The sequence below is a fragment of the Uranotaenia lowii genome, chromosome 3, assembly GCF_029784155.1.
Source record: "Uranotaenia lowii strain MFRU-FL chromosome 3, ASM2978415v1, whole genome shotgun sequence".
NCBI lineage: Eukaryota > Metazoa > Arthropoda > Insecta > Diptera > Culicidae > Uranotaenia > Uranotaenia lowii.
The window spans coordinates 258,578,701-258,650,789 of NC_073693.1; the positions used below are offsets into that span (position 1 = coordinate 258,578,701).

At 37.9% G+C, this 72,089-nt stretch overlaps 3 protein-coding genes and 1 non-coding gene across 4 annotated transcripts; 3 read left to right on the top strand and 1 right to left on the bottom strand.

Annotated features, from left to right (window-relative positions):
• The first annotated feature begins 24,393 nt into the window (after positions 1–24,393).
• Positions 24,394–26,514, top strand: LOC129753337 (uncharacterized). The gene has a single exon (XM_055749150.1). It carries the CDS (start codon positions 24,394–24,396, stop codon positions 26,512–26,514), a length of 2,121 nt encoding a protein of 706 aa, XP_055605125.1.
• Positions 26,515–28,200: 1,686 nt separating this feature from the next.
• Positions 28,201–32,380, top strand: LOC129753338 (uncharacterized). The gene is made up of 4 exons (XM_055749152.1): positions 28,201–28,306; positions 28,628–30,051; positions 30,135–32,183; positions 32,246–32,380. Exons 1-4 carry the CDS (start codon positions 28,201–28,203, stop codon positions 32,378–32,380), a joined length of 3,714 nt encoding a protein of 1,237 aa, XP_055605127.1.
• Positions 32,381–34,241: 1,861 nt separating this feature from the next.
• On the top strand, positions 34,242–38,800 carry LOC129753339 (uncharacterized). Its single transcript, XM_055749153.1, has 4 exons — positions 34,242–34,282; positions 35,132–35,314; positions 35,657–38,455; positions 38,509–38,800. The coding sequence occupies exons 1-4, from the start codon at positions 34,242–34,244 to the stop codon at positions 38,798–38,800; spliced, it is 3,315 nt and encodes a 1,104-aa protein (XP_055605128.1).
• Positions 38,801–46,825: 8,025 nt separating this feature from the next.
• On the bottom strand, positions 46,826–46,944 carry LOC129758887 (U5 spliceosomal RNA). Its single transcript, XR_008740112.1, has one exon. It is a non-coding gene; the product is annotated as a U5 spliceosomal RNA (small nuclear RNA).
• Between the last annotated feature and the right edge of the window lie 25,145 nt (positions 46,945–72,089).

The following is a 72,089-nucleotide window of genomic DNA, read 5'->3' on the forward strand; positions in this document are numbered from 1 at the left end:
TGGTAAATAATGGGATATTTTTTAACAACAGTTTTCTGTTTCTGAAAGTAATCCTCATTTAATTCAAGCTCTATAAAAGCTCAGCATCCCAATGGCTGAAATAATTTTGAAAACTTGATCTTGAACAACTAAAACAACAAAATTTACTAAAAAAGTGATATTTTTTCATGAATTCTATTGGGTTTTCATTGCTTAAAATAGCAGTTTACTATAGGCCCGTTATTTGTTCGTAATTTTTTAATACATATTTGCGGTAAACTTAAAAGCGCAAGTTAATTTAGAGCAGGTAACGAAAATTCAGAATGAGAAAATAATATTAAATTTCTTTACAGATTCATAACAAATAAATTTCAGCTTCTGATTTGTTTTTTTTTATATTTGATTTGAATGAGATTCATTTGTTTTAAAACTTATTATTGAAAACCAAATTCCGGAGGAGAATTATTTGTAAATGAAAATTATATGATAAATAGGTTTTATAAGCAAAATTCATACAGAACTTAAGAAGTTGAGTTGGCTTGTAAAGGTTTTATAATTTGCTCTACAGAACCTACTGCAGAAGGGCCTTTTTGTGCTACTAAGCGTTGTATTGGAGTTTTATAGATTCTTACATAACCGAACGTGGTTTTATAGCTTGAATTCTTAGTTAGACTGGAGAGCATTAAAAAACTCAAATTGTTACTTGGGATAATTAAATCAATTTCTCAAAAATGGAAGGAGATTTAAACAAAAATATAACTCAAATATATAGAAAACATATGTCTGCTCATGTGTATATAGTTTTTGTACACATATTCAATGTAATATTTGATTAAATCAGTATTCTGCTTAATAGGCGCATATAGCTCGCTCCTCCCCTACGGATGAGAAGTCATCGCGTTTTCATATTTATCGCTATGTGTTACACTACTGATAAACCAGTTATCAGTATAAGTTCTGCTCAATACTTTGATTTATCGGCCTAGCGGTGAAAAGTGATGTCCTTTTTAGTAGGGACATCTAAAGATTATGAAAATTTTTATACAGATGGATAGAAGGTTAGAAGAAATGAAAGATGGTGAAAATGAGCGGGTAGAATTTGTCTAGAAGCATTACCATCACATACCATACATACCATCACATATAAAAATTTTCATAATCTTTAGATGTCCCTACTAAAAAGGACATCACTTTTCACCGCTAGGCCGATAAATCAAAGTAACAAACAAAAATTACGGTGGTTAATCTCTTCATAAAATTAAATAACTTTGGCCAAAAAGAAATAAAAAAACACGACATCATAGCATCGGTGGTTGGTCACTATCAGACTATCGACCGTACCGTTTCGCATGCAAACCCCGCATGTAACGAATGCGAAGATAACAAACTGAGAAGACTTAAACATCGATAGATGCGTTTCTGAGTTAAAGGGAGCTTATCTGAGCGATCACATACCATCTTTTTGTTCGTCCGCACTACAAGTTCTCGCTTGTGGGGCGGACCACGCTAAGCCTACTAATGTGTGGTGGTAGATGCAACTCTATCTGTATCTACCACTTCATAGTAGTAGGCTCGTGAGGAACAAAAATTTGGTATGTGATGGTAATGCTTCTAGACAAATTCTACCCGCTCATTTTCACCATCTTTCATTTCTTCTAACCTTCTATCCATCTGTATAAAAATTTTCATAATCTCTAGATGTCCCTACTAAAAAGGACATCACTTTTCACCGCTAGGCCGATAAATCAAAGTAACAAACAAAAATTACGGTGGTTAATCTCTTCATAAAGTTCTGCTCAATTTTCTTCCCAAGAAGCATTTCCCCGAAAAAGCACAAAAATATCGCGCACAAATGGTGTACTATTCCCAACATTTCAATGAGTCAGTTGGCGAAAATGGGAGAAGTAAGCATTGGAGTGGTTTTAAATTTGTTTCGGGAGTACGGAGAGAAAAGTGTTGAGATTTGTCCAATCGAAGCAATCGATGGGACAAATAACAACATACATTGTGTCCTATTTATACTAAAACTATCTCTATGGTTACATTTCCTAACTGTTTATTTCTAATAACATCACCATGCGTGTGTTGTTATTCATCTCATCGATTGCTTCGATGAGACGAATCTCAACACTCCTCCTCGCACACCGCTCAGCAAAGCCTCAGACCCTCTTCTGGTTTCGCTCGACAACCTTCTTGCTACCGATACCGTTTCACACGGCACGACGCCCTTCGCAGCGAGTCGAAGCTCTCCGCCTCGAAGCTCCTCCTGAGGCCTAACGCCTCCCAGTGGCTCCAGCCCGACGACCTCCTCCACTTGGCGTTCCAGTCCGACGCCCTTCCATGGCACCTGTTTGACTACCTTCCGTAGTTCCCGGCTCGTATGTCCACCAGAGGTTCCTGGTCCGACGACCACCACCTGGCCTACAACTTGACCATCTTCCACGGCACCGGCCCGCCAACCTTCCATGGCTCCCGGCACCACGAACCGCCAGTGATTCCAGTCCGCTCTCAATGGCTCCGGACCAACGACCTCCCTCATGTGTCTCCTGGCTTGCCGACCTCCTGCTGGCTTCCCGGTCCGACGACCTACCAGGCTCCTGGTCCGACAACCTCACACGGTTCTGGCTCGACGACGTTCCTTCGGATTCCCGGCGCTGGCTCGTCCTCCCATTGGCTTCTTGGCTGGTTCTACTTCCACTGATGATTCCACTCCTCCTTTCCACTAGTCCTCCTTTCCACTAGTGCTGGGCCCATAACCTGTTGTTGGAAGCACTTTGGGTAGTGGAAAGGAGAGACCTTACTACTTGATGGTAGAAACTGGAAATCCAAGTGAAGGTCGTCGGGCTGGAACCACTGGGAGTCCAAGTCGAAGCAATCGATGGGACGAATAACAACATACACATAATAAATAAACAATCAAATATGTAACCATAGGGATGGTTTTCCTGTAAATAGGATGTTAGGATAGTCAAATAAAGTATTCCAAGTTCTACCAGCAAGTAGTACAGATCTCTCCTTTCCATTGCTCTAGTGCTGCGCAACAAAAAGCAGTATCTTGGACAAAAAGAACCAGGGTGAAAACCGGGTCCAGAGGACAAAACTTTGGACTGGAAAGTCATGCGTGCTTACGCAAATAAGAAAACTGCTTCACTTCTGGACGGATCCCCTCTCAGCCCTGTCAGCCGTGCCAAGATAAGATAGGGTTTAGAGAAATATAAGAAGAAGAAGAAGTCGAAGCCGAGTCAAAAACAAGCTGCTTCCGTCAAACCAAGAGCTCGTAAATTATATGATCAACTGCTGTGTGAAAAATCAGTGTACGTTATCACCGACGACGAAACCTATTGCAAGTTTGATTACAAAACGCTTCCGGGTGTCCAGTATTATACTGATCGAGATGGTCAAAGTACTGACTAGATGGAGACATAAATTTCCACCGAAAAATTCGGTAGACAGGCAATAGTTTATAAAGCCATATTTTAATGTTGGAACTGAAATAACTGCCAAAACACCGCGACATCCGAGATACCTAACGACAACGACGAGGACCAGCGACTTTAACAGAGACCGTAAAAATATGGCATCGACGGAGATCTGTCTAATTGGCGATTTGCAGCTAGAAATGACTCTCAGAGGGCACTGCGATTGAAATGATGATGTTATCGATTCAAACGTCATTTCTCATATTATTTTTTCAAAAAACTAAGGAAATTCCTCAGTTGGCAAGTCTGTTACTTCCTGAGCCGATGTCCGTGAGTTCGAGTAAACATCGAACACAGTTGTACCAGAGAAGTTTTTCAATAACGATCCGCCAACTGCAACGTTGAAAGAGTCACGAATGCCATAAATATGGTAAAACGACTATAATCGAAACGAAAAAAAAACAAAGGAAATTCGGAAAACTTCGTTATTCAAAGAAATGCTAGTTAAGATAGAACTGGTGAATAAAGTAAGAAAAAGTGGTGTACTCAATTGTTAATAATTTTTTAAACCAGTTAATTCTTATATTTCTGATAATTTTTAGTTTTCTGAAATAACTGCACCATTCCAATTTGGAACAACCAGGAGTCCCAGAGCTATCAAGTTTCCTGTTCAAACTTCCTGTTCTTAACTTCGGATTTTAAGATTAAGATTTTTCAAGTATCCAAATGTGCAATAATTGTTTTCGTCTGTTGCGTTCTATCTTTGGATCCATTTAAACCTCAGGTAAAATTGGAAATGTGAAATATTACTAAGATATTTAGCGATGAAGACAATCAATTTTTATGAAATTTTTGTTATAGACAGCAGTTGTAGTGGTGATAATAGTGGAATAATTAATGACAATTAGTTTGTGCTATTCCTGATCGATAAAACGATAAAAAATGCTACTGCAAATTACTTTGCTTACTAATTTTCACATTTAAGGAGTACTTTATGGGCTTTTTAAGCTACAAGATTTGACTTTCTAATGATCAGGCCAAAAACCTTTAAGTCACTCCACGGAAGAGCTTTATTATCGCTGCTTCCCAGGGATAGGGATCATAACTCACAGCAAAAGCCCCAATTCGCTAGCTCAGAGAGATAGATTTCAATATTCTATCGACACCATCATCATCATCACCATCTTCGTCGACGTTCTCATCCTTCTTGCAGACTAGGAAGAGGGTGGTTTTTGGAAGCAAAAAGTAACAAGATGGCAATGATGCTACCGACTTGTGTTCGAGGAATAAGTGCATTGCAGCCAAGCGAGGATGATAAATGGATCAAAAGTCAAGCGATTTCCGGTTCGTCGTCTCCTTCTTGGTCTAGCAAGGGTCCTCATCCATCGTGGGAAGCAACACACCAAGGAGCAGTAAAGTGTTGTAGTACTACGACATGGACCAGGATGCTTCTGAAGGAAAACATTTTATAATCGATGGCATCCAGGATAAGGATCTGGGTGCTTTGGGGTTTTAGATGGGTTGAAATTTGTATATACCGAAAGCCATTTGCCTATGGTGAGCAATTTAGTGCAGAGGAAATCATTTGTCATGAGTTTCGGCAAATAAATATGGATGAAAGAATGCTGTGAATTGCTTTATAAGGGACTAATCTCACCATTCGAAAAAAAAGAGTTGGATCAGCTTCTTAGGTATTAAAAACATCTAAAGCGAAGATTTTCAAACTTTTGATTACCATTATGTATGGAATTGTTTATTTTATACAGCAATACTTTATTTATAAATTACATAAATATTTATGAATTATCCACATTATAATTTGATTGCTCAATTTCTACAATTTGGTCCTGTGCCAGATGAAAGAGAATTCATCGTTTCCAAGAAATTTCCGGTTTATAGCAATGACAATCGAACAACCTACAGTAAAGTGAAAAAAAGAGAGAAAAGAAGAACACCCAACTCCCGCCATGCGATGGAAATCTCCGAATGGTGATTTTTTCTCCACCGGAAGAAGAATGATAAAAATGACCAGCACAAAAGTTTGGTAAATTATCGCAGTTTTATGCACGCTTGTTTGTACATGCTGTTGCCGCTCCAAAGCGAAATTGTCGTAGTAGAACCAAACCGAAAGGAATGTTACACAATAATTGAGTTTGCGGACAAATTCATTCGTTCATTTCCGCCGAACGAGGAAAAGAGTCGTTTGATGCAAATTGAAATTTATAGTTTCTGAAGCTAAAGTTTTTGGTTCTTGAGCAACCAGCGTCGAGCAGCAATTCAAATAGAACTTTCGTTCGATAGAATCGTTGCAAAATTAAATAAACGAAGAATCTATCAGAATATAAATGGTGAAAAATAAACAATTTCCAGAAACAAATATGCACAAGGACAATAAAAAAAAATTCCAAGAAAAACGAAAGCACTCCAAATAATACTTGTTTTTCGTCCAAACTTTCTCCCGTTTGATAAATAATTATTGTGGTGTTTAGTGTATTTTTTTCATTTTATAAAGTCTAAATTCAGCATTAGAATTCTTGTTTGATTGAAAATTCCTCTCATGTAGGAATCCATGTAAGAAATCAAAACTGGATAAACTGTATATCTTTTACTTTATAACTTTATTTGGAAAGTATTCCATAAAAACTTTTCAAGACTCCTGTGGAATAGTTTAAAAACGTTTAGGTACTTGGAGAAACAAAAAATTTTGAAGCAACTCTAAAAAAGCTCTCCCAAGAACATGCTTGGCATCGCTCCTCAGATTTGCCCGTTCAGAGTAAGAGCGTGTATTTTTTTCGCTAAGCTCTCCCAAACGGAGAATCTTTAAAAAATGCTCCGTTACCTCCAGAGCGACCAAGCGTCCACTCAAGTGTGGGCAAGAGAAGCAAGCAAACTGATGAAGTGCGTCCCGGTGCAGATAAATTCGTTCGCACTCGGGCGAAAGAGAAGCTTTACAGAAAACTCGGTTTGTCTTCATCGGTTGCGCCTGGATCGATGTTTGGAAGTGCGTCAGAATTTACAATGCAGAACATAAATCTAACGGAACTAAATTAATAACGCCAAAGGTAGTTAAGATAGAATGCTGGTGTTTTCGACAACATTGTTCTGTATAATAAAGCGCATATTTTTATATGAAATATAAAGTTTAGAAGTCCACCAATAGCGAGATATAAATCATAACTTTCTTGTTTAGCATATTAGAGCTTAAGTTTCTTCTACAAAGTTATTTATCTCAACAAAATACACAACTTTGCTTAACATATCAAAGTTCTACAATCTTAACCCAAGAAGATACGGTTGAATAAAAATAAATACTTGAAAAATGCACTACAAAAAGTTATTGTTATTATCGCGCTATTTTTAAATCTCTCCCCTTTAAATTTTATATCAAAGTATGCAAATTAACAACTTTGCCCAAAGCACCTATCTTTTCATTCCTAAGCGAGTTCCTCTAGAATGATGTTCTGCACCAGGACAAATGATTAGCTACGATAGCTTTCTTCGGTCGAAAAATATCAAAAGCGTAGCGGTTAAGGAAGATAAATCCTAAATTTTACTATTTGTGAAAGTTTTGAAGTTTTATTACTTAAATTTGTCCCAGATTCTTGCGTAATGTTCACGGTTTGTTTAAAAGGCAAAGATTTTTGGATAATTTGAGTAAATGTTACTTTTCGAATTGCTGCTTATGTAAATTAATGCTTGGGCCAAGAATATGAACGAATTGGATCTTTTTGTTTTGCAACCACTTCTTTTTACAATCAGCTTTACTTACACCTAATACTAGAAGCATTGAACGCTAGAGGGACATCTTCTATTTAAGCAAAAGATATATCAATCAAACGAGGATTACCAACTTAAACTTACCCCGTGCGTCAAAAAACTGTTGGATTTTTCAGCGTTTTATGTACAGTAAGGTTTTTTTACAGAGCTTTTTTAACGTGTTTTTCGGAATTTACGCGGAATATAAGAGAAAATATTTTGAGTCCTTTTTAAAGAAAAACACTTAGAATCTTTTTGAGACCTGAGACCTGAGACTTCAGACTTGAGACCTGAAAGTTGAGACAAGAGACATGAGACATAAGACATAAGACATGAGACATGAGACATGAGACATGAGACATGAGACATGAGACATGAGACATGAGACATGAGACATGAGACATGAGACATGAGACATGAGACATGAGACATGAGACATGAGACATGAGACATGAGACATGAGACATGAGACATGAGACATGAGACATGAGACATGAGACATGAGACATGAGACATGAGACATGAGACATGAGACATGAGACATGAGACATGAGACATGAGACATGAGACATGAGACATGAGACATGAGACATGAGACATGAGACATGAGACATGAGACATGAGACATGAGACATGAGACATGAGACATGAGACATGAGACATGAGACATGAGAAATGAGACATGAGACATGAGACAAAAGACATGAGACCCGGAACCTGAAATACAGGCCCCTTTCGTTTTTGGCAACACGCGCGGGAACTTTGTGTTGCCAAAATCGAACGGTTGTTTTCAACTTTTTTGAATCTATAAATAAAAATTAATGATTGTTTTTATTAGTGACCCAATTTTTTAAATTTTTTTGATAGTCTTCAGTCATTGTTAGTTTTCTTTTATCATGTTTTAGACTAGGAGTGAGCAACCTTTTGAAGCAACGGGCCAATTTTAATTTGAAATCTTTTCGGCGGGCCGCAATCAAAATAATATTTATAAATAGTCAGAGCTTTACGTCAATTTGTATAGCGACAAATAACTGAAACAGAGAAAATATAAGCCGAAATTGAATAGTTATATCACCAAATCTTAATCATTTTTTAATAACTTTAAATTTTAAATCGATTTGAACTATATTTATTCTTACTTACAGAAACATAATTTGTTTCCCTTTTTTAATTCGAAACAAAAAGAGTTTGTAAAAAGATTTGACCTGTTTTCAAGGAAAAACTCTTTTCTGTACGAACTGTTGTAACAACTCGACATCACTTCAATCTAAAAGTTTTAAGAAGCTCAAAGTGAGAATAATATACTTGTAGGAAATCACCGTAATGTTTGCGTTTTACATTGAATTGTTGATGAAATTCAAAGACTTGAAATCCTTTTCTGTGTGTACATTTTTGAAATGTGTCTTCTAAATTGAAGTTTTATCCTCGAAGATCTGTTTTATTCTCTACAGAGGGTGAAAAAATGCTTTCTAATTTGATGTTCCGTATAAGATCATTGAATTTTACTGTAGCATGATAGTCAAAGTCACAGAAAAAATCATTCCCCCTTATTCTGCGCCGCGCGTGAGGTGACGATAGTCGAGTCACCCGATTCCAGTAGTCGCTTTAGGTGAGAAACGTCTTTTAGAATTAACTTTTTGAGTTATTATCCTAATCTAGTAGTCACCGTGAGTGACAAATCGTATGCTCTGTCACAACGGTTTCGTAAATAAGGTGACAAGACTCACGCGACTCCGACTCGACTCGACTATCATCACCTCACGCGCCGCGCAGAATAAGGGGGATTATTTCACAGTTTTTAAGCAATTTTCTTAAAAATTACAGTTTACGTACATATCTGAATCTATGATTTTTTTTTTACAGATTCCACTGGGAAAGGCTTTTTAATGCTGGTTTTTGAAAATATTTTGAAAATTGATTGCTTATTTTAATGTAAATTACTCAATTTATCGATTATTGGAAAGATTTTCTTGTAAAATTTCTGAAAATATCATCACAAATATTTGTCAGAAACATTCTGGGTCGAATCTAAGAATAGCACATATTGGTTTTACCGAATATTCAGAATTTTTGTTTTTAACCCTGTCGTGAGAAATCTCGAATCGTTCATCCAGTTTTATTTTTTCGACTTTCCTCATTTTCGTCAATATTCGAGAAAAAATTATTTTCTTCTTATGGCCTATATTTTTGTTCAGAGCTAACCTTTTACCGAATTTGATGAACTCAATAAATTAAAAAAAAACTTCATTTTCATCACATATCTTTATTTTTGCTTGAAACGAATAAAAAATCTTCACTTATGGACTTAGAAATGCCTGTGATTTTCTGTAGCCAATCAATAAAAATAAAATGCATTTAAAAGAACACAACAAATGCTTAACATTCTTGAAAAAAATTTCAATCTGAATGATTGCTGGGCAATTGCAACTACGAACAAGTGAAGTCTTACTTGATTGAATTACTGACATGTTTTATTATTTAAGAAGAGAAATCATCGTGAATTTGTTTCATGAAATTAAGTTGTAGCTTTATCGATGAGGGTTAAAGAGTTGAAATGAAAGACGGATAGAATGCTCTTCGCTCTTTTCACCACTTTAAAATTTTCTTCTGATCTTCTATCCGTCTTTAATTTCAACTCCTTAACCCTCACCGATTAAGCCGCAACTTAATTTCATATTACTGATATACCTATAATTTTTTTTACTTGTTTGGGCCAGTTTTTTATGATGATTCGACATATCTAAAATTGTTTTGTTATTTTTAGAATGTTAACTATTTTTAACATATTCGTTATTATTGTCATTTTGCATTTTTTTTGATTTTTTTTTTGACATTTATTTTGTTTGTATTTTTTGAGTTTTCGATTTTTTTTATGTTTTTCGTCATTTTTAAGTGTTTTATAATTTTTTTCAAAATTTTTGTTATTGTTGTTATATTTCATCATCATGTTTGTCGGAACTATATTGGTTTTGTTAAAGCGTAAATTATATGGTAGTGTCGTTCCGAAAACCGTTCGATTTTGGCACATGTGCCGAATGCTGGATGTTGCTAAAATCGAATGTTGTCAAAATCGAATGTTGCCAAAAACGAACGGGGTCTGTACATCGGATTGTAATGAATACATGTACAAGGGAGTTTTATAGCACGGTCAATCGATTTCAGAAGTCAAATTTTGAGGCAGGGGTCGTCCACAATGAAGGCTGATGGCTTTTTTTTTGGAAAATCGTTAAAATTTAAGGTGGGTAGTGTCCGTAGTGTCTATCACTGAAAAAAACTGTCAAGAAATTCATTATCTGAAGCACCTCAGTTTGAATTTTAAGGTTTTTCTTGATAAAGCCATTTTCGAAATATGATGGATTTCAATCGTGGTGTCACAACGCGTCACTTTCCTTTTTGTTTCTTTAAGTGTCTCAATTCAAAAGATTTTTATTGATGGAAAGTTTAAAGCAACGATCTTTTTAAATAACGTGATTTAGTGATAGTGAGTTTGATAGTATGTTGGATCGAATTGGTTCTCTATAAATTTTATAGAACCAGCAATTTGTTTTCTTAATTCAAAGACATTGAAAGATAAGTAACAAAAATAACCAACAAATAGGTAGTTAGAAAAACCAGAGTTATATGGTTTCGTACGGCTATGACAAATTTTCAATGAAACATTCTTACGTGAGATTTCAGGAAACCCCATCTACCCCCCTAGTAAGATATCGTAAGCAAATGTGAACATCATCCCCTCCCCCCCCTATGTACTTACGTAATTTGTGAACGGCCCCTTATCCATTTTTAATAATAAAGAGCATTTTTTGTTATAAAAAGACAACAACACGGAGTTTCAGAAATATGTAAAAAAACTGCAGACAAAAATTTCATAAAGCCAATATTATCTTCAAGTATTGATATCGACTGATTGCCAAAAAAAGGCACTCTTTGACATTGAACCGGTAATTGAAATTTGGATAAGATAACTAGGCTACGTCAGCGAAAAATCGATTTTTTCAGGCCAAGGAATCGATCCAAAAAATCGAAAATGGAAGTGGAGAAGTTCGATCTTTCATAGATCGATCCCAGATCAACCAATGCTTGTCATATAAATTCTACTTTTAGTTTAATAATTCGCTGAAATGACAAAAATTAAATAAAAGAATATTAAAAATAAAGCACTCGAGTGGATAAAAAAACTAGCTCAGATCGAATGAGTTTAAAATTCATAAAAGAAACATCAAGGAATCTTCAACTTTTTTGAATGAGATGATAATTTTGTAACATTTTTGTTGGAGGATAAGAGCTTTGTTTGCACATGCCTATTAGGATTTTTGTTGTTTTAAATAATTTCAAGAACCAATCATAATCATGAATCCAATATCAAAATCAAAATATTCTAACTAAACTTTGATTTCAGAAAAAATCGAGTGTATAAATTTGAAAAAATGAGTAAAGTTCTGATCTCAGTATCATAGCTCAGATTTTGAATTCATTATCAAACATTGAAGAAATAGTTACGAAGCTCGAATTTGATAAATGTTATGAAATGTTTGTGTTCGTTCAGATTGAAGTATCGTAATGACATTAATCATAATTAGAATCATAATATCAAACATCATATTTTGAACTTTCTTTCTGAACTCGACTGAGTTTCAATATACATGCCACACCAATCATATCGTCCATATTGTTTCCAAATCATTCAAACTATAGTATTTTAAATAAAAGATATAATCCAGTTTCTGAATGGACAGAAAAAAAAAGATTATTTTATTGCAATAGATTAAGACTCTACATTGAAATACTTTTAACAACCTACACAACAGAACAATTATTTTGGTGCAGATGTTTTAATAACTATTTCGAAAGATTTTGGCGTCATGAATTTGATTATTCCGATAATTTTGTCTATCACCTCTTGCTTTAGAGCTTTGACTCGTTTTAAAAATTTAGCGATTTTTAATGATTCAATCTTTTAATATCCTTTGTTTAATGAAGGATCAAGATTTTGCCAAGGTTCTCTTATTTCAGGGATAAAATGCTAAAGTAAGATAAAAATAATGTAATTTGACAATTTTCAGAAAAATAAATGGAAAATGACATAACTTTTATATTTCTGACATCACAAAAGGCGTTTTTTTTAAATATTCATGATGTTAATTGATTTATCATCTATGTAGAAGGCTGCAAAATGATTTGTTTTCAAACATATTTGAGATTCATTTTGGTTTAAAATTTCTTTGCAACTTGATCAAATTCCTGTATCTCCGTAGAACTGTAAAAAATCAAAGAGAAAACTTATGTTTATTTTTCTCAACGGTCGAAATTATGACTTTTGTTGCAAAATGCTATCAGAAATTGAACCTTTATTTAATTTTTTTTTTTAATTATTCCTAGAAAATCGGAAAAATTGTAAATATTGTGCTCTTCAAGAAATGCAAAATCTTTTTTTCATTTTACTCATAAACTCTTGGTTGCAAGTTTGTTACAATTCTAAAAAAATAATTTAAATTTAATTTTATTTGTTCCGGATTGAATAAAGTTTTATAATAAAGATATTTCTATATTTTGTTTCAAGAAGTAGGCGATGGTTTGTTGGTATCGCACGAGTTTTTTTTTTGTTCCGTCGCGGTGAAAATTAAATTTTTTAAGTTTAATGAAACTACTTTGGAAAAATGGGAAATTTTTCTGAAATAAGTGGATAATGCATAGTGATCAATAATTGCATGTTTAATTGATTGTGCCCAACCCGATTCTCCGTTGTGTTCGTCCAACTCGTGACATCGTTGAATGATTCGCTACAAGTGGAAACACTCATGCTACTTAAACAATTGGTAAGTTCGTTCCTTTATCATTCATTTATTTTGAACCGATGCTGCAATCAAGGATTTTCTACCTGAGAATTTTCAGGAGCTCACAAAATCTGAAAATTCTGAAATACCGCTTATTAATTTCTTAAGAGATTGTGATCCCCCACAATTTGCAGAAAGTGCAGAGAAGTTTGTTTTTCTATTTCAGCCTTCTTTTTCAATTGAGAAAGTACAACGTTGGAAACATTTTCGGGTTTTGTTTATAAAGTTGTGTTAGAATTTCCATTTTGATTAGATAACAAAGACTGGTGAAAAGAGAGATACACAAAATAATTACGTCAGAAATCGTAGTAAAAAAAGTAAATTTTTCCAATTATTTCGTGCCTTGGAACCCCAAATTTTATTTATGTGTTTTATAATTCATATTCCAGGTTTCAAATTTCCAATATTTACATAAGTTTTCACTGCTTATGTTCAATTGACGGTAAGTTATTGAATGATATGAATTTTTTCGTTGTGATTCATATCTATGACGGCACATTGGAATTGTTCAGATACTGAGTCAGTCATGGATGCGTATTTTGACAATTATTCCGCAAAATCTTTTGGAAGAGTTGATAGCAAAAGATTTTGTGGTGGTATTAATTTTTTCTCTGTTTTCCAATATTTATTTTCAAGAGAGGGTAAAGACGCTATATCCAAGGTCGATGACCAGAGATGATGGTGCACAATAATCCGAAACATTTAGTTTGATTAAACTTCCAGTAAAATAATTATAAAATTGCAATTTATCAATTGATTCAATCTATACTGCAATAATTTGGATTTCTGTGCAAAAAAGCCTCTTTTCCAGAAGGACGAATCCACATGGGCCACCATCAAGGAGCACAGTTAATTTTAGCAAATGTGCTTAGAATGGAATATTTCTAACATTTTATAATCATGGAAACGTGTAATAATACCATAGTCCACGTTTCTTCCTCCCTGTGTTCCAGTTGTCTCTGCCTTCAATACTGCACAGTGGGCCCGGCCGAGTTAAGATTAAATGTACTTTAACTGCTCACCGGGATGCTGACAAGATCTGGCTGTGTATGTATCATAAGCATAAGCAAAGATATTTCTATATATTGTTTCAGAAGTTATTTTAGATTTAGGAAAAAGCTGTTGAACGACAACTCACAATAAAGAATAAATTTCAAAAAAATAAATAAATGAAAAGTTTCTAAATTTAGTTTTCTATTAAACAACAAATGAATTATTTTCATTTGAAAAATGACAATTATAACGAGAGATTCCTTAATGAGCTCATAAGTCAATTTTTTTTAACTTCCTGGTCTGGTATTGAAAATGTGGAAATCACCTTTCATCAATATTTTCTTGCACGGAAAATTATAACTTCGCAAATTGAACTCGTATCTCTAGTTTAATATATAGGAGAAAATCCTGTAGAGCAAAAAAAAAATATAAACTTTAGCCTAAAACAAACTTTAGAACATGAATTTCGAAAGCTTACTAGCAAAGCTCGGCTTAAAAATTATTCTCTCAAATAGTTTACTTAAAGAAGGAAGCAAACTAATTGGACGATATCTTGAAGGCTCTGAAGCATTTTTGCAGGTTTTAAAATTGGAATTATTTTGGCATTTTTCCATTTATTTGGAAAATAACATATTTTGAAAAAAATTTCTGCTCTCAGGCAACTTTTTAATAAAAATGTAAAAAATACCATCTTCTCCTGGATATGAAATATTTAAAAAATAATTTGAAAATCCAGGGGTTAAACCACCCCCCTCCCCCCATCCCTCCATGGAGAATTTTTCCAAGTAAAATTTTAAGTACAGGAAATGAATTTACTGAGAAATCACTTGATCCCAAAAGGTGTTTGAAAATAAATGTCAGAAAATATTGCTTACTCACTCACTCTTGGCCTAAGACGTTTCATTTTACGACTCAATCATATTGAGTTCACGAATTGAAACTAATTTTGAATTGTGGATTTAAATTTACAATTCAGTCAACCCTTTGTATTTAAACTGAAATCTTGACACAAAATGGGTTTTCACTAAATAAGAAGTGTAACTAAACAAGTTCAAAATTTAAAACCAACCATTTGGACTTCAAAAGTCATTCATCGAATACTAATTTTTCACATCACAAATTGGTTACCATGTGAGAGGTTTTGAATACTCACGAAAGTCATTAGAACTAATATGAAAAAAAAGATAAATGTCGTTCCAAATTTTATGCTGATTTCAAAAATTTCTCAAGACATCAATTTTAGTCTCAATTGCATTTTTGTGTTTCTCATTCTTCTGAATGCTTAGCTCCATATTTAAAAGCGTTCTGATAAATTTCTCAAGGCCACAAAATTCACATTTTTCCTAGGCGCAAATAATGTAAGAGTTGGATTTTAATTAATTTGGGTGCCCTGAATTTGGATTCGTGCGATTTGTTTTTTGTAAAAGCTTTTGTTTAGAAATCACTTTCGAAAATAGGTAAAAATCATTTAGGACTTTTTTTTTACTTTTTTGACAAAACTTTAAAACATAAAAAATCAAATAAAGGTTTCAAATCAATAATGAACTTTACCCAAGATCGAAAGAAATTCCAGAAAAAATCAGGGAATGAAGTCTTCTACTTGTTAACGTTACTCTACTTAAACCAAATTAAATGATATTTCAAAAGCAAAAATCGAAGTAAGGCTTACACAAGTTTGTGAAATGAAATAAAACTTTTTTTTTTAGAAATTTCTTCAATTGTGTCGAAAAGGCTTTTCTTTTTTTAACTGCACAAGTTAACTTTTTTAGATCATTCATCATCATAAACATTCTCATCATGATTATTCCTAAATTAATTATATTTCATGTTTTTTCCCTCATTTTTTTAACTTTTGTGTAGATTTTTTAGAGCCTCTATGATTGATTTTACTCAAAACTGATTGATTTTGTAACTCTAAATCACCAAAATTAGGAATGTATATTTTAAATCTTCTTATTTTGTTTCAATGTGCAAATAAATTTACCGAATTATATAGTGTATTTTATATATTTTTAAATTTAAATCGTGTCAAAATATGTTTTTAAATTATTTTTTTTTAATTTATGAATAATTTCTTACTAGATATGGAATTGATTTTAGAATTCGGATTTGTTTGTTTTAATTCAAGTTATAATAACCTAATGTATTTTATTTCTGCGATTCTTATGTCCGAAGCTTCTGGTTTTATTCGAAGTTTTAATTCGATTTCGTTTTATGGGGTTTCTGAAATATTGATATTTTATAAGTAAAATTGGCTGCTTGATTTTTTTCTTCAACCATATGTCTAGTTCAGAATAAGTAACTCCATTTTTAATGATTTATATTGATGACTTGCTGGAAACAGTATTAATTCGAAACTTTGATTGTAATGAATTTCGAACCGTATCAGTATAATTGCTTATTTTTTAAAATTTGGGTGAAGGTCATTTTTTTTATTTACTGTTCATTTTTGGTATTGATTTTATTTCTTGCTTTCTCTTTTTTATTTCTTATTTTTTGAAACACACAGTTTAAGCTTACTTATGCATCACAAAAATTTGAATTTTTTTTCTTTTAGAATCTTTTTTTTTTAATTTTCAAAAAGCTGACAGCTGAGATGGGGATAAGAGTGTTTGAACATGAATGATAACGAAATGATTATTTTTTCCGTAGCAGCACTTAAAAGATTAAGTGTGCTTTAGTTATCTTAATTTTCTTAGAAGCTTGCCCAATAAAAAATCAGACGATCCCAAATTAAGCGGACTTATGAGCGATTGGTGGATAAGCGTATTTGTGCCCGAAACAGGATATTATCATTGATTTTTTTTTTTTCAAGAAATACAAAAAACACCCTTCAAAATCAAATTATCTGTTGATTATTTTCTTATGTTTAAATTTATTGGAATAATAAATGCATATCTGGGAAATGGTTAAAAGATTTTAAAAATTTCACATTTTTTTAAACCTCAAAAGCTTTTCTGAAGTACAGATAAAAAAATGCAATGAATGGGCTTCAGTCATCGACCACTCGACGCTTTCACCCTTTGTCGAGGAAGAGGGCCCCCTAAATATCTTCCAACGAGTTGAGAGCAATAAATTCCGCGGCAACCAGGCAGCGGCAGCGAATGACTTCCGATGGGATTGACAATTTCCATTTTTCAATTTTATTTGCTTACTTGGTGGATTTTACGCCCCATCTGAGCCCTGCCAGTCCAGGACGAAATCGAGCTGCCGAGTCGTAAAGTTTGCGGGTTCTCGGTCCCATTATCGTTTTCCTGGTCAGTTCGCCAAGTTTCCGGGCGCGTTTTTTTTTTTCTGGCATACGATCCGGAAAGGTTGTTATCTGGTGAATTTATGACTGCCGGGGTTAGAAAATTTTGAAGAAAAGTCTAGCTCTTTGAAATGCTATGCGTGTGGATGTGGGCGGCTGAGGGTGATTCGTTTTGGGACACAATTTATCGAAAGGATTCTGGAAACGCAACCGTTCGGCGTTTTCCATGATTTAATGTTAACTACCCTACATTTCCTATCATAATGTTTTCAGTTTCGATTAAAAACTAGAGATTTTGAACGTGAAAGGAATTATTGAATGGAATTAAGATTCAAGCTTCTTGATGGGGAGCTCGATTAAAATTGTTCAAACCATTGAGTTAGTTATAATGAAAGGAAGTCAAACCTTCTGATAATGAGAAATTTCAATTTAAACTTCTTCCATAAAATCTCCGATTCGCAAATCGTTTTCTTTTTTCTCTCACTGAGATCAAAAGCTGATTCCGGTTGATGTGTTTCTTGTTCTTTGGGGGTTGCAAACATATTACTATACATGAGCCAGTGTTGGCTCGTACTGGTGCAGCAAATTCCTGAAAGAGAAAGAAAACTGCAGAAAGATTTTGTTAGCAAAGTATTCGAATTCCTTGGATGTTTCCTTGCTGCAGTCGCTTTGATCCAAAAGATTTTCAACCCTTTTGTGGGACACTCGCATTCAAGTATTCTCTAAGATCAAAACAGGAATAATCACAATAATATGAAAAAAAAAAATTGCAAATTATGTAACTTAATTAAAAGTGAAAAAACCCTAAAAATATTACTAGTTTTTGGATAAATTTCATTGACTGGTTTTAAAAAAGGAAAGTGGCTTAAGGCAAGAAAAAAAATGTAAGAATCTCATTTAATACTTAAGCTTGCAAGTAACGGCTGCGTAGGAAAAATAAAATAAAACTGTTATGTTCTATTGAAACCACAAGATGCTCTGCATGGAAAGCTTTTGCCTCGAAGTTGGTGCCAGAAGCATAAAAAAAAACACCTTACGTATGCTTCCAAGGCGAAGCCGAAAGGGGGAAAATATCCACTTTTCCAGAAAATTGCATCAAGATATTTTGGATTGCATTCCTAATCACATTGAAATTGCATTTGCGCTGGAGCAATTGAAAGTAAGTGGTTGTTTGAAGGCGGTGGCTCCCAATTCAAAGGTTTTAGGAATGGATTTCCGTTGGAATTGAATTCCGTTTGATTCGGTGCTTCATTGAGCGCATTTCAACAGCATATGGGTAGAACGTGAAGATATACAGGAAAAATTGAAGTGCAATTATTAGGAAGATAAAAAAACAATTTTTTAAGCAAATTGTTAAATCTCACTGATTCGTATAATTTGGGGTACAATACAATTTTCACAATGTTTTTCACGTTATAGAAGTAAAAATAATAACTCCAAATGAAGCTTTAAGTTTTGGGCAAAAAATTTGTAATTTAAGCCTACTCTAACTATTCAGACCGCACTTTTCACTTTTTTTCTTCTAAGCCAAATTTACAGAAATCGGTGCTTCGAAATCCATTCTCCATTTTAATTTAAAAAAAAAACTGTCTACAGAAATATGTATGTATACATCTTACCGCTGCAAAAATCGACGTTTTTTTTTTTGGATATTTGGCATGAGTTTTTTTAAATGAAATGAAATTTCTAAAACTAGCATCACGGATTATCGTTAAAAGCTTTTTTTTGAAAATTCATAATTTTTCTCGGAGATTTTGATACTCAGTCAGGTCGATAAGAAATCTTAAATCATTTATCTTGTCTTTATTATTCATCTTTCCTAATTTCAGTCAATATTTACGAACAAAAAGCTTGGATATCAATTTCAAAGTGGTAGTTGAAAAGTTAGAAAAAAATGGATTCTGTACAAAAAGAAACTCTAATATTTTGTTTTTTTTTAATCCGGGCCGGGCAAATCCAGGCTATTGCATTTGAACACCTGGTATTGAAAAATTCTGAACAGCAAGTCCCCAAATGATGCTTTCCTGTCGTGTTGGTGGTCTTTTGAGGTTATTATGACATAATTATGAAGAAAGTCAGAAAGTCACCGCCAAAAACAACAAGCTTCCGTATTCCGGAACGAAGATTTGTCATACGCCGGATTGAATCCGACACTAATCATTCTGTTGACACTAGTTCACTCACTATTGATGTGAAATTGAGTGCTGAATTCGGAAATGGAATTAAAAAAAATCTCAGTGGCACAATTTTTGAATTTTACTCCTAATATTAAATTTAGCAAAAATGAAAAAAGGTACTTGTACTTTTATTCAACTACAGTGAATCCCCGATTTTGTCACCCCCATGATGCATTTTAAAGTGAAAAATTGGGAACAGTGACAAAATCGGGTAATTTTTCAAAAGCATTTTTTTAAATAAATAATCCTGAAGAAAGCAATCAGATAACGATAACTGCGTTTCTTTAAACTTTATATCTTTTAGTAATTTAACAGGAAATAACACGATATATTTGGCCTCCAAAAATTCCTGAATGACTGAGTGATTTTCCAAAGCTGGTTCCATCTGGAGCTTAGTGCCAGTTTTTACTTCCGAAAGCTAGAATGTTACTTAATAATTGCTCTGAACATCATATAAATGATGATGACTTGATCGCTTTTTTATGCATGCCTCCAAATGTGACATCTATGATTCAATCCATGGGTCAGAACGTTATACAGAACTGTTAACTAAAAAATCGTCAACAATTTTTATTGTATATTATTGCTTGTGAAACCGATACAAAGGTCATAGCTTGAAAACATTATATTGAAGAGCACATGTTTTAGGATGCACGATGTTTGGGACGAAGTACAACATGAAATGAGCCATAGCCCATAAGCCCATAGCCACCAACTTAAACATAAGCTTACCGTCGCCAATAACTTCATTGAACGAATAGCCCTCCTATCTAGGAATGATGAAAATCAAGATATTTTCCAAATAATACGGAAATATCTCACTCAAAACAACTACCCCGCAAAACTGATCAGCAGAATGATAAACACAAATAAGAAAATACAGCAACGAAAATCACAGCAACGAACCAACGAACCAAACATCAATCATCATCTCCTGCTCACCGACCACATCAATCCAAACTCCAGTAAATTACCAACCAGATCAACCATCAACCTCGATCAATCATCCGAACCACACAATAACACCGGCCAGAACCAATCATCCACCAACAATTCAGCACTTCATCAACCAGATTCCATCCAAACTCCGATCATCACAAAACTACACAACAATCCACAAGCAGATTAAGCATCCGATCCAGAAACCAGCCATTCCGATATCCCGAAAGCCATCCATCCACCTAAAAATAAGGAATCATCCGACAACATATCCAGCACAGAAATTGTTTATCGTTCGGTGCTCTATATTCCACTGCTCACCGAACGACTCATCCAATGTCTAGCCACCGACTACCCCAACGTCGGAATCGCCAGCAGGAGAAACCTAACAGAGGAGATCTACACACACGTGTGAAAAACCCAAAGAGGATCGGAGAGAAATCCAATGTTGTTTACCAGATCCCATGTGAAGAGCCCTGTCCATGCGTATACATTGAACTCACCAAGAATACGCTTGACCAACGACTCTCAGGATATCGTAGCAACATGAAAGTACTAGCGACAAAACAAGATAGAAACGTCAACAACACCACAGCAACCAATAGATAGAAAGAGAAAGACAATACAGCTCTCATCGAACACATTTTAGAGACAGGGCACACATTCAACCTTAGTAAGACTAGCGTATTGGATAGTAGCTTCAACAAACACACTCTAAACTTTCTAGAGATGTATCATATATTTAACACCAACAATACAGTCAACCAACGCACAGATGTAAACAATCTCAACACTATCTTTGCCTCCGTATCAGATATATTACCCAAACACAATTATAAAAAAAAACCAAATGTCAAAAATACCGATAGCCATACAAAAACAAACGCCAAAATAGCCAGAAAACAACGCAAGAAGAAACTATGTTAATTTATGTTTATAGCAATCATACCGCCTAAAAGTACTGATAAGTGTTTTGTTGTGTAGAAAATTTAAATTTTAAATTTAATTATGTAAGAAAGATTTCATAACACTTTGTTCAACAAAATCACAAATTATATATATATTTACAGTGGAATCCAACATAAAATAGACCGGACAATACGCTTTTTTTTTTTAAGCACAATGAGTTTGACCATTTTGTAAGTAGGACTAAGTTTAAGCTTTTAAAACACAAATCATTACACTCTTTAAACCACACAAATTGTAGGATCCCTGATGAAGGTGTTATACGACACCGAAACGTAGGATTAAAATAAAATTTTATAAGAAACTGGACTGATTTGCCGAATATAAATACATCAAAACATACAGTCGAAAACTCAACATCAACAATTAGAGTAATTTTTGATGAAATGCTTGTTTACGAAGACGAAGTTTCCTTGGCTAATTTGTTTAATGAAAAAAGAAGCGACGGCACAGTTTTGCCACATAACATGGAGGAGAGATATGCTCTAATAGCAAAGCGTTTACGGATGAAAAAAAAATTTAGTATGACGTCAGATAATCAGTCAGAAATGGACTAGGAACTCCAAGTATTTGAGCCATTAAACCTTTCGGAAGTAACATTAGACACAGAATCAGCAGCATCGACACCAAATGATTCGTGAGATTCCCCAGAAATTATAAATCATATAGAAGGTGTACGAATGTTGGACAAAATAAGTTGGGCTGATACTTTAGATCCCTCGATAGATCAAGTCATCCTTATACGGCGTATTTGGGATTTTTTTTAAAGAAAGCTTAGTGTATACCCAAAATTACAACCTTGATCATATCAATGTTTTGTAGCATCGTTGTTTTTATAATTTTGATTGTAATTAAAGTGTGAAAAAACACTTGTCAAAAATCTGACATCTTTTCTTTGTATCATTCATAAGTCATCTGCACTATCATAATCAATTTCATTATGGATAGCAATATTTCTTAAGAATAATGTCAATTAACGCGATAGGCATCAATTAATAATATTAACCCAAAAGGATAAGGTTTTAATCTGAGTTTTTTTCACATTGAATTAAAAATGGTGACAAAATCGGGTAAAAAAAGTTGACAAAATCGGGGGTAGACAAATTTGGGGGTAGACATAATCGGTGCGTGACAAAATCGGGGATTCACTGTATAACTAAAAAGCATTCAGTGAATGAAGAAGAAATTTATCAATGAAAAACGAGAATTTTTTGCTTCTCTCGAGCAAATACCTTAAAACCCCATTTACGCTTGAACTTCAAACGATCCTTCCACATGGTCAGTTCTTACTGAAATTTGGCATGTGACCTTCTGGTAAGTTATTGATTAATTTTAGCTTGTAACGAGTGAAATTTCTCTTGTTTTATTCTTCCTATTCGAAGATTTGTACAATGCGGTTCGTTTAATTATTAAAATAAAAACTGATATTACTTAAATAAACATAACTTTTTCCATTTTCAAGCGATTTTAATAAATAACCACTTGAAATCTTTGGTTAAAAATGAAATTTATGGTGCATAGAAAATGAGATTTTTAAAATGTTACCATCAAGTCTAAATCTGTCGATAAAATATATTTTTTTCTGAAAAAAATCATTTATTTTTAATATTTTTTCTATTAAAATTTTACTTATATCAACAATGCTGTTATGCAAACAGTGATTTTGGCTCCTTAAAACCGAGCGGTACGAGCCGTTACAAATAAATGAGATGTACCAAAAAAACAATACTGTTGATCATACACAAACATGAAATTCAGAAGATCGATAGAAAATTTATTCACCATCAATATAAAAAAAGAGATTTCAAATAAATATAAAGAAATGTTATGCAGGAGTAGGCAAGTAGGGGAAAGTCGGGTAAGACGGACACCCTAAGGTAGAATCGCAATAGAAAATAATGATATTGTTTTTTTGTGGTCGCAGTCTTCAAGCAGATGAACAGTTTAGTATGTTTGCTAAAGGGGCCGTTCACTAACTACGAAAGCATGATTTTGAAGATTTTTAACCCTCCCTCCTCCCTGATAAGACAAAGTAGATTTTTCAAAACCCCCCTGTTGGTACCAATGAAAAACCTAAACGAAAAGATCTTTGAAATGAAACGTAAAATTCTAAATAATTTATTTTTGTAGTCACCTTAATAGAGCCTACTCACAATCGAAATTGCTTAAAGTAAGCTCTGAGTAAAGCTCTCAATTTGTGTACCTTTGTTCAAGGTACAACAGAAATGTACAAAGTTCAATAAACCAGTATAGTTAGAACCTTATTCTGCTCGGTTGTGCGTTTTATCCGTCCGCCAAGGAAAAATCCTAAAATTCCCCAATAGAAGATCAAACCTATTAAGTTTCTTCTAAAAACTGTTAAGTTTATCCCAGCAAGGTGTGCTACTTGTTCTTCGGTGTTAAAGTGGCATTATAATCTGTGCAATTGTGATGCTGTTGTGAAGAGAAAAACGGTAGCAAACCCTTCGGAACATCTGGTAAGCCCGATCTAAGCCCCTTACATTTGGTCCTTCTGCCGAATCGAAGGAATTTCCAACCAGAAAATAGCCGGTGAGTACGCAATTTAGTTACTTGTATGCGGAAGAGGCTTGGCACCAAGAATAGCCATATCAAAGCCTAATACAATTGGTGGTAGCACAAAACGCATGAGCAAGCAACAGCAGAATAGGAATTCCCGCCAAACAAAGTCATTCAATCACTACACTGGGTGATCAGATAGCGCGCAACGCCTGAGGCACATTTTTTATTACTTTTGGCACTTTGAATATTTTTTGCGCAAATTGAAAAAAGGCAATTTTGGAAAGTTTGCCTTCAAACTTAGGTCTTGTGGGTGGCAGTCAATCGCGTAAGAGTGTTGTTCCGCGTCGGGAAGGATTTTGTCGTTCGATTTGTTCAGCACTCTCGGTAAAGTTGGTACACCGCGACGGGAAGGAGCAAATCGTTCGATTTGTACCAATCTTTCGTTCCGTGTAAGAGACTGACATCCGCGACGGGAAGGATTAATCGTTTCGATTGTGTCATTCTCTCGAAGTGTGGTGGTAGTGAAGTGAACTAGCGGTGCTACTAAAATCAGTGCTAAAATGTCGAAGACAGCAGCGAAGTTGGCCGATGCCATGAGCCGCAGAGATGTGATTTTTGCGATGGTTGATGCAGTGGAAGAATTTATTGCGCAGTATAACGGAGATCGTGATCATCGACAAGTTCCAGTTCGGATGGAAACCTTAGACAGACTGAATCTGGAGTTTGCCGAAGCCCAAACTGACATCGAACGGAACGACGATCAGGAGAATAAGAAATCCCATTTAGAAGAACGTGTGCAGTTCGAGGCCCGTTATTGTGAAGCGAAAGGTTTTTTGCTCTCTACCAGTCCCCCAGCAGACGCAAATCAATCTTCGGTGTGCAATGCAACCTTGCTCGGTTCTGTTCCCCCTTCGTTCCATCTCCGCTTGCCAAAAATTGATCTCCCAAAGTTTAATGGTGACTTTTCTCGTTGGCTGTCGTTTCGGGACACATTTTCTTCAATGGTTCATTCAAACTCGGACATCCCAACCGTAGCCAAACTGCAATATTTGCTGCAATGTTTAGAAGGAGAAGCACGTAAACCTTTTGAGTCAGTTGATGTTGAGGCCAACAATTATGGAAATGCCTGGAGTACACTTCTTAAGCGGTACGATAACCGAAAGTTATTGAAGCGACAGCTATTTAAGGCCATTTACGATCTCCCACCAGTAAATAGAGAATCACCAGAAGATTTGCACAACCTGATTGATGATTTTGATCGACATGTAAAGGCGATGGCGAAACTAGATGAACCCGTTGAACATTGGGATACCCCACTTCTGAATCTTCTCTCCTACAAACTAGATCATGTGACATTGCGTGCTTGGGAAGAGAAGACCAGCGAAAATGATGACGTTAAATACACCCAAATGATAGACTTCCTTCATCAGCGAGTTCGTGTACTGAAAACAGTTATGCCAGCTAAACTCCAGCAATCGGAAGTGGCCAAATCGACTGGTTCAAAGTACACTTCCAAGAAGATGGTAGCAAACACAGTAGCAGCAGGGGCAAAGTCCACCTTTCCTTCTTGCGTCGCCTGTAAAGAAAAACATCTGTTATTCCAATGCCCAAGGTTTGAGAGTTGGCCCGTTCATCGTCGCCGTGAATTAGTAGCATCTAAGCGCTTATGCTTCAACTGCTTCCGATCAGGTCATGTTGCCATGAAGTGTGTATCCAAGTACACTTGTCGAACATGCCACGAAAGGCATCATTCTTTACTACACCTTCCCTCGTCATCGAAGTCTAGCATACAATCCATCCCACAGTCCATACAACTCCAAGCCGCACAACCTCAAGCCGTACAACCACAAGCCGTACAACCATCAGGCCTACAATCGACAGCGATAGAACAACCTGGCACTTCAGCACAACATGTTAGCCTATCCGTCCAATCGTCAAACAGCACAGTATTACTACAAACAGTGGCGCTGTTAATTGTTGATAAGCACGGAAACGAGTTACCGGCCCGTGCGCTATTAGATTCCGCCAGCATGTGTAATTTCATAACGAAAAAATTATCGAATGCACTTGATCTTCGTCGAAAAACAGTTGACATCGCGGTTTCAGGAATCGGAGATTCTGCGAAGCAGATAAGATGTCAGTTAACTGCAACGATACGTTCACGAGTTTCTCCATTCACAACCAGTTTAGAGTTCCTAGTTCTCAAGAAACCGACAGCATGTTTGCCAACAGTACCCGTTGATTTCTCACAATGGGGAATGCCTGATGTTACGTTAGCCGATCCATCATTTAACATCCCAGCCGACATCGATCTTGTTGTTGGAGGCGAAGTGTACCACGAATTTTACAATGGCAGCAAGATCTCTCTTGGCGATGGATTACCAGTTCTCGTCGACACTGTGTTTGGATGGACGATATCCGGGTCGGCACCGATTAAATCAAATCAAGTCCCTCTAGTGTGTCACCTTAGCACTGTTGATCGTGATCTTGAACAAGCAGTGCAACGTTTTTGGGAACTCGAATCTATAATACCGTCATCATTGTACACAAGTGAGGAGAAGAAGTGCGAAGAATTATTTATCACTACCACCACTCGCGATTCGTCCGGTCGTTTCGTCGTTCGACTGCCACTCGCGTGTGACCCTCAAGTAACCTGTAACCGTTGTTACAAAACGCATTAGATGTTTTTTCAGTGTTGCTTTATGTTTGATGTAAACTGTAGTGTATTTTGTTAATTGTTTAGGGAAATAGGGAATTTTGATTATATTAGTTAGTTTTAAAATTTAAAAACAAAATATACAAAAACAGAATTTGTTAGATTTAAGCAGGCGGGCTTCAAAATAAGGCGTTCATAGTACCACGAACAGGGAGGGGTGGTCCTCCATCTTGGGTGGCATAATCGGAGGTTGGCATAAGAAGAAAGAAGAGGGAAATGACTCAGCTTCCGTTATGAGTCATTTCCATCTTGGCGTTCGTGTGTTAATGTTGTGAGTGTTCAAAAATAAGTACGTTTTGTTTTGTATGTGGCCTTTAGTGTCGGTCGTTTAGGATCATTCAGGTAATGATGCTGTTAAATTGACCGATATGGTTGTCCTCTAACCGCATAATGGTTTCATTAATAGGACCTTTTGATCTTGGATCAATTTTTCACCCGTGAATACTCACACCACACACGAGTCGGCCTAGTCAGTCCTAGACTGGCTACGTCTTACCCGTAAAGGACTCGCACTCTCTGGTTCCGAGGAACCATCAACGCAAAGGAGAGTTGTCTCAGGCACAAGTGCCTTAATTCCTAAGGAGACCCCCTCTCGGCGCGACCAATACGGCCTTGCTGTGGTCCGCCGATTGCATCAAAGAGGGAAGACGCCATTGCCAACCATCCTCAGAGCGCAACATCCTCCAAGTTGTGTCCAAATCAGCCACGTTCCCACCCATCCAGAACCCGAAAATCATCGAGAGCAGAGCTACAGCCAGAATCCGGTAAGCGCGCCAACGAAAACCGTCGACGGTAGGTACTATTGAACCCCATAAAAGCTCGTGAAGTACCCCTGAACCACACCACATACCCACACCCACACTTAATTGAATAAAAACCAAGCATCTCAAAATTCAATCTTTAAAGTTCATTTGTTTAGCAAGAAATACCACAGTTTACCCCGTAAAGTTTTTGTTCGCGTTCCCTCCGGGTACCCAGTAGTAGGCCGACCCAGAGACAAAGTTCAAAGGGTCTCCTGCTGCTGAGCTAGTTTTCCGGGAGTGTTGGACCAGTAGGTTTTACTTGGCACCCAACGTAAATTCGTTTAGGTAACCGGAGGTTCGAGTAGAATGAAAAAAATCTAATGATTTTTTGTTTAGGGCGGTAGGTGAGTACACAAGTTAGCTTTGCTAATTGTGTAATCGTCTCACACTGGAATCTTGCTAATCAAAAAGTTGAACCTGATAAATTAAAACTTTTAAACATTTGCTTTGGTAATTCCATAAGATAGTGCAATTTGCACCTATAAAATTTTAATCAAAGTTTCATAATATGCAATATAATTTTTAATCTACAAGAGCAACTATTAACTATTTTGTTCAAGGTCCTGAATGATCATTCCAATTACACAATAAAACACGAGAAAAATCAAATCATTTATTCAACCGTACTAAATTATCCTAATTGTTGTCCTGATCGTTTATTTATTTCAATCATCATATTTATTGCCACGGAAATCAGAAAATTCATTTATTATCTAATTGTGTTACTAAATATCTAAATACGTGTTAATTTATTTCGATTTTAATTTATTTATATTGTCGCGTATCTTATATCGAAAGTTTTGTCTTAATTTATTTTTCACTTTTAAACCGTCACGAACTGTCCTACCATGAACTCAGAATATGCCTTGCCATATCGTTCCCTGAACGTCACACATCTTCTAGACGATGAGCTGGAGTATGAACTGGCCATCCGCGGAGTAAAATATGCTAGTGGTGAATCTAGAGATGCAAAAAGAAGAAAATTACGAAACGTTCTAAAAGAACAGCGGGAAACAGGAAACTTTGAAACACGTCGCGTAAAAGAAAGTGAAAGGGAAACCGAATTTCAAGTAGTTGATGAAAAACTTGCGAAAATTCGGGATGCGTTGGAAAACCGCAAAGCTAGGAAGTCGATGTTACCAGAATTGAAAACGCGATTACTTCATATCTATTTCCGGGTGATTAGGCTGAAAGAGGTATTTGAAACTCAAAATTTAGAAGATTTAGCGATCATGCTTCTTAATGATCATTTTCACATGTTGTCGTCTGATCCAGAGGCAGCTCTAGAAACTTCTCAAAGAATAGTAGAAGAAATAAACCGTTTGAAGGAAGTAGATTTGTATAGGCAAGAAACAGATTTAGATTCAGAGCCGGATAACATCGACGAGCATAGCGAGGAGGGATTCGACGCAGAACCGCGAGCGAAAGCTAGCACTCCGTATCCTGTCAGAGAACCTGATTCTGAAGTTCAACATTCTGCGGACATGTTTGAAAAGCTGATGGTATTTGTCGAACAGGTTGTCACGAAGAAGTTTGACGAATTGAAACAGGATAGCGGAAGTAGCAAGGTAGAATCGTTGAGAAAGAAGCAGGAAGGAGAAAAATTTAAGGTTCGGGAAGAAGTAAGAAAAGTCTCACGAGAGCCGCGTAAGTATGAGTTTCGTATGCGTCCGGGAAAAGCGGAGACCGAAAACGAGTTATCGGACTCTAGCGCTGAGGAAGGGATCGAATCAAGAAAGGTTTTGAAGCGTCGACCCAGATCTGTAGCTGAATGGAAGCTCAAGTACGATGGCCGTGACGAAGGAAGGAATTTGAATAGATTCATAACGGAAGTGGAGTTCATGGCGGAAGCAGAAGGGATTGATAAAGAATCTCTTTTTAATGAGGCTATTCATTTGTTTGTAGGAGATGCTAGAGCCTGGTATATTGAGGGTAAGAAAAGTAGGGATTTCAGGAACTGGACCGAACTTGTATCTGACCTCAAAATGGAATATCAGCCACCGGATATGGATTTCCATTATGAACAGCAAGCGTCTCAGCGTAGGCAAAGAAGATCCGAGAAGTTTCAGGACTTCTATGCCTCGATAATGGAGATTTTCGGCAGGATGGCCGATCCACCTTCAGAAGATCGGATGTTTCAAATAGTGTTTCGTAATTTGAGATCTGACTACAAAAACTCGTTGTTGGTCAAAGGAGTCAAATCATTGCGTAGTTTGAAGATTTGGGGAAGAAAGTTAGATGCGGCGAATTGGTCTTTGTATCGGGGTAGCACATTTAACGAACCGAATCTTAGGGCTCAGGTGAACGAGGTTTTTGGGCATTCAGCATCAAGGGGTCAGAGGTCAAATGAGAACACCTGGAACAATCATGGAGCTCAGAGGAAACTGGAATGGAGGAACTCGAATCACACCAGGTCGGCGAAGGATCCATCTACCAACGGTTTCGGCAAGAAGTACTACGAGGCGGAGAAAAATCGTACGACTGGCCAGAACACCAACCAGGAGAGGCGAAGAGACGTACCAGAAGCAGGAAGTAGCAGAGGGACGTTAGACAGGAGAGTATCGGAATACCGGAAGCCAAATCCCACCGTTTGCTTCAATTGCCGAGGCAATTATCATCACTATAGCGCGTGCCTGAAGGAGAGGGAAGTTTTTTGTACAGTCTGTGGTTTTCATGATTTCGTGAAGGAATCGTGCCCAGTATGTGCAAAAAACGACAGGAAGTCGTCGTAGGAGGTCGTCGACAGAAAAGCAAAAATCCTCAAACTAAATTTGTTTCACAGGAGGCGGAAGTAGCTGAGTTCGTTTTGAGCGTCGAGGGAGACAATCGACCTTTTACCAGGATCAACGTGATGGGCATCAGCATGCTAGGTTTGTTGGACTGCGGAGCGCAGCTTACAGTGATTGGAACTGGAAGTAGGAAGTTGTTGAGGGACCTCAAACTCAAAATGCTGCCCACTTCGGTCAAACTGTCAGCAGCAGATGGAACCAACATCGGAGTGCAGGGATCCGTGGACATGCCAGTAACTTTCGACGGTCAGACACGAATAGTTTCAACTTTAGTAGCCCCTGGTTTGAAACGTCGCCTTATCTTAGGAATGAATTTTTGGAAGATTTTCAACATTGAACCCACGATCAAGAAGATAGAGGAATTTTCGGTAGAAGAGCTAGAAGGAGAAGAAAAAGAAGGAGAAAATTTAACACCAGATCAAATAAAGCAAATTGAAGAAGTTAAGAAGCAGTTCAAGGTTTTTGTAGAAGGAGAAAAGCTAGAAGCAACCCCTGTATACACTGCGAAAATTGAGTTTTTGGAGGAGTTTAGGAACGAGCCACCTATTCGATTAAACCCGTACCCATGGTCACCGGAAGTCCAAAAAAGTGTCAACGAGGAGCTGGATAAATGGATCGAGTCAGGAGTAGTCGAGCGTTCGAACAGCGATTGGGCCTTGCTTATAGTACCGGTCATGAAGAAGGAAACCCTGGAAGATGGAACCGAGCGAATGAAGGTCCGAATGTGTCTCGATGCCAGGAAATTGAACGCGAGAACCCGTCGTGATGCATATCCTCTTCCGCATCAGGACCGTATCTTGAGCAGGCTGGGGGCGTCAAAGTATTTGTCCACAATCGACTTATCTAAAGCTTTTTGGCAAGTACCTTTGGACCCTCAATCCAGGAAGTATACGGCGTTCCGGGTGTTTGGAAGAGGATTATTCCAGTTTCGTCGGCTTCCATTTGGTCTTGTCAACTCCAGTGCTGTTTTATCGAAGGTCATGGACGAAACCTTAGGCTATGGAGAACTGGAACCAAACGTGTTCGTCTACCTTGACGATATCGTCATTGCTAGCAACACGTTTGACGACCACATTCGTAGCCTCAAGGAAGTAGCAAGAAGATTGGAGAAGGCAAACCTCACAATAAACCTGGAGAAGTCAAAATTCTGTGTTCCAGAGCTACCCTATTTAGGATTCATCTTGTCTGGTAACGGCGTGCGACCTAATCCTGATAAAATTGAGGCTATAATAAATTTCGAACGTCCCACATCAGTTAGATCGCTGAGAAGGTTTCTGGGGATGACAAACTATTATCGGAGGTTTATAAGCGAGTTTAGTGAAACTACTGCGCCCTTGACTAATCTATTAAAAGGAAAACCAAAAACCGTCCAGTGGAACGCGCAGGCAGAGGAAGCTTTTAATTGCCTGAAAGAAAAATTAATAACCGCCCCGATTTTAGCTTGTCCAGATTTCCAGAAGCCTTTCACGATCCAAACTGATGCGAGTGACACAGCTGTGGCAGGAGTTTTAACTCAAGAAGCTGAAGGAGGGGAGCACGTGATCGCTTACTTCTCGCGTAAACTCGCCATGTCACAAAGGGCATGGAAAGCGGTGGAGAAGGAAGGAGCAGCAGCGTTAGAGGCGATTGAAAAATTTAGGCCGTACGTGGAAGGGACTCACTTTACCCTTATCACCGACTCGTCAGCATTATCATTTATTATGAATAGTAAATGGAAACCATCGTCAAAATTGAGTCGTTGGAGCATGCTTCTACAGCAATTCGATATGAGCATAAAACACCGCAAGGGCTCGGAAAACGTGGTTCCCGATGCACTATCGAGAGCTGTAGAGGCCATCAATGCTCATAATGACGACTGGTATTCCAAACTATTCATAAAAGTGAAAAACTCTCCAGATGATTATTTAGATTTCAAAATAGAAAATGGAAAATTGTTTAAGTATGTTGCAGCTAAAATGGAAACGATGGATTATCGCTACGAGTGGAAGCTGTGTGTTCCCTCCGAGCTTAAGAAGGAAATTCTTGAGAGAGAACACGACCAGGTACTCCACCCAGGGTTCGAGAAAACCATCCATCGCTTAAAACTTCGGTATTTTTGGCCCAGCATGGCAGCGGATTGCCGGAAACACATCAAGGTATGCAGCACCTGCAAGCAATGCAAGCCGTCCAACATCGGATCCGCACCACCAATGGGGAACCAACGTCTCACCAGCAAACCTTTTCAAATCTTGGCGCTTGATTTTATACAGAATCTACCGCGAAGCCGAAGCGGGAACTGCCATTTGTTAGTTCTGATGGACATATTTTCAAAATGGTCACTTCTTGTTCCGGTAAGAAGGATTGATGGTAAACAAGTTTGTCAAATTGTTGAGGATTGCTGGATGAGACGATTTGGAACCCCAGAGGTAATCATCAGCGACAACGCCACAACGTTCCGGGGGAAGGAATTCCAAGCCTTGCTGTCCAGAAGAGGAATCCGTCACTGGCCCAACGCACGTCACCACAGTCAGGCGAATCCCGTGGAACGTGTCAATCGGACCATCAATGCATGCTTGAGGTCGTATATGCAACCGGACCAACGCGTATGGGACTCGAAAATAAGCGAAGTTGAAGAGTTTCTCAACACAACGGTGCATGCATCCACTGGGATGTCCCCGTACCGCATACTGTACGGACATGAGAAAATAATCAGTGGAGAGGAGCATCAGATGGAGAGGGAGACTAATGAATATTCCATCGAAGATCGTGATAATGTCCGCAAGAAACTTAATGAAAAGATGTTCAATTTGGTTCAAGATAATTTACGCAAAAGTCATGAAAGGTGTCAAAATAATTACAATTTAAGGCATAAAAAGTTTTGTCCAGCTTACCGTGTAGGGCAGAAGGTCTACAAGCGTAACTTTCAGCTATCGTCAGCAGCAGATCGCTATAATGCGAAGTATGGCCTTTTGTATACACCGTGCACGGTGGTAGCGAAGAGAGGCAGTAGCTCGTACGAGCTAGCAGATGAAGCAGGAAAGATCCTCGGGGTTTTTTCAGCTGCAGACCTTCGCCCTGGAGAAGATGAGCCCGAACAAACAACCTAAAAAGCAAAAACAATATCAGTGCACACTCTTTCGCTAAGCGGAATAGCTCTCATGCGTATTTACGTGGTACTCGTTCAGCATAGCAAGCACGTGTTGATCAGTGCGTAGTGGTCATCATATGCTATCGTTGCGCGTGAGAGGCAGAGGCTCGGAGATCGCGTCGGGACGCCGATGAGTTCTCACCAAAAGTAGCCAATCGCGTGAAGGGGAGAGTGAGTGCCAGCCAACCATCATCATCATGGGATCCCTATCATCTTCAGCTTGCAGTGAGTGCCGTGCCGGATTGTCGGTGACGTCGCTCACGAGAAAAAAAAGTAGAATGCACCGAAATGCATTATTAAAAATGTTTGATGCCGGTGATTATTAGTTAGATTAGTTTTGCATGCATATTAGTAAATTAAAAAGGAAAGTTAAATTTTCGTGTTGGCGCCACACAAAAATGCATGCTAGGATAGATAGTCAGTAGGATAGTAGTTTAGTTAGGAATTTTCAATTTATTAATTTATTTTTTTTAAATCGTAGTTTGTCGTAATATCTTTTAATATGTTTGTGATAGTTGAATATATAGGAAAATAGTCAACTAAATGAAAAGCAAAAATCGGAAATAACACTTAGTACCTGAACACGTTTCGCAAATAACGAGACAGCCATCTTAAGAAACGCTCGTTTACAGCATCTTTCCCATTACTTCAGGACGGCCGCCTGAAGGAATCATGCTGGAAATAACCGTCAATCTGCTTAACCAGGCAAAATAAACAAGCATTTCAATCCATCCTAGATTCACTGTCAGCAATACCGTTTTTAATCCGTTGTTCGTTTTATAATTGGCAATAATCCGTGCATAAACACAAGTAACACAGAACCCGTCCATAATGTATGTCCGCGTGGTGATCACTACTGCAAGATCATCTTTTGTAGTCTCTTATCATCGTCAACTGTCAGAAAGGAGTAGTGAGATGAGTACTAAAATCCATCGTCAATTGCTCGTGTAATTAAAAAGGTATATCAACAGGAATGAGATCAAATGTGTTGGATTATGGCAATTTTCCTTTAGGGTAAATTGACCAATAGTTGCCACAAGATTTTTAATGGTATTTCATTTTTTGATACTTTTATTGAATTTTATCCAACTTTGAAAGAAGTTGCTATGAAATTATATACACTGCAAATGTCTAATTGTCTTAGTTTATTTGTGAATACTTTTTGTAGATAAAATAAGCAATTGATCCTGATTGCTTATTTTTTCGTGGTGGGGGGATAGTGTAACCGTTGTTACAAAACGCATTAGATGTTTTTTCAGTGTTGCTTTATGTTTGATGTAAACTGTAGTGTATTTTGTTAATTGTTTAGGGAAATAGGGAATTTTGATTATATTAGTTAGTTTTAAAATTTAAAAACAAAATATACAAAAACAGAATTTGTTAGATTTAAGCAGGCGGGCTTCAAAATAAGGCGTTCATAGTACCACGAACAGGGAGGGGTGGTCCTCCATCTTGGGTGGCATAATCGGAGGTTGGCATAAGAAGAAAGAAGAGGGAAATGACTCAGCTTCCGTTATGAGTCATTTCCATCTTGGCGTTCGTGTGTTAATGTTGTGAGTGTTCAAAAATAAGTACGTTTTGTTTTGTATGTGGCCTTTAGTGTCGGTCGTTTAGGATCATTCAGGTAATGATGCTGTTAAATTGACCGATATGGTTGTCCTCTAACCGCATAATGGTTTCATTAATAGGACCTTTTGATCTTGGATCAATTTTTCACCCGTGAATACTCACACCACACACGAGTCGGCCTAGTCAGTCCTAGACTGGCTACGTCTTACCCGTAAAGGACTCGCACTCTCTGGTTCCGAGGAACCATCAACGCAAAGGAGAGTTGTCTCAGGCACAAGTGCCTTAATTCCTAAGGAGACCCCCTCTCGGCGCGACCAATACGGCCTTGCTGTGGTCCGCCGATTGCATCAAAGAGGGAAGACGCCATTGCCAACCATCCTCAGAGCGCAACATCCTCCAAGTTGTGTCCAAATCAGCCACGTTCCCACCCATCCAGAACCCGAAAATCATCGAGAGCAGAGCTACAGCCAGAATCCGGTAAGCGCGCCAACGAAAACCGTCGACGGTAGGTACTATTGAACCCCATAAAAGCTCGTGAAGTACCCCTGAACCACACCACATACCCACACCCACACTTAATTGAATAAAAACCAAGCATCTCAAAATTCAATCTTTAAAGTTCATTTGTTTAGCAAGAAATACCACAGTTTACCCCGTAAAGTTTTTGTTCGCGTTCCCTCCGGGTACCCAGTAGTAGGCCGACCCAGAGACAAAGTTCAAAGGGTCTCCTGCTGCTGAGCTAGTTTTCCGGGAGTGTTGGACCAGTAGGTTTTAAACCATCGGCGACTCCCGTGCTATCGCTGAACGTCGCTTTCACAGTCTTGAACGAAGACTGTACCGTGACCAGCAAATCTGTGAAGACTACACCAAATTCATCGAAGAATACATTCGGCTGGGCCATATGATCAAACTCGATGATCCTGTTGATGATTCTTACCCGCATTGCTACCTTCCGCATCACCCTGTATTCAAAGAATCGAGCACCAGCACAAAGATCCGTGTAGTCTTCGACGCATCCTGCAAGACGTCGTCTGGTTTTTCAATAAACGACCTGCAGTTAGTTGGTCCAGTAATTCAAGACGATTTGCTGTCGATCGTCTTACGTTTCCGCAAGCACCCAATAGCCCTTGTAGCAGACATCGAGAAGATGTATCGCCAGGTGAAATTACATCCGAATGATTGCGTCTTCCAACGAATCCTTTGGCGAACCGATCCCCAAGATCCCATTCGCACATACGAACTCCAAACAGTTACGTACGGTTTTGCCTCAGCACCATTTCTGGCCACCCGCGCACTCCAACAGGTGGCCGAAGAAGAAAGCGACAAGTATCCCGTGGCGGCAGCAATATTTAAAAGCGACTTCTACATGGATGACTGCCTTACAGGTGCAAATGATATTCGTTCAGCTATTGAGTTCCGCCGACAAGCAACAGATTTAGCCAACTCTGCCGGTTTTCCATTAAAAAAATGGGCTTCCAACGAATCAGCCGTCTTAGAAGGAATTCCACTAGAAGATCTAGCAGTTTCGCCTGTTCATAGCCTTCAAGATGAGCAATCTGTTTCAACTCTTGGTCTTGTGTGGGAGACCAAAACCGATGTGCTTCGCTTCCGTGTACAGTTGCCGTTACCTGCAGCTGTGCTGACTAAAAGGAAAATAATGTCCTATATTGCCCAGATTTTTGATCCCCTCGGGTTGGTGGGTCCTATAATCACAGTTGCTAAACTGTTCATGCAGTTGTTATGGTCGCTTAAAACCGAAGAAGGCCACACATACGAATGGGATCGTCCACTGCCGCCGCAGTACCAGGTTGACTGGAAAACCTTCCACGGGACGCTAGACACCATCACCACCCTCAAAGTTCCACGATTCACATCAATCGCCCAGGCAACATCGATTCAGCTGCATTTTTTCTCAGATGCCTCTGAGAAGGCGTACGGCAGCTGCTGCTACATGCGTTCCGAATGTGCCGGAACAGTACGAGTTTGTCTGTTAACATCGAAGTCGAAGGTAGCACCCCTAACCAGTCACCACTCTATCGCCCGTCTAGAACTGTGTGGAGCAGTTTTGTCGACTACGTTGTATGAGAAGGTTTCACGTGCTCTCCAGGTTACCGCTGACGTTTATTTTTGGACAGACTCCACCACCGTTCTCCATTGGTTACAGTCCACCCCGGCACGTTGGAAGACCTTTGTTGCGAACAGAGTATCCGTGATTCAAAACAAAACCGATATCAAATCTTGGAAACACGTCCCCGGTGTATCGAACCCCGCCGATGCCTTATCACGTGGAATCAGTCCAACCGAAATCTCTGATCATCCACTCTGGTGGACTGGAGCTCCATGGCTTGCCTTACCAACGAAGGATTGGCCTCAAACAGAACTATCAAGTGCTAAAACAGTTTCCATCCCCGAAGAAAGAACACCCGTGGTGTCTTTAGCTGTATCCGATCAAACAGAAGATTTCGCCTCCAGATTATTCGGCTTATACTCCAGTTACAGCAAACTGCGCCGCACGGTGGCCTACTGTATGAGATATCTACGTGCCGTGAAGGCTGTTAGGCGAAACGAGAGACTCGAACCATTTCAATATCTGGAATCTACCGATTTGAAGGACGCAGAACTAGCTTTGTGTCGTCTAGCTCAGAAGCAGCACTTGTCCGAAGAAATTGCCAGCCTAACTAAGAACGGTCGTGTTTCTCCATCATCGCCATTGAAATATCTACGCGCTAGACTCGACCCTGACGGAATAATCCGACTCCGTGGTGTTCTGAGCAATGCACACCTTCCTGATCATGTCAAACATCCAATAGTTCTGCTTGCTAAGCATCCGTTGGCGAGCCTGTTGGCCGATTACTATCACCGAACTCTACTCCACGCCGGCCCGCAGCTCATGTTAGCAACAATTCGCCAAAGGTTCTGGGTCATAGGTGCACGTGATTTAGCCCGTCGTGTTTATCATCAGTGCCATAGGTGTTTCCGCAGTAAACCCAAGATGATTGAGCAGAGCGTAGCAGATCTTCCAAGTTCCCGAGTTGCTCCAAGACGACCATTTGCAGTTTGTGGTGTTGACTACTGCGGCCCAGTGTATATCAAATCTCCGGTGCGGAACCGAGGTCCAACGAAGGCCTACATAGCAATTTTTGTTTGTTTCACTACTCGAGCCGTGCATATAGAGCTGGTTTCAGACCTGTCAACATCAGCTTTCATCGCAGCCTTACGACGTTTTGCCGCTCGAAGGAACACACCACACGAAATCCATAGCGATAATGGAACAGCTTTCCGAGGTGCCAACAACGAACTGAGACGTATTCACCAGATGTTGAAGTCCGACGCTGATGGTAGAAAACAGATTCTCGACTGGTGTGCCGAAGCAGGTATAACTTGGAAATTTATCCCACCTCGTTCCCCCCACTTTGGAGGATTGTGGGAAGCAGCGGTTAAGTCGGCAAAACATCACTTGCTCCGGGAGATTGGACAAACCAACATCACGTACGAAGACATGACAACATTGTTAACAGAAGTTGAAATGTGTTTAAACTCAAGACCACTCATTCCAATTCCAACTGAGCCCGACGACATAGAAGCGCTTACGCCTGTGTCGCACCACCCGATGAAGATGTTGCTGAAGTTCCCGATAACCATTTGACGCACTGGAAGCTAACCCAAAAAAGGTTCCAGCGAATATGGAGGAGATGGTACCCAGAATACCTTCAGCAACTACAATCCCGAGCAACGAAGCACCAGAAGCCAGCAACTGTCATCCAAGAAGGAAGTATGGTCGTTATCCACGATGACTTGCTGCCACCCGCTCAATGGCCGCTTGGTATCGTCAAGAAACTGCACCCCGGTAAAGACGGCGTTGTTCGAGTGGTAACGCTACGAACCGGAAAACGAGAAGATGTTAGGAGGTGTGTCAACAAGCTGGCCCTGCTTCCAATGCCAGATCCGCCAGCTGAACAATGAATCCTGAAATGAAGACCTGGTAGAGCACGCCGAAATTTGCTCGAGGCGCTCGTGGGAATATCGCAGTTGCAGAGGTTCCGTGGCACAGTGTTGTGCCTATCCGTATCCGCCCGAGTGGCCTGGTAGCAAGTAACGCTGCCAAATTCCAAGATCCAAGTCCGTGAGAGAGCCTTGTCCTGTCGATGTCCCAAACGGTCGACAGTTCCCATGATCATCCATCCAGCCAGAAGTGTTGATCATCTGTACGTACGCTGACTGCGATAGTTGGCATCCACCTGAAGACGGCCGTATTCCCTATGTTGCGGCCAACCCCCTACGCTATAGCAATCCAGCTTCCAGCTAGCCCTGCTGAAGATCAGCAGTCCCAAGATATGTCGAAGGAGAAGTATACTTTTTGTTATTTTGAAATAAGCCATTTCAAGGTGGCCGGAATGTTGGTACCAATGAAAAACCTAAACGAAAAGATCTTTGAAATGAAACGTAAAATTCTAAATAATTTATTTTTGTAGTCACCTTAATAGAGCCTACTCACAATCGAAATTGCTTAAAGTAAGCTCTGAGTAAAGCTCTCAATTTGTGTACCTTTGTTCAAGGTACAACAGAAATGTACAAAGTTCAATAAACCAGTATAGTTAGAACCTTATTCTGCTCGGTTGTGCGTTTTATCCGTCCGCCAAGGAAAAATCCTAAAATTCCCCAATAGAAGATCAAACCTATTAAGTTTCTTCTAAAAACTGTTAAGTTTATCCCAGCAAGGTGTGCTACTTGTTCTTCGGTGTTAAAGTGGCATTATAATCTGTGCAATTGTGATGCTGTTGTGAAGAGAAAAACGGTAGCAAACCCTTCGGAACATCTGGTAAGCCCGATCTAAGCCCCAACACCCCCTTTCCCTCCTAGTAAGATTTTAGGTTTTTTTTCTTTGAGAAATTGACACGTTTTTTTTAAAATAACTTGAAAATACTAAAAAAGTGATATCCATGCTTCAAGGCAAAGACTTTTTAAGTATAACTTAAAAATACAAGCACAAAACAACAGATGAAATTTCATAATCGATTATTGAAACCATTATTAAAGATATAGCATGTTCGGGGTAACAATCAACTTCAATAAATTTCCATAATCAAATAAAATAATATTAATAAAGATCAGGTTAGCACATACGGTAAAAGAAAACCAATTGTGTTAGTTTTGACCTGATAATCAGAAAAATCTTTAATAAAATTATTTTCTACTACCAAAATTGTTGCAAAAATATTTAATGACAATTTCGGTGTCAACTAACATTGAAGCTAAGACTCATTTCAGTAGTAAGCGATAAAGTATTAGAATTTTTTTGGAGAATCGTTTGTATAATTTACAGTTGGTAGTGTCTAACACTGAAAAACAGTCTAGAACTTCATTATTTTCGAAATATAATGGATTCAAATCGTGGTGTCACAACGCACCACTTTCCTTTTTGTTTCTATAAGGCCGGAACAAATATCAATTTCTTCTTTTGTCAACCACCCCCCCCCCCCCCTCCCCCTTCAAAATTTCCAAAAATCCCGATGGGGGAAGCAAATAAAGTTTGAAGTATTTTATGAGAATTTCGGAAAATTTATCAAATATCCGAAAGATTGCAAGAGCACAAATCAAATTGTGGAAGATGGGAGTCATTTCAACTTTTATATGCTTTATTTTATTGAACTTTTCGATACAAACTTACTTGACTTATGGGTTTTGTGCAATGATATAGTATGCAGTTTTATTGTATACAAGCTTTCAAGCAGTATATTCCAATTTATTAGTTTTTTTTTGCAATATTTTTTATTGTCAGACATGTGTAGTGACAAAAGAAGAATTTGAAATTTGTTCCGGCCTAACTAATTTTTTCAATTAAAAAGATTGTTATGAGGAAACGCAGAAAGTGACGATCTGTTTTATTAATGTGATTAAGTGTCTTAGTGGCATGTTGATTTGAATTGAATCTCTGCAAGTTTTATAGAACCAGCAATTTTTTTTAAATAAATTCATAGACATTAAAAGATAAATAGCTTAGCATAAATAGCAAATGTGAAACCACCCCAACCCACCTATGTGCTTACGTAATTAGTGATTCATAGCGTTTATCATTAGCATTAGTAAATTTCTTTCAGCAAAACTATTTTAACCCTCATCCGCATTAGGTTTCATTACCCTAATCAACACTAGGAGTGTTAATTTGACATTCCAAGCTAAAATCGTCATAACTCGTTTAATATCAAACCGATTACAATGAAATTTATATCACTAAAAACCTTGTAATGTAAGTAAAATATTTTTGAACATTATATATAGCTTAAGCTTTCAGTTTTCTCGTTATTCAGCATGAAAGAAAAAAAATCCGAAAAAACGTGCCTCATTAAAAGTGCTGTAGTTCATATATTACACGTCCAAAAAATATTTGCTTTATGCATATGGTAGCTGAAGTTAATGTCTACATCATGAAGCCAAGAAATATTATTTTAATTTTTTTTAATGTAATGGTCACAAAAAGTTCAAAAAAGTGGTCCGAAAAACCTACTTTTCATTAGATAGCTAGTAAAAGCTGTTTGAGGGGTGGTGGAGTTTTTTGGAAAAACATCTTTACAATTTTTATTCTAATTCTGTGTCTTTAGATTTTTGTGTCTTTAGATTTTCGATGCAAAAAAATTGAATTAACGGGAATTTTTCAAAGTTGACTACTTTGCGCGATTTTTTTTACAAATTGAAATTTCATTTATTTTTGTGGTACACCGGCAGGTTGTACCCGGATTTTCAGTGCTTTTACTTTGTTTGGACCAATAAAAAGTATATTCATTGGAAAGCAAATTAAATTTATATTCTAGTGAGGTGCAACAGTTGACGCTGTGAGATTTCACAAAAATATGAAAATTATAAACGTAAAATCATTCCTGAATTTCTAGAACCACAAGCAGTACGTCCAGCAAAACGTGTTTGTTTGCTCTCCGAGTAGGTACGGTAGGTGGTGATTTGGGCAGAGAGCCAAGCCGAGAGCTGAAATAATGATACGTGTCGTGACTAGCAAACGAGAACTACTGTCAATAGAAAATTTCCAACCAAGAAACGCACGACACGCATCATTATTTCGGCTCTCGGCTTCGCTCTCTGCCCAAATCACCACCCACCGTACCTACTCCGAGAGCAAACAAACACGTTTTGCTGGACGTGCTGCTTGTGGTTCTAGAAATTCAGGAACGATTTTACGATTAGGGGAAAGGTTTCATAAATGGGCCTATCGGGTTAAATGACCCTACGGCTGTTTGGCGAAATGGCTGACTAGACAGCTTATCTGACCAATGCATTTTGAGGGTGATACGCTTAGAACATAAGGCAAGAAAGAATTTTATGAATTTATAAACTCAAAAAAATTTAAAAAATCATACAAGGTTTTGATACATTTTGATGTTATATTTCGACTTTTAAAAATTATACGTAAAGAAGTTTAAAACAAAAACTACGATGGTTTTTGTTTCTTACTCAAATGAACTTAAGAAATTAAACATATTTCAGCTTTTGTGGACGTTTAATAATGATTATTTAGTGGAATAATAGAGTGTTTTTGTATGCCCCCATCATGTTTGTAAAATGCCTCCATCCTAAAATAACAGGTTAAATAGAATAAATAAATGATTTTTATCACTGAGCCTTCAAATCTATGCTCTGAATGACATCTTAAGAATGAATTGAAGATCTAAAGACAGATTTATAAAGTTTTTCTCATGGATGAACTGCCTCCATAGTATGGCAACCCTAACTTTTGTTTTATTCCACAAAAGTATAATAAACATAGATTTTTATAAAACTTTAGCTTTGTCGTGCGGAAATTATTACTTTCTAGCAGTTTCAATGAAATTATACGGAAATATTGCCCAAAAAACATAAATTTTGTTCAAAACATAAATAGGCGCATTTAGCCCGCACGGTTTGAGATTCGGCATTTTAGACAACACTTACAATAAAATCGTTTTCTTGGAAACAGAAGAAAATTTTAACATAAAAATTACTCCATTGTATAGAAAACAGATGCCTGCACACGTGTATATAGTTTTTGTACACATATTCGACGTGATATTTGATTAAATCAGTGTTCTGCTTAATAGGCGCATATAACCCGCTCCTCCCCTATATGTAGGGAAATGAGACCAACTGTGTTAGATGAAATTTCAGGGACTAGATAAGAGAAAATCGATGTTGAAAAACATGCGAAAAAAATTCGCCTTGTCTCCCGGTGAGACTTGAACCCACATCTTGCGCCTCTCCGGGGCCCATGTATTAACATTCTACTACAGGAGACCAACCTGGCGTATGAATATTATACTGGTTGAGTGTCGATGTCTATCGGAATGAAGGGAATAGTTCTCCCATGTGATCATAATCATTTTTCTTGGTCTATTTCCCTACAAAAAAAAAGTTTCGCTGACTGAATGTTTGAGTCAAGACCCATATTTGGGTCACAGTTTAAAAATATTTACGATTATAATTTTCATATCTTTGTGAAATCTCACAGCGTGAATTGTTGCACCTCACTAGAATGTAGATTAAATTAGCTTTCCAATGAATATACTTTTTACTGGCCCAAACAAAGTGAAAGCACTGAAAATCCGGGTACAACCTGACGGTGGACCACAAAAAGAGATGAAATTTCAATTTGTAAAAAAATCGCGCAAAGTAGTCAACTTTGAAAAATTCCAGTAAGTTCAATTTTTGTTGCATCAAAAACCTGAAGACAACAATATGTCAGAATAAGAATAAAATTTGTAATGATATTTTTTTCAAAAGCTCTACCACCGCTCAAACAGTATTTACTAGCAATCGAATGAAAAGTAGATTTTTCAGATCACTTTTTTGAACTTTTTGTGACCATTACATTAAAAAAAAATTAAAAAAATATTTCTTGTCTTCATGATGTAGACATTAACTTCAGCTTTCAAATGCATAAGGCAAATATTTTTTTGATTGTGTAATATATGAACTACATCATTTTTTGTGAGGCATGTTTTTTCGGATTTTTTTTTCTTTCATGCTTAATAACGAGAAAACTTGTAAGTTCAGCTGTATATAATGTTCGAAACATATTTTACTGACATTACAAGGTTTCTATTGATATAAGTTTTGTATGAAGTTCGAAATAATTCAAACGAATTAAATAGATTTTACTTTTGGAGTGTCAAAATGACACTCTAAGTCGGAAAAGGGAGTTTTTTTGTCCAGGCTTCCAGGGTTCATCCATAAGTAAAGTAAAAATGCAATATTAAAGAACTTTTGAATTCATTTAGGTCCCCGAAGAAATTTTTCTTTTTTGAAGCTTCTGAAAAAAGTTACAAGCATTCAAACTTGTGTCAAAATGAAACTCTAATGCGGATGAGGGTTAATAGCAATCTAAAACTAGATTGCAAATTACACTTTTTGAAAATATTCTAGTAAAAAGGATACAGCTTAGAAATATTAGATATTGGCAAAAAAATGTCTGTACAAGCACAATTTTTTGTGAATTAAGTGAGAATCCAAAATGGAACCAACTGGCCCGAATGCTCCAGCGAAACAACGTGGTTTTCGGAATTCCGTATTTTGAATGCGCTTTTTCACCGGGGATCAACTTTTAACAGTTTTTATGACCTGTTTGAGATTTTGAATGCTTTCGACCGACAATTGTTCTTGCCAAGGTCTTTTGAAGGGATATGGAGGGATATGAAAATGTTGCGAGGGCTATTTTCTGAGCAGAAGAAAATTACATCAAAATGTGCTTCCTCAAAGTTTTTGTTTGCTTTGTTTACTTTTGTTAGACCTTGCTTTCAGTTAATCAACAAAGAATGTCGAAAGTATTGATACACATAGGCAAACATATTCCCATCATTAGATTTTTGCCAAACATTGACATTTTTGAAAAATTGAAAGTGTCCGTCTTACCCGACTTTCCCATAGTTTTTTTTATTTTTTCAAAATTTAATATTTGAAGCATAACTTATAAACTGTTCCACAGAGATTCTTTTGAATTCCATTTTTAAATTCAGTGCTCGATTTTATATTAAAAATTTTGGTCAGTCAATGAAGTTCAGATTTTTTTCAATATTTTATAAACAAGTGTTATCAATCAAACGCGACAGAATTCATAAAGGTTCCTTCCTGTGAAAAAGTTACCGCAAACTTTTACAAATCTTGTTTGCGCGATTAAAGGGGGGGGGGGGGTAGGGTCTAACACTTACAAAAAATCGATTTTTTTTATTTTTTTATTTTCTTATTGTAAAACATTTCAAGAATGTTGTGTCAAATTTTCAAGTCAATTGAAGCAAAACTGTAGAAATTATAGGCCTTTATCTCCTCCTATCTAATACTGCAAGAAAGCAAGAGCAGAAACTTCAAACACGTTTTTCTCGAAGGCACATTTTTAAAGTCCGTGGACATCGTAATTTGAAAACTACTTATCCGATTCTTTTCAAATTTGGAACATATTTCCTACCTATAAAATACCATACCCCAACGTTTTTCCTTTTTTTTTTATTTTGGGGCGATTTTACAAATAGAAAATGGTGGATTTTTTCGTGAAAAATCGTAGTTTTTACTTCAAACAGCCACAAAAATTTCATAAAATTTTTTTTAAGTTAAATAAAAAGGTTGGGGTCCAGAAAAACGTCTATTAAAAATATTTTGCCCTGAATTTTTGACTTCAGATGATTCTGTGCTGAGATACAGTGTCCACCGCAAATCTTGTTTTCTAAAAGGCATCCTCGAAAGTGCTTCGTCACCGGCTCATTTTTCAATATTTTTCTACGAAAAAAAAATTACTAAATGTTCTTTTAACAATGCTTTGTATAATGCAAAAAATTTTAATACATTTGTTTGACCGATAGCTCTACAAAAAAAATCCTGAAAATGGTGTTTTTTTTTACCCGTTAGACCCTAACCCCCCCCCCCCCCCCCCCCTTAAGCGGATGATAAATGCTTGCCGCTCCCAATTAGGTTCAACATTTTCATCACTGATAAGAATAATGTATTTCTTCAAAGAAAATATTTAACTTATTTAACGCTGGGAGAACACATACCCAAACGTAAATTGCTCATTTTTTATACTTATTTTATTTTTTTAAATCATCTTGTCTCCATATCTTGCATTTGACAGGAAACAAACAAAATAGACGTTTTTTCACACGTTAAAATTTGTTTACTCTATAGAATCCATATTAACTGACCATATATTCAAAAGTTGGTGCAATTTTAGGTCATATTTTTAAGATTTTGAAAATTCGTTCACACGGATTTTACACAGTTTTGTTCGGAGCCTAATGTCTGTTCTCTGTGGCTATAAAATTCAACAAATATACAGTTGCGTTCTAAAAAGAACGAAATTGCGTGAAGCTGCGCACTCGCTTCCAACTTTGACTTATCAGCCGTTTTTCTCCCGATTGATATTTTTGCATGAAATTTTCACACAATTTAGTTCAACTATCCAACTAAAGCTCTTCAAAATTTGAAGTCTTTACAATGACTGGAAACAAAAAAACAGTTTTTACCGTAAAAAAGGGAAATTTTTAATTGCGTCACTAAATTTCTGACCTGAATGACTTACTAGGTCAAAGGGTCATTAATAAATATTATTATTGTTTTTATTATTATTCACTAAATTGGTTGTATCTTTGCAAATTTTCATGAAAAAATCTTAAAATTCGGTCCAAATAAGTAAAAATACCAGACCAAGTTTCGTCAAAATCGATTACCACGATCAAAAATGGTTCCGGGTAGAAAATGAGGTTCATTATCGCCTACCAGACGATTTTATAACAAAATATGTCATTACGCAATATGTCAATTTTTTACCAAAAATTTTTTCGAAATAACCCGGATTCAAAAAGAAATCGTAATTGAGCGCTCTGAGTATCCCTAAATCATGTCCGATTCAGCTGAAATTTAGCACAGGGCAGTTTTTTGTATAAATCTATAAAGAGCCCTTTTTGGCTGTCATCCTACTAAAAATATTGAAAGAACTGAACTGAACTGAACTGAAAATTTAAAAGAAAAAAATACTTTGGTAAAAATAACAGTGGAGGAATCTAAGACTATCCCTGTCCACGGAAATATTTAGTAAAAGGCGAAAAATTTATTCTACAATTGCAGACGGATTAGAGTTGGAGAGATCTTTTATAATATGCAGTAATAAGCCGATCAATTAAATGGAATATTAATTTTAACCTCAATGTTTTGTTAAAAATCAAAAGTAATTTTTGAAGATTGAAACGGCTTAGAAAATCATTTGTGGGAATAAAAACGAGTTATTTTTATTATTGTGTGGTGGTTTCGTGCAAACATCCTACAATGTACAACCACACGAAAACAAAGAACAAATGTTAGTAACATAGCAATAACCAATCACGATCAAAACACTAACACACAAAATCCGAGTAGCCATTAGTAAACAAAGCGCTGCCGCACAGTTTATCTAATGGTGAAGCGTTGCGGTTCAATTTTCGACGCAGTGCGTTTAAAAAAATAGGAAACGTTAAATTTTTCAAACTAACATACTTGATACAGTGTTCAAAGATAAAATTCGAACTACAATACTTAATCATCACAAAAATTAGACTAAAAACGAACCTGACAATTAGTGAGTACAAAATATGTTCACATAACACAAATTTAGACAATATTACAAAATTACAATAAATTTACAGTTACCCACTGAAGAAGGTCACAATAAATGGCCGAAACGTTTGGACAATAATAAAAATAACTCGTTTTTATTCCCACAAATGACTGACTAAGCCGTTTCAATCTCTAGTTATTGACCCTGATTAATTTTTTGTTCTCCGATTCACTCCACAAGTTTTAAGAAATTCCTGACATGTTATCAAAAAAAAAACCCTAGATGAAACCTCCAAGCTGCGCAAACATAAAAGAAGTAATTCGGCTTTCATTGCTTTCATTTGTTATTATAAAGATTAAAAAGATAAAAAAAACTGACTTAAATTATGAGTTCGGAAAAGCATTTCTAAGCACTCAATTTTATCAACGTAGTTACAATTTCAATAGATGTTTCTCTTCTTCTAGTGACAGTCGATATTTGATTTCAAATAATGTCATCATTAAGTGATTGAATATGCATGAACAATCGCCATTGAAACCTAACTGACATTGTTTTTGACGACCTTTCTAGTCCATGCAAGACATCAAGACCTGGCTCATCAGCAATGAAAAAGATTTTTCTTTATACGTTTCCGATGACAAAAGTTTCTCTGTCCCGGAAAGCGCCTTACTGTGTGGTTTTAAGTGCAACAATAGAACTTTATAGCGAACAATAAACTGTAATACCTATTGCATTTCCATTATAGGAAAATAACGAGCACACGAGGTACGGCTGCTTTTTCCCCATTGAAAGTGCTTTCAGCAAAATCAATTTGCGATTCCAGAGGAAATTGAAACATCTACTCCAGGATGATTTCATTGAAGCAGGATACTTTTCTTGAGTCATTGCATTGCAAATTGAATGGGTATTATTATTTTGAAAGCTTCCATACAACATTATGTAATTTCATGCACTCTGCCAGAGATAATAATTTATTTCTCTAAGAACAAATAACTCAAATCACACTGAAGACGGTATGTGAAAATTTTAAACCAAATGGGGCACTTGATGAACCGCTAATTGAGGCATTTTCATTGAAAAGAGTTTCCTGTTCATTAGGCCCAATTTGCAACTTTCTTCCCTCATTTTATTGTAAAAAAAATGTGCTCCTTCCAATTACCAGCTTTTGTAGCCACATTGCAGATGTTATAACCTCAAAGCGGCTAACATAAATTTCCAGTTTTCGCTAGAGCATAGCTTTTCTCAACCACATTTTCGAACTTATCGATTATACGTATTAGGTTTCAAAAAATTTGTTTCATATTTATTTTAATGCAAATGTTTATCCATCTCCGATTCAAAAGGGTGTCTCTAAAAAAAACACCATCTTGCAAATAGCTTTTGCAAGTGTGGTGATTATTTTCCATTCAGCCGAAACCGCAGCAAGTTCAGATGTGCATGCAGTAGTAGGTAACAGAATCAGCAGCAGCTGCACCGATAAATTTCTTTAATTATGCAAGGAAAAAAGTTGGCACTTCCAGGTTTTTTTTTCCAGAACAGTTGTGGCTGGGGAAATTGAACGGAAACCTTGCCACCGAAACCTTGCAATGGAACCAGACTAAGATTCCCTCGGATGAAGCCTGGAGGGAAATTGCACCTTCCAATCGATTGACTAATTTTTGCAGCGGATAATTGTAGCATTTAGGAAAGTGTCTGGCAGATGACTAATGGAAGCATTGGAAATAATTCAATTCTATTCTAAGTTTCATAATATAAGGAATTCGAATACAGAGATCCAAGTAAAATCGTAAGCATACACCAAGTAACGAAATGGTTCATAAATCGAACATTCAGCTTTTTCGATGACGGCTTAAGCATGCTGTAGAGCTGAAAATTCAAATTTTAATCGATACTTTCAAATCTTATTACCAACTTAGGAAGCCATGGTCTAAGACAGATGAGTTTAAACGGAGAGCTGTTTGTAGAATTTTGTGGCAACAACAACATGGTGATCGGTAGATCGCTCTTCCCCCATCGACCAGCACATAAGGTCACTTGGGTATCCCGAGATGGCCGAAAATAAAATCAAATTGACCAAATTTGCATCAGCCGACAATAAAGAAGAAGCCTTCTTGATGTCCGCAACAAACGGAGCGCAGACATTGCATCTGACCATCACCTCGTCCTTGGCGAGATACGACTGAGAGTTGCGCGTGTCCAACGGCGCGAGGAGAAAGTCGGATGTCGATACGACCTCCGCCGGTTGAAGAATCCAGTGGTGAAAAGGGCATACGTTTAACAGCTTGAATCCCGAGCCTCGGAACTGCCGTCAGACGGAACAATCGAAAAATAGTGGTGTAGAATCAAGAAAGCCTTCATCACGACGAGCCATGGTACTCTCGGTAAAGCTTGTGGAAGAAGAAGTGAATGGTTGTCAGTTGAAACTTGGAGGATGGTCGATGATCGGAGAAAGGCGGAAGTCGGAATTGAGCAGACATGTACCGGGTCAGCCAAAGCAGTTGCCCACTTACGATATGCGAAGCTGAAAAAGGCAATTATACAAGCTTGTAGACTAGACAAGAGAGCCTGGACAAACTCTCTAGCCAAAGAGGGAAAAAGAGCTGCCGCCAATGAAGATATCCGATTACTTTGTGGCATTTCTTGCCGCCTTAGAGCACCTGCAACGGTTCAGGCGTAAATATTGGTTTTAAGTATACCAGTTTTAGCACAATTTGAAATTTTAGAATCGGCTAAAACACTCATTCCCCACCGGTGTATGAGCAAATTTAAAACGTAAACACTTTCATTGCAGATGCTCAATAATTGAGAAGAAAAAACCTATTTTATTAGAAAAATTGCATAAGTTTTGAGTTTCACGGTTAATTGTCTTAAAATTAATTCTACGAATATTCTTTTTGACAGATCAATGATTTCAACTATTCTACCAGGATTTCATTAATTTAAAAGCAACAATGACTACACAACGAGGAAAAAAGGTCAATTGAAACAATTCTTCAATTAATTCAATAAAATTGCTTTGAATCAATGGAATAAGGTTTTGTTAAAATGAAATGAAAAGCAATATTTTTTTCAAGTTATTGCTGACATTGATAAAGGAAATGAGAAATGTTTATCCCAATTTCAAAGGAAATTTTCCTTTGATTTGTCGACATTTTTGTTTGACAAAAACTTGTTTCACTTTGTAAATTTATGTATGGATACAGAAAAATATGCTTATATTGACGAAAACTCCGAGGACTCTACACGAAACTAAAAATCTCTCAATATCTCAAATAAAACAAAAATTATAGAACAAACAATAAACATTTATTTTACCTCATCGAAAAAGTATTAAAATTTTCTTTACGTTTATTTTTTTTTTCAAATTTTAGAACGCTGACTGGATTCACAATTCGTCGAGCCCAAACGAAAAGCTTTTTATTTAATTATATTAAATCGAGAATAATGTGACATCTATTATTTATACTTGATATGGTTTTTATTAACATCTTTTCTCAATTTATGTAACGTATAGGCTGGTTGAAGCGAAAAAAAAACATTCAAATAATATCTCAAAAAGAAACTATAATCACACCCAATGTTACCCAAACATGTGTGAAAGAAATCATTGTTGGCTAAAATTTTCTCACCGTGCACTAAATCGGTCTGTCGCATAATTTGAAATCCTGTTCCAAATTTGCATGAATTTGGAACAAAGGCGTATAACTGTTGGGAATTTTGAAATCGATAACTGTGCTAAAACAGCAATTTACGCCACCGGTGCCAGCCGGATTGTTTTAGCGTGGTCGAAAACCGTGTTTTGCATCTACCGTTGGGACAGCCCTTAGTGGTGCAAGTACTAATGCTAGAATGCCGCTAAGAAACCGAGCAGGTCAGTTATTGACGATCGAACAGATGAGCTCAAACGATGGACTGACAACTTTGAACAACTTTTCTGAGTCACAAAATGCTATGTCCAATAGAACCCGCTGCTTGAAGCGCCAACAGTAAGTCGCATGAATGGCGTCAACTAGGAAGCACCCTTGCTGGCTGAAGTAGAACCGGCAATCAAAGACATGGAATCTAACAAAGCACCTGAGATCGATTGCACCTGCTGGAATGCGAAAAGCCGACCCTGCCCTGTCAGCACAAATGTTGCCCCGTCTTTTCGCTGACATTAGGGATACTGCAACATTCCTGGCTGACTAGATGCAGGGTATCCTCGTAAGAGTCCAGAAGAAACGACAACTGACAGAGATAGAACGACGAGGAGTTCCAGAGAAACTGGTGCATCTCATCGAATACGAGGCAATTTCGTATAAGGTCTTGCACGACAGTGTCTTGTACGATCCAATCCCGGTAGCTGCTGGAGTGAGACAAGGACGTACATATCTTATCACCGCTACTTTTTCTAATCGTAATGGATGAGATTCTGACTGGTTCGATCGACTGTGCACCGAACCGAGGATTACCATGGAAACCTTCAACATTGGAGAAACTGAAAGACCTTGACCTGGCTGACGATATTGTTTCGCTGACGACCTCACCGAAAGTTCCAAGGCAGCAGGTCTCAAAGTCAATGTCGGAAAGAACAAGTCGATGGAGATCAACACAGGAAATCCTTCCAGCTTCATGGTAGCTGGGCAACAGGTTGAGAAAGTGGAGTACCTCCAGTATCTTGGTAGCCAGATAACGCCTGATGGTGGTACCAAGAAAAACATCGAAACCCGCATCAGAAAAGTCCGAATTGCGTTTGCGAGTCTTCGGAACATTTGGCGCTTACGTAAGATATCTCAACGAACGAAAATTCGAATCTTTAACTCAAACGTCAAATCTTTATTGCTGTACGGATGCGAAACTTGGTGCACATATGCGGTAACGACGCTAAAACTGCAAGTATTTTTAAACCGCTGCCTACGGAATATCATCCGCGTATGGTGGCCTGGCAACTGGATCTCAAATGAGCAACTACATCGTCGGTGTATTAAAAGGGTGCTAGAAATCGAGAATCGGGAGCGTAAGTGGAGATGGATTGAACACACGCTGTGAAGAGATGAGAACGAGATTTGCAGAGAGCCGCTTGAATGGAATTCAGAAAGATACTCGTGGCAGTGAAGCTTTGCCGCCAAAATACGAACTGTCCAGCAAGCAGAGTGCGTCAAGGAAGCAGCTTAAAGTAAAATGTGATAAGTTCGAACATTTTGTCTTTTGAGACAAAGGAAGAAAGAGAACAACCAGAAAGAAAATGCAACTTTCTTCGCAGTTAACGCAGTGCAATCTTCTGAGTGAGATGATAGTGATTGGTTCTTCAATTTTGGCACAACCTTCTCTCTTGTGTCGAAGCAAAGCTATGCTATCCATGAGAAGTTTCATCGAAGATCAACGTGGCCAACAATGCGAAGCTATTCGTTGTACCGAAAGGATCATCAAAACTGGAACCTAATTGTGCTGGAGCGATCTGCGAACTAACGATAAGCGACGTGATACGCCCGCCTGATTTAGTGATAAATCCAATATCCATTTGTAAGGTGTGCCAGAAAGGTTTTCGTGTTGTATTCTCGTAGGAGGAATGCAAAGCTTTTGATCCTGAAAAACCCCGTTCCCAGCGAACATAAAATTGCATTAAAAATGATAATTCAAGTCATTAAAAACGTTACTGCGAGTCGTAATTCCAACTAACTCAAGTAAAAGTTCGTAAAAATCGTTACTCGAAGTCGGATTAAATGGTTTAAATCGGATATGATAGAAAGCCCGCCATGTTTGCTGATTTTGAAGACGATTTCGTTCCTTTGCTTTCTACCGCGTGGGTCAAGTGAGAGAAAAGTTTTATTGCTCTCTCTGCGACCATCAGTGCAACTAGATTGCTAAAAATCTCATGGTGTGTTTGCAAGAACTGCCCAATGACAGAGGCAGCAAATATCGTCGCTGGCAACGGTTCGCATGCGTTGAGAGAAAAAAAACTTGTGCTCTCTTGCATTCTTTCAGTATGTATGAATATGGTGTCTTGTAGACCGGAAACTTTACGTAAGTGTACTGTACCTGACACCCGATCGCTCAAGAGATGTTGCCCTCGCTATGTCGTTTTCTCGCTGCATCGTCGAAGTTTGTTTTTTCTGCGCTCCAGAAGATGACTTAGGGGAAAGGTTTCCTAAATGACCCTACGGCTGTTTGATGAAATGGCTGACTAGACAGCTTATCTGACCAATGTATTTTGAGGGTGATACGCTTAGAACATAAGGAAAGAAAGAATTTTATGAATTTATAAACTCAAAAAAAATTAAAAAATTATACAAGGTTTTGATACATTTTGATGTAATATTTCGACTTTTAAAAATTATACGTAAAGAAGCTAAAAACAAAAACTATTATGGTTTTTGTTTCTAACTCAAATGAGCTTAAAAAATTAAACATATTTCTGCTTTTGTGGAGGTTTAATAATGATTATATAGTGGAATAATTGAGTGTTTTTGTGTGCCCCCATCATGTTTATAAAATGCCTCCATCCTAAAATATCAGGTTAAATAGAATAAATAAGTGATTTTTATCATTGAACCTTCAAATCCATGCTCTAAATAACATCTTAAGAGAGAATTAAAGATCTAAAAACAGATTTGATAAAGTTTTTCTCATGGATGAACTGCCTCCATAGTATGGCAACCCTAACTTTTTTTTTATTCCATAAAATTATAATATACATAGATTTTTATGAAATTTCAGCTTTGTCGTTCGGAAATTATTACTTTCTAGCAGTTTCAATGAAATTATACGGAAATATTGCCCAAAAAATAGAAATTTTGTTCAAAACATAAATAGGCGCATTTAGCCCGCACGGTTTGAGGTTCGGCATTTTAGACAACACTTATAATAAAATCATTTTCTTGGAAACAGAAGAAAATTTTAACATAAAAATAACTCCAATGTATAGAAAACAGATGCCTGCACACGTGTATATAGTTTTTGTACACATATTCGATGTGATATTTGATTAAATCAGTGTTCTGCTTAATAGGCGCATATAGCCCGCTCCTCCCCTACTTGTCATTGGCGACTTTAATATTCCCGGTTTGAAGTGGTGCTCTAACCATGCCAGCTTTTTGTATCCGGACCCTGCCTGCTCTACTTTTACGGCTCCTTCAAACATCATATTGGACTCCTTGAGTACAGTGACCTTGCGCCAGATTAACGGCGTGGTGAACGAATACGTTCGTACGCTGAACCTCTCCTGCACCGCTAGTTAAAGCAGTTAAAGTAGTCCCATATCAACCTGCTCTATTGGTATCGCTTGAAATAACTAGGATAACTAGGCTGAACGCTACAGTAGAAAAACAAGCAACCTTCTACCTCGACTTTAAAAACGCTAACTTCAAAGATATCTCTCACATTCTGGCAACTATCGACTGGGTATCTGAGCTTGATCTATCAAATCCTAACGCCGCTGCTGATACCTTCTCACACATTCTGAATTATGTCATCGAGCGCCACAAAAGGCAATGAAGGTTGTTATCATAACTACCTACGTCGCGTACAACGTAACCTCAAGCAGGTCCTACCGGCTTCCGACAAATTTTGGCGACAGAACACTAGCGCGAAAATAGATTTTGCGGACTGAGATCCAAGCTCAAATGGTGTAATCTGTTACACACACTACTGCATAAAAATCAAAACAGCTGGCGTTTGCTTTTTTGTTTACATCCCAGTTCTCTTTGTTTGCACCACAGCACAGTGGTCAAAGTTGCAAAAAAAAAAAGTGAATTCTTACAAAGTTGTTCAAATGTGTTGAATATATATGTAACTGGATTGAACATTATGAGCTTGTGGAATATATGCCAGCAGTTGTTTTAATTATTGATATGTTTATTTGAAACATTTATTTGTCCCGTATAAATAAAACATTGATTCTGTACAATCAGGTTGTTTGGCTTGCAAGATTCTTTCCTCCTGGGGTCCTATATCGAAAAACCGTCTGCTGTACAGCTGTAATTCGATTTGTTTTGGATTTGAAACATAAATTTATACACTTTCAACTTATCAACTTACCGGAAGAATAGAAGATTCAATTTTTCTTGAATTCTGCTAAAATGTGTCGCACTGGCAAACGATCGAGTTCGGTGTTGGTTGATTCCTCGCATGAACGGACAGCCAAAATTAATGATCCATCTGTCTAATTGGTTCTTCTTGAATTTTACATTATCCGTTCCATCGGATGCTAAGCTGAAATTTAATTCGTTGATAACACATTCCTGAATCTCCTTCTTGCATCCTGATTTCGATTCAAAATCAAATTTCGTTCACTTTTAGTTTGTTTACTTACCGGTGTAGTGAATTTTCTTGAATTTTGATGAATGCTAGGGGAATCCGTTTTAAGAAAAAAAAAACAACTATTTCCTATAGCGAACGATCGGGGTCAGGTTTGACTGAAAACGGCCAGTTGCAACAAAATGTTCCATCAACAATGGGAAAGAATAACAATTCACCCATAGTGCAAATTGATTGGCGTGAACAATGTAAACAAAAATCTTGTTTGAGAAAGGTAACGTTTGTTTTCAATGTATTAGTGAGAGGGGCAATCGTCAAGTGCAAAGCTTGGATCCCATCTTGTTGGATGGCAGCACCATATGCATTGTGTTGTTGTCTCCGAGGATTCGTTCCTGAAATAATATGCCCGATCATCTTGATAGTTAGGGATCTTTGCCTCAAGTCTTGCCCAAAATCGTTTTGGAAACACGTAGATAGTCAGCGTAAAGAACCTGGTATACCTTCAAACATGTTTTTGGACGGCTTCACCGCGAACTCTGATCGTGAAATCTGCGATCTCTTTGCCCAAAAATTTTCCAGTATCTTCATTTCAGCTTCAACATCCCCAGAACATTTATCTAGTGCTGTCAGGAACGTTTCGCCATTGGGCTTTCCAATAAATGGTATTGAAATCACATGACTGCTTCATCTTTAAAGAAGCAGCGAAGTTGAAGAATTACTTTTCCACGGGCCCGGACGGGATACCAGCTGTAAGCTCCCTAGAAGATAGGAGAGATATTAACAATTACCGTGGAATCTCTGCTTTATGTTCTATTGCCAAATTGGTGGTCTTGGATCCTTTTTTCAAGTCCTGCAAAAATAACATCTCCAATGATCAACACGGATTCATGCGCAAACGCTCTACAACAAATAACTTACTAACGTTGACTTCTATTGTGCATTAAAGTTTTGCTGCCAAAACTCAAACTGATGCAATCTATACCGATCTGTCCGCTACATTCGACAAGATGAACCACGAAATTGCCAACGGGAAACTCGGTACGCTACTGGGTTGGTTCAGCAGCTACTTAACTGGTCGTTAGAAGATTGTTCGAACGGCTGACACCTTTTCCAGGCAGTTCCCAGTCACTTCTGGTGTGCCCCAAGGTAGCCATCTAGGACCGATCATTTTCCTTATTTATTTCGACGACGTGTTGTCACTCCTCGACGTCCCCGAACTTTGCTATGCCGGTGACCTAAAACTATTTTACACCATAAACGACAAAATTTTCTGCAACTGGTGCGACATTAACTGCCTGCCATTAAACCGCAGCAAATGTGCAGTCATCAGCTTTTCTCGTAAGCGGCAGCCTTTAATTGCGGAGTTCTTTCTAGGAGACGATCCCATCTCACGTGTAAACCACGTTAACGTTTTTGGCGTAATCTTAGATCAGCGCCTGGAATTCAAGGCACACACCAACTACGTGATTGACAAAGCATCCAGAAGTCTCGGTTTCATTTTTAGAGTGGCGAAGGACTTCAAGGACGTGTATTGCCTGAAAAGCTTATACTGCAGCATTGTTCGTTCCATCCTTGAATACGCTTCAGCTGTCTGGTGTCCCTACTACCAGAACGGTGTCGATCGGCTCGATGCCATTCAGCGGCGATTCTTGCGATAAGTCCTTAGACACCTGAACTGGCAAGACCCTTTTCGCTTGCCTAGTTACGAAAATTGATGCCGCCTCATAGATATCGACACCCTTCAAGCCCGCAGACAAGCAACACGTGCCTCATTTGCAACACGTGCCCCACGCTTTTGGAGGCTATTCCGCTTACTGTTCGACCCCGTGGTCTTAGAAATCTGAATCTTCAGTTGTACATTCCCTTTCTAATGAACAATTACGGAACTAACAGCGCCCTCATCGGCGCAATGAGATCATTCAACCGTTTCTCGATGCATTTTGACTTCGACGTTTCGAGGGTTGTTTTCCGAATAAAAGTGATTGAGAACTCCAAAGTTAGACTTAATTTTATGTTTTTAATTTTAATTTTAAGTAATCATTTGGATCAACATGTGATCCGTTGATCAGAAATAAATAACAATGGTGTCGAATATCGTCTAATTCGTATACTTTTAGCCAGAAGTTGAAAATATGTACATTTGTACATATATTTCCACCACTTTGGTAGGTAAATGCTGTTTTTTCGAGTTTCATCATTCTATAATGTATATTTAACGAATAACAATGTTGTTGAGAAATAAGCCTGCAAAAATATTTGCTGGGCTGAGCTCCTCCTCTTTCAGGGGGCGCTTTTTAAACAAACACATTGACAGCACTTGGTCATTACTGGGATTGAAAGATCCGTTTTTGTTTGAATTTCCTGGATGATTCAATATGAAAAAATTACTTCTCCCATACAAAAGTGAAACGCTTTATCTAGTTCAGAAATCAACCAAACATCTCAAGTTTTACATTTATGCTTGAAAAAGGTATCAAAAAAACATATGAGAGCAAAACCATTTTTTTTGCAGCGGTCTTATGGGCAGTAAAACTAGGGTAAAGAATTTAATAGGTCCAATCAACTTTGTCTTCCTTATTTTTAACTAATCGATAAAACAGACTATCTATGAAAAATCTAAAACTAAATTAAAAAATCATATTCATAATCATTTCTCCTGAACATGCCTCTTTTTTTGGTGACATGATATTCCTGGGACTCCTGACGGTTTAATTGCAGCAACACACAATCCACCGGCAAATGTCTCATTCAATGGGCAGCCGTCGTTGTCGTCATCATTGCCATCATCCTGGTCAATCGGATTCCCAAATATGTGAATGACATCCGGCCTCCAGGAACGTCGTTGTCGTCGTCGTCGTTGCTGTGACTCCTGTAGTGGAATCCGGTTTTCGCAGGGTAGTTGCCATTTCCGACGACAACCACTTTCCAGCAAATACTAAACAAACCAAACTAAAAACTCTGCTGCTGCTTGCTTGCTTGCTGCTGCCCACAGTTTTGACCGAAAATGGGCAAACACCACTCCGAGAAGCAGGATATGCAAAACCACATTTTGCTGCACAAACACGTTAAATATACATTTCTTTCATTGTAGATGCCTTTGCAATTGAGCTGCCAGCATGTTTGAGCATATTGCTGTCGATGTGTTTGTATGTGTGTCAGTTCTTGCCTGTATGTGTGTGTTTGTCTGTGCATATTGGCACAGAAGATGATTGCCACTTCAGGGGACAGCTTAGAGTGCCACAGAAAGTGTTCTCAAATTATGCTTATGTGGGCTTGTGTGTGTGTGGGATGGTACTCTATAAATATGTCCTGCTTATGATGAGCCTCTCTGGTTGGGTAGATCATATCCTTTTCCTGTCGTCTCCCGATGAAGTGTGGCTGGGTTGGATAAAATGCTTATTTTTCCCAGCATGACAGTGCAATAGTTTCGTTCCGGTGTTCCAGGAGAAAAAAATCAATTTTCTTTCTACATATATGGTAAAGTGAAATAAGATAATAGTTTCCTCTTTCAGACAAGTTTAGATTTCTTTCAAATTTGTTCATAAAGTTTTTAACAAGAACAACTCCTTTTAGTTATTATTTTATTCTATGAATAGCGTTTTTTATATTCAAAACAAGATCATTACTTAAAAGTAAAGTCAACCAAATATTCAAGTATGTAGGAACGCAATCGAGAATCAATGCAAGGATCTTCTGCATTCGATCAATGTCAGACGCCCCGGATGAAAGATGACCCCTGCAGCATCATTCAAAATGGTCAGTCATCTATCTTGTCCGGAAAATGTGGGTGACCTTTTTCTCTCGCTGTCGTCAACTGATGATAGTGATGGCAAACAGCATAGCAGCGAAACACTTCGGACCGAGATCTTTTATTCAAACTGCATCCTCGAATGCTCATTTCGTTCGCACTTCATTTCGGGCTTACACACTCCCCCGCAAAATTTCAACTGTAGGGCTTGTCCTAAGCACACTCATTCACACATACACTCACACACGTACAAACATCGAAACGAAATGTCGATTCGACTTATTTCAATGAGGACAGCAGTTGCTGATTCAATTTGCGACCGATCTTTTTTTTTAGTAAGTCGGGAAGTTCTGACTCGGGAACCCAACGTGTATGGCCCGCTGTCGGATGGATTTTAGCCATTTTTCTCTCTTGTGGTCAACATTGGCAATCTTGTCACATAACGCCTTGCACTTTTCCCGGACATTGATTTCCGAATGAAGCTTGTCAAAAGAGATATGCTAGTGGTAAGACCCAACTGAATGTCCTGATGCTGCTGCTGTGTTGGTTCATCAAGTGCAGTATTTGCGAGAATGAGTCAGTTTTAGAGACGAACGTGACCTCGAAAATTGCATCAAATTAGAAAAGAGATGAAATTTTTTCCAGGTGTAAGTCCGTTCTGATTTATAAAAAGAAGTTATATCTGAGCTTAAATATCCACATGTTGAACAGAAAATTTTAAACTGTTATGAATTCAAAAAAAAAAAAAAACTTTAAATAGATCGGTGTCACAAGTAGTTGCTGCTAGTCAATAAGAATTAATCATTCAGTCAGTGTTAATTCGTTTGGGAAAAGATGAACACTGTCGTTTTCAAATATTCAGATTTCAATAAAAACAGCTCAGAATTCATTAACACTGAAAACATTCAGATTTTGATTAGAACGGCTCAATACAAAATGGAAGTATTGAGTGATTTCATGCTTTGATTTCTGAGTCGTTTTCGTTTAGGGTTGTTCAGGCTCGTTCTTAATTGACTATAACTTTATCAATTGCTACTCCTACCATCTCCACCAAACAATCAATATTGGGATCGCTCTGAGTTGTTTTCATCAATTTTGCTTGAAAATATGTGCGTCATTACTAAGTTTCATGCTTTGGGATCAGAAAAGGGAACGCACAACCAAAAAGTGCATTAAACGCACAACCTCCCATGAAAGAGCATTAAACTAGATTTGCCAGATACCTACTTTTAGAAAAAAAGCGGAACATCTCACGGAAAAAGTGGAACACTTAAAAACTCTTGAAAAAAGCTCGATTGTATAGCCAAACTTATACGTTCGCAATCAGCCGAAGTAGTTCATAAAACATACAGTAAGGTTTTTTTGCAACGCCGATTAATTTTGCTCAGTTTTTCTTACAAGACTTCTATTTGCACGGTTTTTTTTGTAATTATTCATTATTATTAAATCAACAGATCATATATTGATCCAAATGATATTTCATAATTAAGAGACTAACTACAAATACAAATCTACACTGAACTTAGAACACTAAGAAATCTTCTTCGGAATACAACAAAATGCTCTGAGAAGCGGTTAAAAGCCTTGATGACGAAAATTATTGCAGAGTTGGCCTCGTAATTGTTAAGTCTAACAGGAACGAAGAGCTGAAGATCCCGATTCCTCAAACTACAAGGTCGGACGCTAAGTGGGAGAACTTCCAAAAGTGCGGGAGAGTCGATTCTTGATGAAAGCAGATCAGCGACGAAAGACGCACGAGTGGCGGTCCTGCGGGCTTGCAGTGTGTCGATGTTGATAAGGCGGCAGCGGCTGCAAGATGTGCAACGATCTCTTTTAGTTTTTCCGACCGAAAAGTGTCCGGAAAAACTAAAAGAGATCGTTGCACATCTTTTCCCGCAGCATGGCCCGACGCAGTGGCCACTTACCCCGTACGACGCGGGTGCCCACGACATCGAGCCAGTAACGAACGAAGAACTCGTGGCTATCGCTAAGAAACTTGCGGTGAATAAGGCCCCTGGTCCGGACGGAATCCCAAATGCAGTGCTGAAGGTGGCGGTACAGACCATTCCGGATACCTTCAGAGTGGTGCTACAAAAGTGTCTCGACGAAGGATCTTTTCCCAATTCGTGGAAAACGGCGAAGTTGGTGCTACTACCGAAACCCGGGAAACCCCCAGGGCATCCATCATCATATAGACCCATTTGTCTGCTGGACACCCTTGGTAAGCTACTGGAGAGGATAATATTAAACAGACTTATTATCTACACAGAAGGCGGAAGTGGACTGTCGGACAGACAGTTCGGTTTTCGGAAAGGGAGATCTACGGTGGACGCCATCCGTATGGTGACAGAGTACGCGAAGCGCGCATATAAAAAGAAGCGAACAGGTGTTCGTCACTGCGCCATTGTGACGATCGACGTTAAGAATGCCTTCAACAATGCCAGCTGGGAAGCGATTGCCAAAGCGCTTCACAGGATGCTTGTTCCCAATACTCTCTGCAGGATAATAGGAAGCTTCTTCGAAAATCGAATCCTGACGTACGAAACCGAAACTGGGATACGATCTACTGCCCTAACAGCGGGTGTTCCACAGGGTTCCATACTCGGTCCTGTGCTTTGGAATGCCATGTATAATGAGGTGTTAACGCTGAAACTACCAGCAGGCGTGCAGATAGTCGGATTTGCTGACGATATCGTGCTCATGATTACCGGCGAAACAATCGAGGAGGTAGAAGACCTTGCAACGGTGTCCGTAGAAAGGGTTGGCATCTGGATGGAGGGAGTTAAGCTTCAGATAGCTCACCATAAAACTGAAGTTCTGCTCGTGACCAATAAAAGAGTTGTGCCGCACATGGAGATTACTGTTGGAGGGCACACGACATCTTCGAAACAGCAGCTGAAATACCTTGGAGTAATGGTCGATCATCGCTTAAGTTTTGGTGCGCATGTCAAATACTGTTGCGAAAGTGCTTCGAAAGTCATAGATTCATTGGCCTGGATTATGCCGAACTGCCATGGTCCAAAGAGTAGCAAGAGACGTCTCCTTGCGAGCGTAGCACTGTCGAAACTACGATACGGAGGAGCGGCCTGGAGCTCCGCGATAGAGGTAGAGCGCAACAGATCCAAATTACGGAGCACACATCGGTTGATAGCCATGCGAGTTTCCTGTGCGTACAGGACCATATCAGCAGATGCAGCTTTTGTCATCGCGGGCATGGTTCCCATCGACATAACTCTGGCGGAGGATGTGGAATGTTACAAAGCAAGAGCTGTTAGAGGAGTGCGTAATATTCAACGAGCAGCGTCAATGCTCAAGTGGCAGGAGCAATGGGACGCATCGAACAACGCAAGATGGACGCATAGGCTAATCCCGAGACTTTCAGACTGGGTAAATCGGAAGTATGGAGAGGTCAACTTCTACCTGACGCAGTTCCTTTCGGGTCATGGGTGCTTTAAGCAATACCTTCATCGGTTTAAGCTTATCAGCTCGCCTTATTGCCCGGAATGCGTAAAGACGGAGGAATCGGCAGAACATGCTATCTTTGTCTGCCCCAGGTTCAATTCAAGGCGTCAACAACTTCAAAATTTGAACGCTGAAAACATAGTGAGTGAAATGTGTCGCGACGAACAGTCATGGAGTGCTATAGTCGACGAAATCTCGCAAATCATGCGCGATCTGATAAGGATCAGGAAAGATGATGAACGGAGAGAGCGAGATAGTCAACCAAATTTGACAAGCTAATGAAAGGTCTTGGGCCTCGTATGACACTTCAATTCAAAAGCAACGCGATCTTAGGGCGCGGTATAACCCTAATCTAGACTCATACGTGTGGTGGGACTTAAAAGGTCTCACGTACTCAGCTACGATCTTTCCTGCAGCAAAAGGAAGCGGAGATACCATTCGGGGTGGTCGTGTCGGGATTCTAGCTTGGTAGTTTCTCAATCGGCCATGCCTTGGTGGTTAGAAATCCTGCGGAAGTGGTTGCTGTGACGGGCGCGAGTTACTTTGAAAGCGTTACCTAACCGGCACACGTTTCGAGGTCCCCGGGATAGTGGATGCTGTGACGGGCGTGAGTTATTATGAAAGCGTTACCTAACCGGCACACGTTTCGGGGACTTCCGTACCAGTCTGAAGTTGACGATAGAGGAAAAGGAGAAGGAGGAAAAAGGATAAAGCAGAACGATGATCAAGGAGAAATTGAGGAAAAATTGAGAAAGAGGAAAAGGGTGAGATGTATAAGTGCATGAGCACAGCCTACCCCTTGATGTAGTATCATAGGGTGAAACCAAGGGGCACATCTGGCACACGAAGCCCAAGGTGGTTTTAGTGGGACGAACCCACACACGGCAGCAAACACCCGGCTGTTATGGTTTGAAGTCAAATTTCCATCTTGTAAAAAAAAAAAAAAAAAAGGCGGCAGCGGCTTTCGTAGCTGGGAAGTCGAAAAGGGTCTTGCCAGTTTAAGTGTCGTAGGGCATACCTCAAAAAACGTCGTTGGATGGCTTCGATGCGATCAGAACCGTTTTGATAATATGGGAACCTAACCGCAGAAGCATATTCGAGGATCGATCGAACCTGCAGAAGACTGCAGAAAAGACTCTTCAGGCAGTAGATGTCCTTAAAGTCCTTCGTCATGCGGAAAAGAAGACCCAGGCTTCTGGAGGCTTTGTCAACGATATAGTTGGTGTGATTCTTAAAATCCAGCCGCGCGTCGAGGATCACATCAGAGAGATTGCATCGTTTCTAAGGAAATAAACGGCTGAGAACGGGCGTCGTTTGCGGGAAAATGATATTACTACATATTTATTATGGTTTAAAGGTAGGCGATTGGCATCACACCAGGAGGCAAAGAGGTTAAACTGGTTCTGCAGGAAGTTCACATCTTCGGAGCCATTGATAGGGTAGTACAGTTTCAAGTCGTTGGCATACGCCAATTTTGGTCCATCGAGGAGTTGCAGCACGTCATTGAAGTAGATTAGGAATACTAACGGCCCTTAATGACTTCCCTGAGGCACGCCTGATGAAGCTGAGAACTGGCTGGGAAAACAGTTACCCGTACGAACTGTCAATTTACGTCCAGTAAGGTAACTGCGGAACCAGCCAACAAGAGATCCACAAAATCCTGAACGCGCGAGCTTTCCGATGGCAATATCATGGTTCACCTTGTCGAATGCGGCAGACAGATCGGTTTAGATGGCATCAGTTTGGGATTTCTTTGCAAAACTTTCATGCACAAACGAGGTAAAGGTTAGTAAGTAAGTTGTAGTTGAGAGTTGAGGCATAAATCCAAGCTGGTCGTTGGAGAGGTTGTGCTTGCAGAACATGAAAATGGGATCTAAAACCACCAAATCGAAAAGTTTGGCTATAGCACACAGAGCTGAAATTCCTCGGTAATTATTAACATCTTTCCTATCTCCCTTTTTATAAACCGGGAACATATAAGCTTCTTTCCACAGTGAGGGGAAGGGGGCCTGGTCAAGCGAAGCTTAGAAGATAAGCCTGATAGGAGTCAACAAAGAAGACACAAAACGCTTCAGGAAAGTAGCTGGTATCCCATCCGGACCCGTAGAGAAGGAGTTTTTGAGCTTAGTGGCTGCTTGAGAGATGGTTGTGTCCTCGACTGTTATACCGTTTAAAGAAAAGCCCTGAGGTGAAACACTCCTGATGGAACAATTCAGTTGGTCGTCGGTTATTGAAGATGTATCAAAGATGCTCAAGAATTTATTGGCAAAGAGATCGCAGATTTCGGAGTCAGAGTTCGCCATGATGCCATCTAGGAACATGCAGGATGGTGTTCCAGGTTCATTCCCCTGATTCTTGACGTGATTCCAGAAGGATTTTGGGCTAGTCTTGAGGTTTTGCTGAATTCAACCAAGATGGTTTCGATAGCTACGTTAAAAGGCTTTTTTATAGGCGGAGTTGAGTTTGCGATATTCTTCCTTGGTATGCGGAGATTTGTGCTTGTTGTAATTTCGAAGGGCACGCCTTTCTGTCGCTTTCAGTAGTCGTAAAGCTGCTGTAGCCCATGGAGTCCGAGGATCAGCATTGGCGGTGCGTTGCGGCACATGACGGTCGATTACGTAGTTAAGAATGTGCGAGAAAGTTTCGGCTGCAGCATTAGGGTTTGTTAGTTCGAGTTCGGATTCCCAGTCTATAGTGGCCAGTACGCGAGAAATGATATCGAAATCGGCGTTCTTATAGTCCAAGTAGAAGGGGGTGAGTTTATCAGCGGGGTTACACAATCTAGAGATATTAAATGTAACCAGTAAAGCCGGGTGATGTGGGCCTACTTTAACTAGCGGTGCAGGTGCTGATTTGACAGTTGGTAATCGGAACCCGTCATTGCCGAAGCAAAGATCAAGCATCCGGCCGTTCTCGTTTACAACACTGTTGATCTGACGTAAGGTTGCTGTACTCAAAGAGTCTAGAATAATGTTCGAAGAAGCCGAAAAAGTAGAGTGTTCAGGATCAGGATACAGGAAGCTAGCTTGGCTGGAACCCTACTTTAAACTTGCATGTTAAAATCACCTAAGACGATTATGTCATCTTCTGGAGCGCAGAAAGAGCTTATTTTAGAGATGCAGCGTGAGAATGATTCAGCTAAGGTAACGTCTCTCGAACGATTAGGAGGCAAATATAGTACGCCAACGTAAAGCTTCCGGTCGCCTAGTTCGATACGGGACCACACCATCTCAAGATTATGCCAAGATTCATCATCGATTGGCATAGCTCTAAATTTGGACCTTACGGCGAGTAACACCCCACCACCTGTGGTCTTTCTGCTGTTACGGGGGCTTCGATCGCAGCGGAACACTGAATAATCCGGTCCAAAGATTTGGTTGGAGAGAGTGTGATCGTTCAACCATGTTTCGGTGAAGGTGATAATATCGTAGCAGGGACATGAAGTTGCGAGCAGATAATCAGTCAAGCAGGAATTGATATCACCGACATTCTGATAGTAGATGTTGATGAAATCAAGTGGTTTTGATGCCGATCTGGAGCCATTGTCACTTAAATGGAGAATATCATCACGCGGAGGAAGGCAGTCAGGAGCAGCGTATTTGCCTGGTAAAGCAGGCTGGAAAACCCTTACGCCGCAGACGAACTCAGGGCCGGGACGACTGATGACGCTGGCAGGAATCAGCTCGACTGAGTCGAAGGGCACAGGGGTCTCCGTGAGGCCCGATACGTTGCATCCCGGTGATGAGAACTCAGTACCAGTCGTGATGATCGTGGGGGGCAATGAAGAACATGGTCCCCAAAGGGCCAGATTTGTTGCGTCCCGGTGATGGAACCCGTAATGCGGCAGCAATAAGATAAGACTGGAGAATCTCGTAACAACAATCGAACTCAGGGCCGGAACGACTGAAGATAAGTGCGGGAAGCAGCTCGACTGAGTCGACGGGCTCGGAGGTCTCCGTAGTGCTGGCTTTGTTGCGCCCCGGAGGAGAAACCCTTAGAGACGCTGGCGGGTTCAGTTCGGACGAGAAACACGAAGATTTAATGAAGATACTAAAACCATTCGATGTCGAGGCCATCAAAGGCCCGCTGTCAGAGAACGTTGAGTCTACGGTTGTGGCGGTCAATTACGCGCCATAAGCATGGTTGTTTTCCACAGTCCTCGTGAATTAACACGTTATTTGTGAGAATTTATTTTGTGTCCTACATATAACCGACGATTACTTTGAACAAGTGAGTCAAAGAAAAGACAGAATAGGTATTTTAAAACTATTTAATTAGGATTCCGGCGAAAAAATTAAGATCCATAATTATTTGGATGCGATTTGAACAATATTTTCTTCATACCAAAGTTATTTACATAACAATGAACAGTGGTAAAATTTGGACCTAAATTTCCAAAAAAAAATAGAAGCCGCAGGTTCAATAGGCTAAAACAGTGATCGGCACCTTTTTGAGATAGAAGAGCCAAAAATTAAAAAAAAAATAAGGAAATTTACAAGTAAGAAAGAGACACATTCTCTATAATGTGTTGCGAGCCTTCTTGATTGAATAATCTATATTTTTCAGCACAACGATTTTGACACACGCAGAAAAAATCGTCATGTTGCCTCAACACCTATATATTACTTCTCTGAGAACGAAGTCGTTTTCTATACATCCAAACATAAATTCAGAACTAAAATATGGAATAGTGTTGTAGCCATGTTTTAGAGCACATGTAATAAAATGTATATTTACACAAAAAAAATTACATCTTAGGATAAAGAACAGAATCTGTCTCAATATTCATATTTCTTATGAAATTCCAAAATAAGATTTCATATTTCGCTTCTGGTAAACAGCAAAATGTTTGTTAAAAAATCTTAGAAGTCTTTCAAGTCAATTTGTTTTCTTTCATCTATTTATGAATCTTCAGTTATTGAATAATGCAAAAATTTGTGCTCAATTTTCCTGGAGGCCTCTCTTAAAGAAGGGCGAGCATTAAAAGCAAATAAATTTTCAAAACACTTACAATTTTTTTTTATGTTCTGGAATAGTTTAACAAAAACATAATCTTAATAATAATGACTTTTTACAGCGATTGAAAAAATGCTAAAGTAATTCTTCTTGATTAAAATAGAAACAAAAATTAAAATCACAAACAAAATTAACGAAAATTGTTACCGATGTCTGACTATTTAGTGTAGAACGTTAATTTTTTGCCTTTCTAACAGAAAGGTTTGGTTATCGGTCGATTTGAGAGATCATTAATTATGGGTCTTAGACATACCTTTATAGGTACCTATCGACTCAGCTCGACGAGTTCTGTTGATGTCCGTGGATTTGTATGTGCCATTTTAAAAATGTCAAGAACGTTTTTGCGAAACTGGGCTGCACAATTAAAATGATTTTAGTCTCAAAAGAATGCATTTTTTTTTCTACACAACCCTTTCAAAAACGGGAAAAAAAACAAAATAGTTGAAACCGTTTTCTTTACCAAATACATATCATACTTATTATGGCATAAAAAAAAGTTGCTAGTGGCGCCTCGAAGCAGCAGCACCAGCAATCATTTATAAATTGAAGATAATCAAAATAAAAAAATAATATTTTTATTAACTCGAGAATTGAACCAAAACCCTTCAGATCCAAAGTTGCAAGCGCTATCCAATAAACCATCGGCACGCTTGACTGAAAGCGGCTCAAACTCAAATAGGTAAAAGGCATTACTAAGACGCACCGTGGTCTGGGCAGTTTCTCAGTCTGCTGGGGCAAATACGGCAACAGTGTTTATATCTTACACTTCTTGCTTTTCAATGCAGCAAATGGCGGATGGGCGTTTCCTTCAGAGTCCGCCATGCCTATAGACATTATAATTTCATTTATGAAATTATAGTGTCTAAAGCCATGCCGGGTGTCAACAAAATGCAGAGCCGTACAGGAAACTGCGTTGGGGGGGGAATTTATATGAAGATCTTATGACCCTCGTTTTTTTTTACTCGTGTTGAAGAATGAATTTATGTTTTTTTTTTTCATTTCTACATACTCATACATAATTTAGATTCAATTTCAGATGCAGAATTCAGATTCAGTTTTCAAATTCAGGATACAGGTTTAGGAATCAGAATTCAGAATTCAAAATTCAGATTCAGAACTCATATTCAGATTCAGAATTTAGATTCAGAATTCAGATTCAGAATTCAGATTAAGAATTCAGATTCAGAATTCAGATTCAGAATTCAGATTCAGAATTCAGATTCAGAATTCAGATTCAGAATTCAGATTCAGAATTCAGATTCAGAATTCAGATTCAGAATTCAGATTCAGAATTCAGATTCAGAATTCAGATTCAGAATTCAGATTCAGAATTCAGATTCAGAATTCAGATTCAGAATTCAGATTCAGAATTCAGATTCAGAATTCAGATTCAGAATTCAGATTCAGAATTCAGATTCAGAATTCAGATTCAGAATTCAGATTCAGAATTCAGATTCAGAATTCAGATTCAGAATTCAGATTCAGAATTCAGATTCAGAATTCAGATTCAGAATTCAGATTCAGAATTCAGATTCAGAATTCAGATTCAGAATTCAGATTCAGAATTCAGATTCAGAATTCAGATTCAGAATTCAGATTCAGAATTCAGATTCAGAATTCAGATTCTGTAAATTTATTTTTCGGCATATCGGTGAAAAGTAGTTATGAAATTGATAAAGATGGATAGAGAAGTGAGAAGAAAGATTCAGAATTCAGATTCAGAATTTTTGTAAATTTATTTTCGGCATATCGGTGAAAAATTTAGATTCATGGAGAAAGAATATCAGAATTAAAAATTGATGAAGCTGGATGTTGCGAGGTAAAGTATGGTGTACGTTAATAAATTTTCCTTGCAAAAATGTTCTTTCGCTCTTTTCATCATCCGTAAAATTTCTCCTCACTTTATCAATTTTCAATTCTGGAATTGTTTCTCCAAGAATACCAATTTGCACAGTTTTTGATAAATTTGCGATGACTTAAAGATCATTACGCATGAAAACACGATTTTGTTTTGTGAAAACTTTTTTTCACAATTTTTCTGAAATTAAGTTTGCTGCATACTTTTAGGGGTAAAACCATACTATTAAAAGTTGTAAAATCCGAAATCATAAAAAAAAATTTGGATGAAAGAAATTTCAATGTTGAAAACCGTGTGATGCAAAACAATCAAAATGAGATTTACAAGATTAAGAATTCAGATTCAGAATTCAGATTCAGAATTCAGAATTCAGATTCAGAATTCAGATTCAGAATTCAGATTCAGAATTCAGATTCAGAATTCAGATTCAGAATTCAGATTCAGAATTCAGATTCAGAATTCAGATTCAGAATTCAGATTCAGAATTCAGATTCAGAATTCAGATTCAGAATTCAGATTCAGAATTCAGATCCAGAATTCAGATTCAGAATTCATATTCAGAATTCAGATTCAGAATTCAGATTCAGAATTCCGATTCAGAATTCAGATTCAGAATTCAGATTCAGAATTCAGATTCAGAATTCAGATTCAGAATTCAGATTCAGAATTCAGATTCAGAATTCAGATTCAGAATTCAGATTCAGAATTCAGATTCAGAATTCAGATTCAGAATTCAGATTCAGAATTCAGATTCAGAATTCAGATTCAGAATTTAGATTCAGAATTCAGATTCAGAATTCAGATTCAGAATTCAGATTCAGAATTCAGATTCAGAATTCAGATTCAGAATTCAGATTCAGAATTAAGATTCAGAATTCAGATTCAGAATTCAGAATTCAGATTCAGAATTCAGATTCAGAATTCAGATTCAGAACTCAGATTCAGAATTCAGATTCAGAATTCAGATTCAGAATTCAGATTCAGAATTCAGATTTTTTTTTTTTTTTTCTTCTTACATTCTTTATTATCAATCAATCATCTTAAAATAATACTTAAGAGTAAAATATTCGTTACATAAATCAATGTACTTCCGAAAGTCCCCATATCAAATACAATCACATCTGAAACTTCCCACAATTTTATCTTTATAATTAATTGTTGTGCCCTTGGACATATTCTTATTTTTACACTCGTTGAACATCGAATTCTTTATAAACTATTTCCTTTTTCTTCGATTTGAACGAGATTCAGAATACAGATTTAGAATTCAAATTCAGAGTTCAGATTCAGAATTCAGATTGAGAATTCAGATTTAGAATTCTGATTAAGAATTTGGATTAAAGATCAACCTGGAATTTGAAATTGGAACTTATATTCAAATATTAGACTAAGTGTTGTAACTCAAAATTCAAACTTTAGAATCAGAATAAGATTTCAGATTTAGTTTACAGAATGAGATTAATCATTTAATAGTCATATTACTTTCCCCTCCTTTTGTGGGAATTTTTCCTCTACACAGCAAAAAAAGTGTTGCTATATTACATCAAAAACGTGCACATAACTTGAGTCGCAAAACATCTCTAATATTACATCATTTTCACGTATATTCGATTGCTTGTAAAAGATGTAAAATATTACACCAAATGTATGTAATGTATCAAAGAAAACAAACGAGAGCATAGCAACGATGGAAGTGTTCTGTTGATGTTTGACGATATTTTTATTAAAATGTTACAAAGTTTTCTGAAGAATTGTGGTTCTTTCTTCAAATGAAGTATTAACAAGGAAACTAAATAAAAATCGGAAAAGCGAAATTATTATCAGTGAAAAATGGCTGCTCTATTTTTATTAGCTAATGCAGAGATTTTTTTAACACAGGGATGAGCAAGTTATTGAAACTTATTCTGCGGGTGCGAAAAGTCAACTTCTTTGTCCCGACTCGTTCGATTTGGCTTTGAAAGCCGATCGCATCTCATCAGAAATAAAATGCTTGCTTCTAAAAACTTATATGCTCTCACCACACAAAATAAGAAAGGAGTTTGATTTGGGAATGAAATAATAGAAGATTGATTTCGAGACTGTTTGTATTAGTCAACTTTCTATTGAAGGAAAAAATTAGAATTTTTTATTGGTATCATACACATATTCTGCATCGATCCGAGAAATTGATTACATTAGCGAACCATCAAAACTATCGGCCACACATTACTAGCAACATTCGATTAGCACTAGATTAATAATTTGCGATTCTCCATAGTTTTTTCAGCTGCTTCAAACCGTTTCTTAACCATTTTTAGCTTTCCGGTTCTAATACATCCAATATTATTGGAAGAGGCATTCAGGTTGTCCAATATATTGAGGTAAAGGTCAACAT

Bases quoted from the DNA above. Each gene is read 5' to 3' on its own strand.
- LOC129753337 (XM_055749150.1), top strand. From the start codon at position 24,394: ATGTCGAAGACAGCAGCGAAGTTGGCCGATGCCATGAGCCGCAGAGAT.
- LOC129753338 (XM_055749152.1), top strand. From the start codon at position 28,201: ATGAACTCAGAATATGCCTTGCCATATCGTTCCCTGAACGTCACACAT. The intron at 28,307-28,627 runs GTGAATCTAGAG...CGTCTGATCCAG, and splicing joins CGGAGTAAAATATGCTAGTG to AGGCAGCTCTAGAAACTTCT. The intron at 32,184-32,245 runs GTACTCCACCCA...TTTTTGGCCCAG, and splicing joins TTGAGAGAGAACACGACCAG to CATGGCAGCGGATTGCCGGA.
- LOC129753339 (XM_055749153.1), top strand. From the start codon at position 34,242: ATGAGATCAAATGTGTTGGATTATGGCAATTTTCCTTTAGG. The intron at 34,283-35,131 runs GTAAATTGACCA...TTAATTCCTAAG, and splicing joins TATGGCAATTTTCCTTTAGG to GAGACCCCCTCTCGGCGCGA. The intron at 35,315-35,656 runs GTAAGCGCGCCA...TCGCTTTCACAG, and splicing joins AGAGCTACAGCCAGAATCCG to TCTTGAACGAAGACTGTACC.